Source organism: Salvelinus alpinus, chromosome 4 (genome assembly GCF_045679555.1).
Source record: "Salvelinus alpinus chromosome 4, SLU_Salpinus.1, whole genome shotgun sequence".
NCBI lineage: Eukaryota > Metazoa > Chordata > Actinopteri > Salmoniformes > Salmonidae > Salvelinus > Salvelinus alpinus.
In genome coordinates, this window is record NC_092089.1 from 85,060,637 (window position 1) to 85,132,725 (window position 72,089).

Here is a 72,089-nt window from a genome sequence, read left to right on the forward strand (position 1 = left end):
GACTGGGAATCTCTCCCTCTAACACACAGACTGGGAATTTCTCCCTCTAACACACAGACTGGGAATCTCTCCCTCTAACACACAGACTGGGAATCTCTCCCTCAAACTCACAGACTGGGAATCCCCCCCTCTAACACACAGACTGGGAATCCCTCCCTCTAACACACAGACTGCGAATCCCCCCCTCTAACACACAGACTGGGAATCTCTCCTTCTAACACACAGACTGGGAATCTCTCCCTCTAACACACAGACTGTGAATCTCTCCCTCTAACACACAGACTGGGAATCTCTCCCTCTAACACACAGACTGGGAATCTCTCCCTCTAACACACAGACTGGGAATCTCTCCCTCTAACACACAGACTGGGAATCTCTCCCTCTAACACACAGACTGGGAATCTTTCCCTCTAACACACAGACTGGGAATCCCTCCCTCTAACACACAGACTGGGAATCCCCCCCTCTAACACACAGACTGGGAATCTCTCCCTCTAACACACAGACTGGGAATCTCTCCCTCTAACACACAGACTGGGAATCCCTCCCTCTAACACACAGACTGGGAATCCCCCCCTCTAACACACAGACTGGGAATCTCTCCTTCTAACACACAGACTGGGAATCTCTCCCTCTAACACACAGACTGTGAATCTCTCCCTCTAACACACAGACTGGGAATCTCTCCCTCTAACACACAGACTGGGAATCTCTCCCTCTAACACACAGACTGGGAATCTCTCCCTCTAACACACAGACTGGGAATCCCTCCCTCTAACACACAGACTGGGAATCTCTCCCTCTAACACACAGACTGGGAATCTCTCCTTCTAACACACAGACTGTGAATCTCTTCCTCTAACTCACAGACTGGGAATCTCTCCCTCTAACACACAGACTGGGAATCTCTCCCTCTAACACACAGACTGGAATCCCCCCCTCTAACACACAGACTGGGAATCCCTCCCTCTAACACACAGACTGGGAATCTCTTCCTCTAACACACAGACTGGGAATCTCTTCCTCTAACACACAGTCTGGGAATCCCTCCCTCTAACACACATACTGGGGCTTGCTCTGCACCCACTGGGCAGAGGAAGGCCAAAGACGATGATGTCACCGCCAAAACAATGCCTCATTCAGCTAGGGGCGGGCGGGCAGGAAGCAGGCTCTCGCTTAAACGACAACATCTGCAGAAACAGAGAGAGAGTGCGAGACAGAGAGAGAGAGAGAGAGAGACAGAAAGATAGAGAGGGAGGGAGGGAGAGAGAGAGAGACAGAAAGATAGAGAGAGAAAGAGAGAGAGAGACAGAGAGATGCTCTCTATGAGAACTATGGCTCATAAATACACTGAGCATGTATGATTTCTTCTCTCCCACCATTCTGGAATCCATCCTGGAATTCAGAATGTTCTCTAATGCAATCAGTTCTAGAATTCACCACAACAGCAGCCTTTAGAATTCTGTCTGTCAGACTTTCTAGAAAGAGGCACTTAGCTCCATGATATCCTGCACTGATTCAGAAGTGGAACACCAAGTGATCAGCAGAACAGTTAGACAGTATCCCAGCAGACTGCAGTGATCTCTGACAATCTGACACTATTTGAAACATTAGACCCAGAGCCTGTGGTCCTGTGGGGATAGTAGAATGGCTCCTGACCTATGTCCAGGTCTCATGTTCCCATGTGTTTCACATTACCACGCTACACTAGTGGCTGAGAGGAGCTAGAGGACATTAGAGAACATAGCTATGTGATAATGGACCTAGTTGACAAATTGAAAGGTTTTTGACATGAACTCAGACTCAAGTATTGCATTGTATATGAACTAGATCTAGCATGCTTTCTCTGGGAGTTGGTTACATATAGTATTTTGTGTAAGTATTTTGTGTAAGTTGAGTGTGCTGTGCATAATCTCAACTCTAATGTCTAAATAGACCTCCATATCCTGCAGCATTGGACCTGTAACCCCAGCCAGACACAACCAGTGGGAGGAGGACGGTATGAACAGAACTATCCCCTGAGACACCCAGCCAGACCCCTCTGCTAATGAACCTCAGCCTGCCTGGTCATCTCACTCATGCCCCCTGCTGGATGAGACTGGGACCAGTAGAGGCTTAATTACAGGACATTACACTGTAGCTTCACTAGACATGCTTTAGTAGTGGATAGGCCAGAGACTCTTCTAGAATGATGTCTGAGTACTGCACTTTGATACACCTAAATCAAGCCTGCTTTCATGGTAGACAACCAGACACAACCTGTGACAACCAACCACTAACCCACTCAACCTAACCCTAACCCTAGTCATAACCCTAACTTTAACCCTAGCCCTAACCCTAGCTTCAAGTCCACACCCTGGCTCAACCCTAACCCAAGCAATTACCCTAACCCCAGCCACAACCACAACGCTAACCCTCAACCACAACTCTAACCCTAGCTTCAAGTTCACATCCCGGCTCAACCCTAACTCTAGCTTCAAGTTCACATCCCGGCTCAACCCAAACCGTAGCCATTACCCTTACCATTACCCTTACCTTAACTCACTCAACCCACCATGTTTTCCCACCGCTTTGCCCCTACCTTGCTCTCTTACCTCATTGAGTTGGGTATGGCTCCAGAGCCCTCCACTCCCCCCTGGGTGTCTGTATGAAACCCATTAGGGATGTCCCACCGGCCAGGCTGGCTCAGTACAAACTCTGACCTCGTCCCGGTGATGGTGGTCCTTAGTGGGCTTCCTCCAGGTCCAGGCCCAGGCCCTGCAGCACTCTCCCCAGCCTCAGGCTCTCCTTGCTGGGCCTCGGTTCCAGCCTCACTCCCCTCCTGCTCCATGACGGTGGCTAGTTCTAGCTCCAGAGGCTCAGGACTCTGAAGGAAGGACCTCTGCTGAATAAGGGGGGTGAGCGGAGCCTCGAAGCTGACGCAGCTGTCTGTCTCATCTGTGAGTGACAGGACATCCAGAGAGTCCAGACTACTGTAGCACGTACCCCCGCGGAGAAGCGCAGACTCAACGATACGCTCAAACGTCGAGCTGAAGCCGTCCTTGTTGTCCACCGTGTTCTTCTCCCTCTCGCCCTCCCCCTCTTCCTCATCTTCCTCTTCCTCCCTCTCTATGGCCACAACGTTCTCCACGATGCGTTCAAACACAGAGCTGAAACTGTCCTGGTTACCCCTCCCATCCCCTTCCTCCTCCTCCTCCTCCTCTTCCTCCACCTCTGTGTCCGCCAGCTCTACGGAACACTCGAAGGTGGAGCTGAACGTGTCCAGGTGTTCCTGGATGACCTCTACTAAGCCGCATCCTTCTCCCTCATCTTCATCCTCTTCATCATCCTCCTCTTCATGCCCTTCGATTCTGTTCTCAGGTTCTATCCCGTTCTCCAGCCTGTATGGAGAACATGGAGTATCATCAGAATACAACTTTTATAAAACAGTTACATATTAAACTACACACTCGTCCTCCACATTAACATACTCATCTCAGTCTGTTGACGAATGTTCTATAAATGATCTGACCTATACATTCACTCATGACCACACTAGTCAAGGTCTGCTCATGTCTGTTGTACTGACCTGACTATGTCCAGAGACTGCGGTGGGTCTGGTAAGTCCTGGTCTTCTTCCTGGTTCTCAGGTGGTGGTGTTAACTCCTCCTCCTCCTCTCCTTCCTCCTCCTCCTCACAGCTGGGCTCGCAGGCTGGTTCTGCCTCCTCTGTGGCCTCTGTGTTCATGTTATCCCCCTCCTTCTCCACCTCCTCCACTCTCTCTAGTTCTCCATCTGTCTGACCATCCTCTGAATCTATCCTCTCATCCCCCAGCCCATCTTCTTCATCACTTGTCTCTGCCATACTCTCTCGCTCTTCATGCACCTCTCCTTCTCCCTGCATCACTTGTTCCACTCCCTCAACTACCTCATCACCCTCTCCCTTTCCACTTTCCTCACCTTTTCTTTCTCTGTGTACTTCCCCTGCTACCGTAACACTTCCCTCCCCTTCCTCCTCATTGGTCCCCTCTATCCCCTCCACCTTCACCTCCACACCTAGCACCTCCAGCCCTTGGTCTGTGGCTGACTCCTCTGAAGGGTGGGCTGGGGTCACCCCCTGGATGTCTGGGGGTGTAGGGGGTTCAGTCTGGCGTTGTCCCTGCCCCTCCTGGGTCATGGTGCCTGGTTGTGGGGGGGAGTCGTCTGGGGCCAGGGGGGAGGCAGTGAGCTCTGGATCCAGAACCAGGGAGGACAGACCGTCTTGGAGAGAGAGACAGAGGGGGTTGAAAGGAAGTACAGGTGAAAAAGAGAAGAGAATAGAAGAAAAAGAGAGACAGAAGGGAGGGGGGTGGGAGAGGGGGGAGGGGTGGGTTGCTGTCTGATACAGTTAATTTCATTATTCTTAGCCTTAATTGTAATATGGAGGTCACCTTGGACAGAATCCCCCCTGTACTTGTGTGGGTGGGTGGGTGGGTAGGTGTGTACATGCTTGCCCGAGGGTCTATGTGTGTGTCTAGAACACTATGTCCTCTAAACCAGATGAGTTCAGAAGAAGCAGAAAAAGAGGCCAGAAGAAGGAGCGCGAAAGAGAGAGAGAGAGTGAAGGAAGATCATTTTAAAGCCCCTGCAGATCCATGTCAAAAGGATCCCTCTTACAGAGTCATATTTTCTCCAGAGCAGCAGGCCTTTAATCCACACAGCTGCTCCTCTATCCCTCATCACATCACATATCACATCACATTAAATCTCACATCTCACATCACATTACATCTCACATCACATTACATCTCACATTACATCTCACATCACATTACATCACATTACATCTCACATCACAGCTCACATCACATTACATCTCACATTACATCTCACATCACATTACATCACATTACATCTCACATCAGAGCTCACATCACATTACATCTCACATCACACATCACATCTCACATCACATTACATCTCACATCACATTACATCTCACATCACATTACATCTCACATCACAGCTCACATCACATCTCACATTACATCACATTACATCTCACATCACAGCTCACATCACATTACATCTCACATCTCACATCACATTACATCTCACATCACACATTACATCACATTACATCACACATCACATCTCACATCTCATATCACATCAAATCTCACACATCACATATCACATAGCACATCTCACATCACATTACATCACGTATCACATCACATCTCATATCACATATCACATCTCACATCACATAGCACATATCACATCACATCTCACATATCACATCACATCTCACATCACATAGCACATCTCACATCACATCTCACATCACATAGCACATCTCACATCACATCTCACATCACTCATTCACTGCTTTATTTCTCCTCTTTTCACAGCTGAATGGCTTTCACAAACCACCCAGGTTAAGTGCCCTGCTCTGGGGTCCAGATGCTGAAGGTCCACCGGGGCTTTAAACCTGCAACCTTCTGGACATCAGGCACTGGTTCTTATTGGAATATCAGCTGGAGATTGGGCAGCGAGTCTCACTCTTCATTGGTCTGGGTTGTGTTTCATTGGGCTGGTAGTATCACCAGCATACGATAATGTAGGAAATGTATTATTGGACTGAAATAATGTGATTTTGGACTTTTATTTTGGCAGTCAGTGTACCTGTTATTGTTTGGTGGTAACACAATTGGTTACTGTACAGAGAACAAGGCTTTTGGAACAAAGGACTGTTTTTAATAAAGACGGAGTCTCTGTGTGCAGACGTCACATTGTCTGCTGATTCATCAGCATTAAAACTTCTTCAGGCTAGGGTCTATTTTTCTCAATTTCCGCCTGACCTACGTGCCCAAAGTAAACTGCCTGTTGCTCAGGTCCTGAAGCCAGGATATGCATATAATTGGTACCATTGGAAAGAAACACTCTGAAGTTTGTAGAAATGTTAAAATAATGTAGGAGACTATAACACAGTAGGAGAAAATCCAAAGAAAAAGCAACTGGATTTTAAAAATATTTTTTGAGCGCCCATGCTCTTCCAATGGAATGTATAGGAAAAAAATAAATATAGCTCCCAGTATGCAATTCCGATGGCTTCCACTGGGTGTCAGTAGTCTTTGTTCAAGGTTTCAGGCTTGTTTCTTCCAAAACAAGGAAGAATAATGAGTTTTAGTACAGGAACTCAGACTTGGAAATCAGTGTATGCGCGCATCTGCTAATATCGCTTTCCTATTGAACATACTTCTTTCCGTATGAAATATTATAGTTCAATTACATTTTAGGGTATCTGAGGATTAAATAGAAACGTATTTTGACTTGTTTTAACAAAGTTTAGCGGTAGCTTTTTGGATTCCTTTCTCTGCATGTTGAACGAGTGGATTACTCAAATCGATGGTGCCGACTAAACTGACTTTTTGGGATATAAAGAAGGATTTTATCTAACAAAACGACACTACATGTTGTAGCTGGGACCCTTTGGATGACAAATCAGAGGAAGATTTTCAAAAAGTAAGTGAATATTTAATCGCTATTTGTGAATTTATGAAACCTGTGCCAGTGGAAAAATATGTAGGGCGCCGTCCTCAAACAATCGCATGGCATGCTTTTGCTGTAAAGCCTACTGTAAATCGGACAGTGCAGTTAGATTAACAAGATTTTAACCGATATAAGACACTTGTATGTACCTAAATGTTTAATATCCATAATTTTTATGATTATTTATTTGAATTGGGCGCCCTCCAGTTTCACTGGAAGTTGTCCCGCTAGCGGGACCCCTAGCCTTAATTAATAGACCGGCGGATAACCTACGGCTTTACATTAGTAGGTGTAAGCAGATTTGAGGTACGTGTTGGAGCCGGTTGTGATTTGATGATTTTCTTACATTTATGTCTCCAACCCTATAGACCAGGCTGAACCTCCCAACCCTATGGACCAGGCTGAACCTCCCAACCCTACGGACCAGGCTGAACCCCCCAACCCTATGGACCACACACATCACCAAACTCAAATGCAGACATACAATGAAACACTTATGTAATCTCTTTCTCTCACACACACACACACACACACACACACACACACACACACACACACACACACACACACACACACACACACACACACACACACACACACACACACACACACACACACACACACACACACACACACACACACACACACACACACACACACACACACACACACACACACACACACACACACACACACACACACACGCTCTCAGTCATGTTGTTGACAGTGTTGTTGAGTGTGACTCGCCAAACAGGAAGACAGCTATGTAGAGCAGCACTAAGAGTCCAAACAGGAAGACAGCTATGTAGAGCAGCACTAAGAGTCCAAACAGGAAGACAGCTATGTAGAGCAGCACTAAGAGTCCAAACAGGAAGACAGCTATGTAGAGCAGCACTAAGAGTCCAAACAGGAAGACAGCTATGTAGAGCAGCACTAAGAGTCCAAACAGGAAGACAGCTATGTAGAGCAGCACTAAGAGTCCAAACAGGAAGACAGCTATGTAGAGCAGCACTAAGAGTCCAAACAGGGAGACAGCTATGTAGAGCAGCACTAAGAGTCCAAACAGGAAGACAGCTATGTAGAGCAGCACTAAGAGTCCAAACAGGAAGACAGCTATGTAGAGCAGCACTAAGAGTCCAAACAGGAAGACAGCTATGTAGAGCAGCACTAAGAGTCCAAACAGGAAGACAGCTATGTAGAGCAGCACTAAGAGTCTCACTGCTGAGGAGCTGGCAGATGTGCACCTGTACCCAATGCCCATACCCCACATCACATTGTTATGCACTGTGTGTGTGTGTTTGTGTGCGTGTGCGTGCTGTAGCTTGATTGGCCGATACCCGCTAATTATCAAAATCCAGAAAAGAGACATTCAATTCTACAACCCCCTAAAAATAAGCGATTTTCACACCTTCCACAACAAAGCCATCACCTACAGACAACTGAACCTGGAAAAGAGCCCCCTAGGCAAGCTGGTCCTGGGGCTCTGTTCACAAACACAAACACACCCCACAGAGCCCCAGGAAAGAAACACAATTAGACCCAACCAAATCATGGTAAAAAAATGATAATTACTTGACACATTGGAAAGAATTTACAAAAAACACAGAGCAAACTCGAATGCTATTTGGCCCTAAACAGAGAGTACACAGTGGCAGAATATCTGACCACTGTGACTGGCTCAAAATTAAGGAAATCTTTGACTATGTACAGACTCAGTGAGCATAGCCTTGCTATTGAACTGCTACTGAGAACTACTACTGAGAACTACTACTGAGAACTACTACTGAGAAATACTACAGAGATCTGCTACTAAGAACTACCACTGAGAACTGCCACTGAGATCTACTACTGAGAACTACTACTGAGAACTGCTGCTGAGAACTGCTGCAGAGAACTACTATTGAGAACTACTACTGAGAACTGCTACTGAGAACCCCTACTGAGAACACCTACTGAGAACTGCTACTGAGAAATACTACTAAGAACTACAACTGAGAACTACTACTGAGAAATACTCCTGAGAAGTACTACTGAATTCCTCTACTGAGAACGACTACTAAGAACTGCTACTGAGAAATACTACTGAGAACTACTACTGAAATTTTCTACTGAGAACCCCTACTGTGAACTGCTACTGAGACTTACTATTGAGAACCGATACTGAGAAGTGCTATTGAGATCTACCACTGAGAACCGCCACGGAGAACTAATACTGAAATCTACTACTGAGAACGACTGCTGAAATCTACTACTGAGAACAACTACTGAAATGTACTACTGAGAACTACTACTGAGAACTACCACTGAGAACCGCCACAGAGAACTACTACTGAAATCTACTACTGAGAACGACTACTGAGAACAACTGCTGAGAACTGTTGCTGAGAACTAATACTGAGAACTACTACTGCAAACTACTACTGAGAACTCCTACTGAGAACTGCTACTGAGAACTGCTTCTGAGAACTACTATTGCAATCTACTACTGAGAACTACTACTGAGAACTGCTACTGAGAACTGCTTCTGAGAACTACTACTGCAATCTACTACTGAGAACAACTACTGAGATCTACAACTGAGGACTACTACTGAGATCTACAACTGAGAACTGCTACTGAGAACTGCTACTGAGAATTACTACTAAGAACTGCCAATTTGAACTACTACTGAAATGTACTACTCAGAACTACTACTGAGAACTGTTACTGAGAACTACTACTGAAATCTACTACTGAGAACTGCTTCTGAGAGCTACTACTGAGAACTGCCACTGCGAACTACTACTGAAATCTACTACTCAGAACTGATACTGAGAACTATTACTGAGATATACTACTGATAAATACTACTGAGAACGACTACTGAGAACTACTACTGAGAACTACTACTGAGAACTGTTGCTGAGAACTACTGCAGAGATCTACTACTGCAAACTACTACTGAGAACTACTACTGAGAACTACTACTGAGAACTCCTACTGAGAACTGCTACTGAGAACTGCTACTGAGAACTGCTACAGAGAACTACTATTGAGACCTTCTACTAATATCTACTACTGAGAACTACATCTGAGAACTGCTTCTGAGAACTACTACTGAGATCTGCCACTGAGAACTACTACTGCAATCTACTACTGAGGACTACTACTGAGAACTGCTACTGATAACTGCTACTGAGAACTGCTACTGAGAACTATTACTGAGAAGTACTACTGCAATCTGCTACTGAGAACTGCTACTGAGAACTACAACTGAGAACTGCTACTGAGAACTATTACTGAGAACTGCTACTGAGAACTGCTACTGAGAACTACTACTGAGAACTACTACTGAGAACTGTTGCTGAGAACTACTGCAGAGATCTACTACTGCAAACTACTACTGAGAACTACTACTGAGAACTCCTACTGAGAACTGCTACTGAGAACTGCTACTGAGAACTGCTACAGAGAACTAATACTGAGAACTACTATTGAGACCTTCTACTAAAATCTACTACTGAGAACTACATCTGAGAACTGCTTCTGAGAACTACTACTGAGATCTGCCACTGAGAACTACTACTGCAATCTACTACTGAGGACTACTACTGAGATCTACAACTGAGAACTGCTACTGAGAACTATTACTGAGAATTATTACTGAGAACTACTACTGCAATCTACTTCTGAGAACTGCTACTGAGAACTGCTACTGAGAACTATTACTGAGAACTGCTACTGAGAACTGCTACTGAGAACTATTACTGAGAACTACTACTGAGAACTACTACTGAGAACTACTACTACTACTGAGAACTACTACTGAGAACTACTACTGAGAACTACTACTGAGAACTGCTACTGAGATCTGCTACTGAGAACTGCTACTGAGAACTACAACTGAGAACTGCTACTGAGAACTGCTACTGAGAACTGCTCATGAGAACTACCAATTTGAACTACTACTGAAATGTACTACTCAGAACTGCTACTGCAATCTACTACTGAGGACTACTACTGAGATCTACAACTGAGAACTACTACTGAGAACTACTACTGAGAACTTGTACTGAGAACTACTACTGAGAACTACCACTGAAATCTACTACTGTCAGTGTGTCTGTATGTCAGTCAGTCTGTCTCATCGTCTGTTATTGCTTTTCTTTTCCCCTTCGTTAATCTTTGTCCTCGACATAAATACTACTAAGATGAGTGTGTGTTTGTCTTTCTTGTCCCCCTCTTTCTCCCCCCTCTCACAGCAAGAAAACCACATCACATACTGCAGTCATTCTGGATCTACCAAATGACCTACTAACCCTTTATATGCACACCACTGCACTGCAGCCAACACACACACACACACACACACACACACACACACACACACACACACACACACACACACACACACACACACACACACACACACACACACACACACACACACACACACACACACACACACACACACACAATGCAGTAGACTGGCTATGCTGGCTGGGTGACAGTTTTTCCCCAGCACCGACATGTCACTGGTTCTTAACGCAGACGAATACTAACCGCCCTACTATGCACTATAGCCCAGTGAACCGTGCAAATCAGCATCTCACAAATCACCCCCGATAAGTCACTTCTAGTGCATCAATGTCAGACGTCTTGTTGCACTGTGTCATTATAGCGCTTTGCAATGACTTCATCAAATTCATTCCCTGGCATCAATCTTATTTATAACACCAATGCTATTTTTTTATTTGCTGTTTATTCACTTTTTTCCTAGAAAATATACGGAAAAAGGAGGATGAGACGAGAGAGAGAGTGGGGGGAGGGAGAGAGAGAGAGAGAGAGAGCGAGAGAGTGGGGGGAGGGAGAGAGAGAGAGAGAAAGAAAGAAAGAACGCATGTTCGGCGGCGTCTTATGTCTGTGGGCTGGCTGGTGCAGGGGTGTCTGGATGTCTGACGCCTCGATTCTCAGGCTGAATTAATTTGCGAGAAGAGAAGCACTTGCCTCGAGAGAGACGGTTAACAATATGTCTCTAAAAGAAACGTTTATTCAAATGAGCCCACGTTTTCAGGACAGGAGACTTGACGTCCCAATAAGCGTTATTAAATGGATTTAGACTAGACGAGTAAATACTATAATTAAGATAACAATGGCTCATGGTTCAGGGGTGAGAGGACTGTTATCAGGCACCTGTTCCAAACCATCCATCTCTTGCGGGACCGAAAGCACAGGGCAAACCTTCTCCAAGCCACACTCACGAAATGTGTGCCCTCGAAAAGCATAAAAATACAGAAACACAACACAGACTACTCACATAGGCTACACATACTCGCACTATCTCATTCACACACACAGAGCAAGAGCACAGCCTAGATGCAGTGATATTCTCCCAACCTCCTTCAGCAGTAACCATGACAACAGGATGGTTGAGAGACTGCTCGCGTTAAATGAGGCCGGTACTTTTCTTTTCCTCTCCAAAATAGACCTTGGTCGCTTTTGATGATCAACTCACTTGTCCTCCTAAAAGCGGAAAAGCGTTATTTCTCCCCCTGCCCATTTAAGGGGAGACCCCCCCCCCCCCCCCCCACCACCACAAAACCCCGTGGCCCACACACTGCATAGGATATTATGGACAAACAGAGAGCGTCCGAGACCCCCACCGTTACAAGGGCAGTAGGAAACATATACCCCGTTCCACTCTCCTTTATGCATTTGTGTCCTGGTACAAGGACAGGGATTTTGAAGAGAAAGCCTTTCGATCCTATTCAATCGGATTCCAGATGTATTAATCGGATAGCTAGGCTATATAGGCTTTGGTTATTTACTGAATTAAATTATTTGTGCATGCAAAATCTATCTATCTATAGCCTAGCAATAATGATATTAAATCCACAACAATATCAGTCATCCAATATTGCACTCACCAATAAAATGCGTTGAATCAAAGGTAGCCTGAAAAGCCAGTTCTGCACTACAGGTTCGGGTTGTTTGGTCTCTCTGCCCATCCATCCACGCGGGGGAACATATATCGACCTATGGTCTATTTTGTCCACGACGTGCGGGGTCCTTCCCGACTGGTACGCTGTCTAGTCTGCGCTGCAAGCAACTCCTCGCCGCACGGGTGCTGGCGGTACAGTAGGCTAGTCTCGCCTCCACGCACTGGCTCAGGCATGCGGGAGGTCCAGCCGGCGGGAAACGAGTAGACCGATTGCGCGTGGATGGGGGCGTCTGTGTGTGTGTGTGTGAGCGATCTAAGCGGATGGGCTGTCACGTCCCTCTCCTCCACTACTGCTGCACGCGAGGAGCATCTCTCTCCAATAAGTGTTCTGAGGCGCGCGGGCAGAGTGGGACTGTCTGTCTCTCGGTCCTGTTGGTATCCGTAATGATTCGATTTACCACTAACTCAGGATGAAGAGAAGGTTTGGCTTACATGCAAATACTATTTTTCAGTAATTTGGCTATAGCTTACCCGAGGAAAAGGGCCTTTATCCCAATACCCTTATTCCAGTATTTTATGTCAGTGTCTTTATCCCAGTGCCTTTATTCCAGTGGTTATACCAGTGCCAGCAGCATACCACCCTGCATCACACTGCTGGCTTGCCTCTGAAGTTTAGCAAGACTGGTCCCTGGATCGGAGACCAGATGCTGCATGAAGTGGTGTTGGAGGGCCAGTAGGAGGCACTCTTTCCTCTGGTCTACAAAACAATATCTCAATGCCCCATGGTAGTGATTGGGGACATTGCCCTGTGTAGGTTGCTGTTTTCCAGATGGGACATGAAACGAGTGTCCTGACTCTCTGTGGTCACTAAAGATCCCATGGTACTTATCGTAAGAGTAGTGGTGTTAACCCTGGTGTCCTGGCTAAATTCCCAATCTGGCCCTCATACCATCATGGCCACCTAATCATCCCCAGCTTCCAATTGGCTCATTCATCCCCCCTCCTCTCCCCTGTAACTATTCCCCAGGTCGTTGCTGTAAAGAATGTGTTCACAGTCAACTTACCTGGTAAAATAAATACTTTTATCCCAGTGTCAGCATATCAACAGAGATGACACATGCACTGGCAGATTATGTAAATCAGTATAGGCTACATGGATATTTTATATGGTTTCTGTAAAATAGATCTGTTGCAGGCAGCTGTTGTGTAACCAAAGGAAAAAAAGATGTCCCTTATAGAAATCAGTGGTAGGGTTTCTCTTTTAGTATAACAACAAGATATTTCACTATCAAATACCATGTTACAGGAAGTATATTTTATCTCAAAAGCATTACCGGTATCTCCCATTGACTCAGACCGAGGCCTACCTGCAGCATAAATTGACAGGACTGAGGAGAATTGAGTTAAAACAACTTTTGACCCCTCCTGTGGTGTCATGGGATGTCATTAAATGTTTGTTCTCAGATGGATGTGTTGCATAATATCTGTGACAGACAGGAGGGTTCAAAGTTCATGGGAAGGAACACTTTGGTCACAGTTTCACTGAGGAAAGTTTAGGTGCTTTTATCTATGCTTTAGGTAGCTGGTACTTACATCATCTCGGCACCCAGAACCAAATTAGCTAAGGTTGTGGGAAGATACAAGTCTGCATAAAAAGGATGTTGTTTTCATTTTCCTGCAAGGGAATAAGCTTGTAGGAGAAGAAAAGCACAGGTAATGTGTGGTTCAGTTAGTAAGATTGTGGCACCAGCAACACCAAGGTCGTTGAGTCAATTCCCGCATGGATTATATATGTAACATTTATGCACTCACTGTACTGTAAATCACTTGGGAGAAAAGCATAATCTAAGTGACATATTATTATTTAACACAATTACTGGAAGATGAAAGCATCGTCAATCTATATTACACTAGAAAGGATGACGTAGAAGGCTTGGATTACTTCACTGGCTGACAACAAGAGGTTGAGTATTGACTAATATAGAGGTAGCCAGTACCAATAATGTCCTTGCCATAGGAGTAGACATCCCATCCCTCCCTCTATGCCATCCCTCCCTCTATCTCCCTCCCTCCCTTCCAAACACCTGCATCAGTGACGCCAAGCCAAAAAGCAGAACGAGGCTTCGTTCAGAAAGGCAAAGTTGTGTGACGTTCAAAGTTGTTTGACGTTCACCTGAACAATTAGCATTGATAACAATGCTACACCCTTTAAAGTGTCTCACTTTAGTTCTATGGGCACTTCTCAAGGCCATGTTCAAGAGCAGCTGTACTTTGCAGCATTCTGCAACCACACATTAGATTCTGCTTTAGTCTGTTTCCCTTTGTAAACGGTTCCAACCTGTGTATTGATCCTGGACGTACACACCCTCAGTGATGCTGCAAACCTCTACAGTTAAATCTCATAGCCATCAGACACCTCAGCCAAGGAGGAACAGAGTAATCAATAAAACACGATGGTGTCCCGTTTGGTTCAGTTGGTAGAGCATGCCACTTGCAATGCAAAGGTTGTGTGTTCGATTCCCTTGGGGGACCAGTATGAAAAATGTATGCACTCATAACTGTAAGTCTCGTCTGCTCAATTAAAAAATTTAGCGTATCATAGAGAGGGATTGAATAAGAGATCCATCAGAGAGGAAAACGGATGGGTAGAGACAGAATTGAATAGGGTGAAGAATATTTGGCATTCATATAAAAAAAAGATATAGAAGAGCTCTCCACAATGAATTTGAATAGAAAACTGGTAAAAATAGACTAGATCCTGCAACCATGGAGAGGTAAATTCCTTTCTACTTATGGAATAATTACACTGATTAACATCTCAGTTTACTCACTTACTTATGGCATTGCCTACTCCTGCTGATGAGCTTTTCAGATCATATGAGGAAAAAATATGTTGCTTTATCTGGGATGCTGAACCAGACAAGACAAAGCATGCCCATCTATATAATGAATATGAACTGGGTGGGTTGAGATTATTACATATACAAGTACTAAACCGGACTGGGGACCCTCGCTGCAGGCCCCGGACTGGGGACCCTCGCTGCAGGCCCCAGACTGGGGACCCTCGCTGGAGGCTCCGGACTGGAGGCCGTTGTTGGAGGCTCCGGACTGGAGTCCGTCGTTGGAGGCTCCGGACTGGAGACCGTCGCTGGAGGCTCCGGACTGGAGACCGTTGCTGCAGGCTCCGGACCGCGGATCAATACTGGAGGCTTCGTGCCATGAATCATCACTGGAGGCTTCGTGCCATGGATCATCACTGGAGGCTTCGTGCCATGGATCATCACTGGAGGCTTCGTGCCATGAATCATCACTAGAGGCTTCGTGCCATGGATCATCACTGGAGTGAGGAGACGTATGGACAGCCTGGTGTGTGGAGCTGCCACAGGGCTTACCAGGCTGGGGAGACATACAGGAGGCCTGGTTCTGGGAGCAGGCATAGGACTCACCAGGCTGGGGAGACATACTGGAGGCCTGGTTCTTGGAGCAGGCACCGGATACACTGGGCCGTGGAGGCGCACTGGAGGTCTCGAGCGTAGAGCCTGCACAACCCGTCCTGGCTGGATGGTTACCTTCGCCCGGCAAAGGCGGGGCGCTGGCACAGGACGCACTGGGATTTGCAGATGCACCGGAGACACAGTGCGCAGAGCCGGCGCAGGATATCATGGGCCGTAGAGACGCACTGGCGGCCAGATGCGCTGAGCTGGCACCATCCGTCCTGGCTGGATGCCCACTCTAGCCCGGCCGATGCGGGGAGCTGGGATGTAGCGCACCGGGCTGTGAACGCGCACTGGAGATGCCGTGCGCTCCACCGCATAACACGGTGCCTGACCAGTACCACGCTCCCTACGGTAAGCACGAGGAGTTGGCTCAGGTCTCCAACCTGACTCAGCCAATCTCCTCGTGTGCTTCCCCCCCAAAATTCTTTGGAGTGGCCTCTCGTTCTTTCGTGCCAGCCGTGACCCTGTGTAATCCTGGGCCCTTTTACTCGCTGCCTCCGCCTTCCTCGCTGCTTCCACCTGCTCGCACGGCAAGCGATCCTTTCCCGCCAGGATCTCCTCCCACGTCTAAGATCCTTTCCCATTTCCTCCCATGTCCAGTCCTCCTTACCACGCTGCTATGTCCGTTTGTGGTGGGTCATGAACGTCGTCACGGAAATGACAGAACCAAGGTGCAGCGTGGTGAGCGTACATTTCTTTTAATGTTATAAATGTCGCCAACAAAACAAGAAATACCAAAAACGAACGTGAAGCTGACTAGGGCTATACAGGCCACTAACACAGACAACTACCCACAACCAAGGTGGAAAAACAGGCTGCCTAAGTATGATTCCCAATCAGAGACAACGATAGACAGCTGTCCCTGATTGAGAACCATACCTGGCCAAAACATAGAAACAGAAAACATAGAAATAAAGAAACTAGAATGCCCACCCTAGTCACACCCTGGCTTAACCAAAATAGAGAATAAAAGCCTATCTATGGCCAGGGCGTGACAGAGCTAAACATGGAATATTGTTTGTCAGTTTCCATAAAACTATGCATTAAGAGTAATGCAACAGTTACTTATCATTTTGAGCAGTTGTATCAATTGATAGTTCGATCATTGTAATGAAATGAATAGACAGTCATTTCAGATGTAATGTGTGAATTGCATTTTGAAATTATAATACTTTGATGTTATGTTGTGTCATTTTGAACAGGTGATTTTAGTTCAATGAACAAATTATCTTAGCTTTATGTGTATTGTATCCAAGCAATTTGAAAAAGTGTTAGTTTTGAAAAATTTGCATTTTGATCATTGGTTGTGAGTTTTGTGTCTAGAGTTTTGAAAAATGACATGAAGGTTCTGAAATTAGTGCCAAAGTGATTGTAAAAAACTGTAATTGAGTATCTCTATTTTTCAAACAAGCATTGCAGAGCTGGTTACAATTTCAATTTCATCCCCCTGAAAAGGTAGAACAAATATTACAACAAATATTATAGCTGAACTCAAATGTGCTGCTTGATAAAAGACGTTTATCTATGGAAAAGGGTATTTTGTTTTTATATGATATTGTAAAATGGAATGGTAGAGTTATGTCTTTCATGGAGTTAACAGAATTGTACGGGAAGGTCTGCTCAATCCAAGATTACAACCAATTGATTACAGCATTACCCCTAAAATGGAGGACGCAGGTGGCAGTGGGAGGAGGTAGGGAACTGGCCTGTCTGCCCAATATAAAGGATAAAAACTGGAATAATGGTACAGGGTGTATGAGCTGATATATAAAACGACGCAAGATTCAAGACTTTGTGCTTTTCAGCTAAAATTATTGTACAGAAATCCAAAGAGGGTGGCCAGCAGAGATAGGTGGGATGGGCTGAGGGAAGCTGAGGGTTGGGATGTGGATTTGGAGACAAGTGGGAGTGGAGTTGCTAGGCGGTGTATAGAATGACGGTCAAAGATAAATGTATAAAAATAAAGTAAAAATAAAACAAAACAAAAAGCACATTTCATGACACTGAGGGGCAACGTTGTTACATCTAATGCCTGTTTGCATGAGGCTGTTGCCACGCAGGTGTTTGTTTGTACGCATGTACACATGCATATACACACACTCTCATTCAAACACACACACATGCACATACACGGACACACACACACATACACACATGTAAATAGTGCCATGCACTCAAATATATTCAGTTGGCCTTGATGTCTTTTGTTTTTTACATAGTTGTTTTCTGTTTTCCTTTGCCTTTCTCTTTTTTCTCTTTTGTTCATTTTGTTGGTTGTTGGGGGACAGTGGCTTGGGGGGTCTTGGGGGTGGGGAATACTTTTATTTTATTATGATAAAACAAATATCGGGGGGGGGGGGGACTGTGGGGGGGGCGTCTGAGATGGTTGAGGGGCCTGTGGGGGGATCTTGGAGGGCTGGTGGCCTGGCGGTTGGGAGCTTGGGCCGGTGGCTAATAGGTCGTTGGTTCTGGTCCCCGTTTTTGACGTTGTGGGAGATCTGTCGACGTGCCCTTGAGCAGGGTGTTGACCCTGGTTGCTCATGTGGGTTTCTCTGGATGGGAGTCTGGTAGATGACTGAATGTAATGTAGATGCTGAGCGGCTTCACTGCAGGTAGATTGTATGTTTTATTATTCAATTAAAACCAATAGGGATAGGGTTCACAGAGGACAGATGCCTGCAGCATAAAGAGGGGAACACCCCTCTTCACAGACCCACTGATGCTATTCCAAATGGTACCCTATGGGCCCTGGTCAAAAGTAGTGCACTATAAAGGGACTAGGTTGCCATTTGAGATGCACCCACTGTCAAGCCTGATTACTAATTAATTAGTGTACCAGCTGCCCCTCCCCCTAAAACCAACCTGCATCCTGGGGGCTGGTGTGATAGAGGAGAATAGAGGTGTGTCCCACAATGACAGCTGATAAATCAAATCAAATCAAAGTGTATTTGTCACATGCGCCGAATACAACAGGTGTAGTAGACCTTACAGTGAAATGCTTACTATTGGCCCTAACCAATAGTGCATTTTTTTTGTAAAAAATAGGTATTAGGTGAACAATAGATAAGTAAAGGAATAAAAACAACAGTAAAAAGACAGTGAAAAATAACAGTAGCGAGGCTATATACAGGCACCGGTTAGTCGGGCTAATTGAGGTAGTATGTACATGTAGGTATGGTTAAAGTGACTATGCATATATGATGAACATAGAGTAGCAGTAGCGTAAAAGAGGGGTTGGCGGGTGGTGGGTGGCAGGACACAATGCAGATAGTCCGGTTAGCCAATGTGCGGGGGCACAGATTAGTCGGGCTAATTTAGGTAGTATGTACATGAACGTATAGTTAAAGTGACTATGCATATATGATAAACAGAGAGAATCAGCAGCGTAAGAGAGGGGGGGGGGGGGGGGCAATGCAAATAGTCTGGGTAGCCATTTGATTACTTGTTCAGGAGTCTTATGGCTTGGGGGTAAAAGCTGTTGAGAAGCCTGTTGAGAAGCCTTTTGCCATGCGGTAGTAGAGAGAACATTCTATGACTGGGGTGTCTGGGGTATTTGACAAGATATACTATCTGTATTGGGAATGGTGGTGTTGTAGTGGGAAAGGAGGGTGATAGTTTCATGTGTAGTTATGTAGTGTAGCTAACACTAACCATTACTCTTTGATCAAGCAACCTAAATGGGAGAGGGGGAGGGTTCCTAGACAGGGGATTCTGTGGTTCAGAATCACTGTATGGCTACCACACTCCACTGCCTTTGTGTGTGCATGTAGCCAACACACATACAGAAAGACTGCTGACTGGGCTGGAATTAGGTAAAGAAATCCTCCAAATGTGCATCGATCCAGTGTGCTTCCAGCTCCATGTCTGTCTGTCTGTCTGTCTGTCTGTCTGTCTGTCTGTCTGTCTGTCTGTCTGTCTGTCTGTCTGTCTGTCTGTCTGTCTGTCTGTCTGTCTGTCTGTCTGTCTGTCTGTCTGTCTGTCTGTCTGTCTGTCTGTCTGCCTGCCTGCCTGTCTGCCTGCCTGCCTGCCTGCCTGCCTGCTCCACACTGGACTGTGCTAGGGTAAACATCATAGTGCTTACTGATACAGATGGACAGCACATACACATGCATGCATACAGCACACACACCACAGTGAGAGGGTTTGTGTGTATGTGTGCGACTACATGTGTTTGTATCTTTGTCTCCGATCAGGAAGATTCAAACCTTTGTGTATGAGTGCATGTGTGTATGTATGTGAGTGTGTGTGTGTGTGTGTGTGTGTGTGTGTGTGTGTGTGTGTGTGTGTGTGTGTGTGTGTGTGTGTGTGAGTGTGTGTGTGCATGTGTGTGTGTTTGAGTGTGTGTGTGTGAGTGTGTTTGTGTTTGAGTGAGTGTGTGTGTGAGTGTATGTGTGTGTGAGTGTGTGTGTGTTAGAGTGTGAGTGTGTGTGTGTGTGTGAGTGTGTGTGTGAGTGTGTGAGTGCGTGTGTGTGTTTGAGTGAGTGAATGAGTGTGTGTGTGAGTGTGTGTGTGTGTGTATAAGTGTGTGTGTGAGTGTGTGTGAGTGTGTGTGTGTGAGTGTGTGTGAGTGTGTCTGTGTGTGTCTCTGTGTGTGTGTGTGTGTGTGTGTGTGTGTGTGTGTGTGTGTGTGTGTGTGTGTGTGTGTGTGTGTGTGTGTGTGTGTGTGTGTGTGTGTGTGAGTGTGTGTGTGTGTGTGTGTGTGTGAGTGTGAGTGTGAGTGTGTGTGTGTATGTGTGAGTGAGTGTGTATATGTGTGAGTGTGTGAGTGTGTGAGTGTGTGTGAGTGTGAGTGTGAGTGTGTGTGTGTATGTGTGAGTGAGTGTGTATATGTGTGAGTGTGTGAGTGTGTGAGTGTGAGTGTGAGTGTGTGTGTGTATGTGTGAGTGAGTGTGTATATGTGTGAGTGTGTGAGTGTGTGAGTGTGTGAGCGTGTGTGTGAGTGTGTGTGTGAGTGTGTGTGTGTGTGTGTATGTGTGAGTGTGTGAGTGTGTGAGCGTGTGTGTGAGTGTGTGTGTGTATGTGTGAGTGTGTGTGTGTGTGAGTTCCACTAAGGGAGATAGAGACATATTGCAGACTTGTCTGAGTAATACAGTGAGAAAGAGGAGGAATTACTTTTAATAATAATGCAGTTTCATTTCCCTCCATATTGCAGTGACCTGCCGGCTGTGTCTTGGCCCAACGTTTGGACCTCTATAATTACCTAATCAGCACACATTACCAGCCAGTGTGAGAAGAGCTAATATGACAGACTCATCAGGAAAAGTGTGTGTGTCTGTGTGTGCGTGTGTGTGTGTGTCTCATCTGGGTCATTTTATTCAAAGGCGTGATGAGGGGTTACAGAAACATTCTCCTACGAGAGGTATGGTATTTCTTTGGTATTTTATTAGGATCCCCATTAGCTGTTGCCAAAGCGGCAGCTACTCTTCCAGGGGTCCACACAAAACATGAAACATGACATAATACAGAACATTAATAGACAAGAACAGCTCAAGGACATACAGTTGAAGTCGGAAGTTTACATACACTAGGTTGGAGTCATTAAAACTCATTTTTCAATCACTCCATCAATTTCTTGTTAACAAACTATAGTTTTGGCAAGTCGGTTAGGACATCTACTTTGTGCATGACACAAGTCATTTTTCCAACAATTGTTTACAGACAGATTATTTCACTTATAATTTACTGTATCACAATTCCAGTGGGTCAGAAGTTTACATACGCTAAGTTGACTGTGCCTTTAAACAGCTTGGAAAATTCCATAAAATTATGTCATAGCTTTAGAAGCTTATGATAGGCTAATTGACATAATTTGAGTCAATTAGAGGTGTACCTGTGGATTTATTTCAAGGCCGACCTTCAAACTCAGTGCCTCTTTGCTTGACATCATGGAAAATCAAAATAAATGAACCAAGACCTCAGAAAAAGAATGTGTAGACCTCCACAAGTCTGGTTCATCCTTGGGAGCAATTTCCAAATGCCTGAAGGTACCACGTTCATCTGTATAAAGAATAGTACGCAAGTATAAACACCATGGGACCACGCAGCCGTCATACTGCTCAGGAAGGAGACGCGTTCTGTCTCCTAGAGATGAACGTACTTTGGTGCGAAAAGTGCAAATCATTCCCAGGACAACAGCAAAGGACCTTATGAAGATGCTGCGGGAAACAGGTACAAAGTATCTATATCCACAGTAAAACGAGTCCTATATCGACATAACCTGAAAGGCCGCTCAGCAAGGAAGAAGCAACTGCTCCAAAACCGCCATAAAAAGCCAGACTATGGTTTGCAACTGCACATGGTCACATGGTGACAAAGATCATACTTTTTGTAGAAATGTCCTCTAGTCTGATGAAACAAAAATAGAACTGATTGGCCATGATGACCATTGTTATGTTTGGAGGAAAAAGGGAGAGTTTTGCAAGCCAAAGAACACCATCCCAACCGTGAAGCACGGGGTGGAAGCATCATGTTGTGGGGGTGCTTTGCTGCAGGAGAGACCGGTGCACTTCACAAAATAGATGGCATCATGCAGAAGTAAAATTATATGGATATATTGAAGCAACATCTCAAGACATCAGTCAGGAAGTTAAAACTTGGTTGCAAATGGGTCTTCCAAATGAACAATGACCCCAAGCATACTTCCAAAGTTGTGGCAAAATAGCTTAAGGACAACAAAGTCAAGGTATTGGAGTGGCCATCACAAAGCCCTGACGTCAATCCTATAGAAAACTAGAGCCTGCAGGACTTGCTTTGTGGAGTGTAGTGTAATAAAAGTAGAGCATTTCTTTATTATGGACAGAACTCTCTCCCTCTTTACAACCATTGAAACTATATGTTTTAACCATGACCATTTACAATCTAAGGTAACAACAAGTAATTTAGTCTCTTCAACCTGTTCAACAGCCACACCATTTATTACCAGATTCAGCTGAGGTCTAGAACATAGGGAAGGATTTGTACCAAATGCATTGATCTTAGTTTTAGAGATGTTAAGGACCAGTTTATTACTGGCCACCTATTCCAAAACAGACCGCAACTCTTTGTTAATGGTTTCAGTGACTTCATTAGCTATGGTTGCTGATGCGTATATGGTTGAATCAGCAGCATACATGGACACACATGCTCTGTAATGGCAGTGGCAGGTCATTGGTAAAAACAGAAAAGAGTAGAGGGCCTAGAGAGCTGCCCTGCGGTACAGCACACTTTACATGTTTGACATTAGAGAAGCTTCCATTAAAGAAAACCCTCTGAGTTTTATTATATAGACAACTCTGAGTCCACGATATGACAGAGGTTGAAAAGCCATAAAACACAAGTTTTGTCAACAACAGGTTATGGTCAACAATGTCAAAGGCTGCACTGAAATCTAACAGTAAAGCTCCCACAATTCTTATGATCAATTTCTTTCAATCAATCATCAGACATTTGTGTCAGTGCAGTACATGTTGGGTGCCCTTCTCTATAAGCATGCTGAAAGTCTATTGTTCATTTGTTCACAGAGAAATAGCATTGTATTTGGTCAAACACCATTTTTCCCCCAACAGTTTTCTAAGAGCTGGCAGCAAGCTGATAGGTCTGCTGTTAGAACCAGTAAAGGCTGCTTTACCACTCTTGGGTAGCGGAAATGACTTTGGCTTCCCTCCAGGCCTGAGAACAAAGGCTTTCCTCTAGGCTCAGATTAAAGATGACAGATAGGATTGGCTATAAGGTCAGCTACCATCCTTAGTAGCTTTCCATCTTAGTTGTCAATGCAATGAGGTTTGTCATTATTGATCAATAACAATAATTTTTCCACCTCTCCCACACTAACTTTACAACTTGCAAATTATTTTCTTTCATAATTTGTTTTTTTAATGCATTTCCTACCTAAGTTTGCCCACTTTAAATAAAGGTTAAATAAAATAAAAAATAAAACTTTGCCAGAGAAGTAATAATTCAAATAATTGGCAACATCAAATCGTTTTGGGATCATTCTTTGTATCATTGATCTCGGCTTCATAATACAGTTTCTTCTTCTTTTTGTTGAGTTTAGTCACATAATTTCTCAATTTGCAGTAGGTCAGCCAGTCAGATGCACAGGCAGACTTATTGCCACTCCTTTTACCCCATCTCTTTCAACAATACAGTTTTTCAATTCCTCATCAAACCATGGAGCCTTAACAGTTCTAACAGTCAGTTTCTTAACAGGTGCATGTGTATCAATAATTGGAAGAAGCAATTTCATAAATTCATCAAGTGCAGCATCTGGATGCTACTTATTAATCCCATCAGACCAACAAATATTTGTAACATAATCCACATAAGAGTCATACAAAATATTTTGTATGATCTCTTATACACTATTTTAGTCAAAGCTTTCGGGAACCTTGGCTTTTCTGGATATAGCCACTATATTGAGATCACTGCATCCAGTGGGTACGGATACAGCTTTAGAACAAAGTTCTACAGTATTAGTAAAAATGTGATCAATACATGTGGATGATCTTGTTCCTGTAGTGTTTGTAAAAAGGTTGATTAATAATCTGAACCAGATTACAGGCACTGGTTACAGTGAGAAGCTTCCTCTTGAGCGGACTGCCTGATGAAAACCAGTCAATATTCAGGTTCAGAGAGAGAGAGAGAGAGAGAGAGAGAGAGAGAGAGAGAGAGAGAGAGAGAGAGAGAGAAATTCCTTAATTTGATCCTCAATTACTTTCACCTGTGTCAACATCACAGAGCAAATGGTGCAGCCAATGAAAGTGAATAAAAAAACATAATTATCCCCAAATATATTGCAAAAAGAGGGCAAGAAACAGGAAGAATGAATACAGGATGGTGAAGGTATTCACATAAAAATTGACAGAGAGAGAAAAAGCCAGTGATGTGCAGTGAGACATAAAAGAGAGAAACACTGAGCGTGTGTGAATGGTTCAGCCAGGTCACCCGTGATACAAGTCAGTATTCAACGTCCACCCATGTGTGAGGACGTTGGGAGATGACGTGGAAACCGGCCACTAGGGGCAACAGTGAGCACTGTGACTTTCAAGTAGTTTTCGGTTTTGCGTCTGCCTCTGGTGCAAAAGGTTGAATGTTCGAATCCAGTGATAGAAAGTTGTTTTTGAGATTTTTGTTTTAAGCCTATCCCAAACCTTAACATTTACCTTAACCATTTGGAATTAATACCTAACCTTAAGATTTCGGAATGAATGCCTAAACTTAACCCTAACCTTAAAAATGAGAAGTTAATGTTAAACACGTTTAGAACAACTTTGACATTTGACATTTGAGAAACATGGATGAACGCCTAATTCTGACGTGAGACTGTGAGAGCTGGTTGGACTGGTTATGTGTGTGCTTGCATGTTTTGACAGAGACAGACAGAGAGAGAGCATACTGGTGACATTGCCAGCTGGCAGAAAGAGATGTATGTTTCTGACCATGTGTGTGTGTGAGTGAATGTGTGTGTGCGTGTGTGTTTGTGTGTGTGGGTGGGTGTGTGTGCATGCGCCTGTATGTGTGTTTGTGTGTATCAGGCTGTTGCCCCTCTGGAGTGCCCAGGCTGAACAGCTCGGTGGGGGGTGGGGGGGCTTGTGCCCACCCCGAGGAGAGGGGCTGCTGGGACATCAAAAGCTGCCCTCCGCCACGCAACCTGGTCACCATGGTAACACCGTGGTCCCAAAGCCTTCCTTCTGCTGTCATCAGCAGAACATAACAGATGTCATACAGAGGTCATAAGCTGTCATAAGCAGTCATAACAAAGTATTTTAGATAGTGTCTGTAGTGTAGTCAGGACCTTTACTTTACTTAAGACATACCCAGACATGACTTCTCTGTAGGGATACTGATATAGGCCAGACATGACTTCTCTGTAGGGATACTGATATAGGCCAGACATGACTTCTCTGTAGGGATACTGATATAGGTCAGACATGACTTCTCTGTAGGGATACTGATATAGGTCAGACATGACTTCTCTGTAGGGATACTGATATAGGTCAGACATGACTTCTCTGTAGGGATACTGATATAGGTCAGACATGACTTCTCTCTAGGGATACTGATATAGGTCAGACATGACTTCTCTGTAGGGATACTGATATAGGCCAGACATGACTTCTCTGTAGGGATACTGATATAGGTCAGACATGACTTCTCTGTAGGGATACTGATATAGGTCAGACATGACTTCTCTGTAGGGATACTGATATAGGTCAGACATGACTTCTCTGTAGGGATACTGATATAGGTCAGACATGACTTCTCTGTAGGGATACTGATATAGGCCAGACATGACTTCTCTGTAGGGATACTGATATAGGTCAGACATGACTTCTCTGTAGGGATACTGATATAGGTCAGACATGACTTCTCTGTAGGGATACTGATATAGGTCAGACATGACTTCTCTGTAGGGATACTGATATAGGCCAGACATAACTTCTCTGTAGGGATACTGATATAGGTCAGACATTACTTCTCTGTAGGGATACTGATATAGGTCAGACATTACTTCTCTGTAGGGATACTGATATAGGTCAGGCATGACTTCTCTGTAGGTATACTGATATAGGTCAGACATGACTTCTCTGTAGGGATACTGATATAGGCCAGACATGACTTCTCTGTAGGGATACTGATATAGGTCAGACATGACTTCTCTGTAGGGATACTGATATAGGTCAGACATGACTTCTCTGTAGGGATACTGATATAGGTCAGACATTACTTGCTCTGTAGGGATACTGATATAGGTCAGACATGACTTCTCTGTAGGCATACTGATATAGGTCAGACATGACTTGCTCTGTAGGGATACTGATATAGGTCAGCCATGACTTGCTCTACAGGGATACTGATATAGGTCAGACATGACTTGCTCTGTAGGGATACTGATATAGGTCAGCCATGACTTGCTCTACAGGGATACTGATATAGGCATGAGTTCCCAGATACTCCTCTTTTAACTCTCTCCATCCCCAACCTCACCACATGATACTGGATATGCAAATGATTTAAACCTGACAATCAGCTGGATAATACTGTCCCCTATGTCTACTGAAAAACAGATACCCACCCATTCTGACTGACACCCAGATGACATACCATAATATGCTCCTACGCTAACCTTCACACCTGCTTTGGTCCTCATTCTGTTTCATTGACGGACAAAATGTTATAATATTGGCTATTAATAACAAAACCAGCACTTTCTCCACTTTTCAATAGTTTATATCTATCTGTCTGTCTATTATTAAGACAGAGTAAGCCCCAGTCTCTATTCCTGCCTGACAGCTCAGCACACAGATGCAGATCTGCTATCATAATTTGATCATTCTGTTGTCGTAGATAATTTTGTTGCGCAGCAGGAAATGTAAACTTGTACTGTACTGGTATCTGAGGTTTATAAAGGCTTCTAAAGTTAGTAATTTCCACTTTAAAATGTCATACTTGATTTGCCATAACAAAAAATGTATCAACCCCTACGAAAATGTCCATTAATTAAAATCCACATAATAATTTACATCCCAAATGGATCCCTAGGGCTATGGACAAAAGTAGTGCACTATATAGGAAATAGGGTGCCAGTTGGAAGGCAACCTGTGTGTTTGATCATGCATTAAACATCATGTTGTCATGGTTACAGCCACTATGGTGGGAGAAACGTTTCTCCTCAAAATTTCCTTGATGATGTCACTAAATCAAATGGGCGGGCTTTAGTGGTGGCCGCCCAGATGCATGTTGGGAAATCTAATCTGGTTTACTGACAATAAGAGTGCTCTCAGGTCTGACTGCCTGACTGCACCTGACTGTCTGACTGGGTGATGAAGTGACAAAACGCTGCATCTGCTCATCATTGTCAGATCATTCCATTTCCTACAGAAACCTGTAATCAGATGTCAGATGCATTGGCTTAATGGTTAAACGCTCCCCACATGTGTAGCAGCATGACAGTACTGTACGCTTCTTTCTGTTCCTATACCACCATTGACATTTACAGTGAGATATTCTGACCAGCAGAGGATGCTATGTATGCAGAGCATTCAGAAAGTATTCCGGCCCCTTAGACTTTTTACACATTTTCTAAAATGTATTCAATTGTTTATTTTTCTTCATCAATCTGCAAACAATACCCCATAATGGCAAAGCAAAAATGTTATCCTTTTTTTTTTTTTATAAAAAAACATCTGAAATATTACATTTACATAATTATTAAGACTATTAACTCAGTACTTTGTTGAAACACCTTTGGCAGCGATTACAGCCTCAAGTCTCGGGTATGACACTACAAGCTTGGCACACCTGTATTTGCGGAGTTTCTCCCATTTTTCTCTGTAGATCCTCTCAAGCTCTGTCAGGTTGGATGGGGAGCGATGCTGCACAGCTATTTTCAGGTCTCTCCAGAGATGTTCGATCGGATTCATGTCCAGGCTCTAGCTGGGCCACCTAAGGACATTCAGAGACTTGTCCCGAAGCCACTCCTGCATTGTTTTGGCTGTGTGCTTAGGGTCGATGTCCTGTTGAAAGGTGAACCTTTGCCTCAGTCTGAGGTCCTGAGCACCCTGGAGCAGGTTTTCATCAAGGATCTCTCTGTACTTTGCTCCGTTCATCTTTCCCTCGATCCTGATTAATCTTCCAGTCCATGCAGCTGAAAAACATCCCCAAAGCATGATGCTGCCACCACCATGCTTCACCATAGGGATGGTGCCAGGTTTCCTCCAGACGTGACGTTTGGCATTCAGGCCAAAGAGTTCAATCTTCGTTTGATCAGACCAGAGATTCTTGTTCCTCATGGTCTGAGAGTCCTTTATGGTGCCTTTTGGCAAACTCCAAGCGGGCTGTCATGTGCCTTTTTACTGAGGAGTGGCTTCTGTCTGGCCACTCTACTATAAAGGCCTGATTGGTGGAGTGCTGTAGAGATGGTTGTCCTTCTGGAAGGTTCTCCCATCTCCACAGAGGAACTCTGGAGCTCTGTCAGAGTGACCATCGGGTTCTTGGTCACCTCCCTGACCAAGGCCCTTCCTCCCCGATTGCTCAGTTTTGCCGGGCAGCCAGCTCTAGGAAGAGTCTTGGTGGTTCCAAACTTCTTCCATTTAAGAATGATAAATGCCACTGTGTTCTTGGGGACCTTCAATGCTGCAGAATTGTCTTGGTACCCTTCCACAGATCTGTGCCTTGACACAATCCTGTCTCTGAGCTCTACGGACAATTCCTTCGACCTCATGGCTTGGATTTTGCTCTGACATACACTGTCAACTGTGGGACTTTATATAGACAGGTGTGTGCCTTCCCAAATCATGTCCAATCAATTGAATTTACAAAAGGTGGACTCCAATCAAGTTGTCGAAAATTCTCAGTATTTCAGTTTTTTATTTGTAATACATTTGCCTGTAAAAAACTGTTTTCCCTTTATCATTATGGGGTATTGTGTGTAGATTGATGAGGAAAATTGTTTATTTAATAGATTTTATAATAAGGCTGTAACATAACAAAATGTGGAAAAAGTCAAGGGGTCTGAATACTTTCCCAATACATTGTATGTTGCAGTAGTACAGTAATCTGAAGTTCAGTGTGAACACAACACACCACACACCACACCACACAATTCACCACACTACACACCACACACCACACCACACACCACACAATTCACCACATTACACACCACACACCACACCACACACCACACCACACAATTCACCACACTACACACCACACACCACACCACACACCACACCACACAATTCACCACACTACACACCACACACCACACCACACAATTCACCACACTACACACCACACACCACACCACACACCACACAACACAACACACCACACACCACACACCACACACCACACACCACACAACACACCACACAACACACTACACCACACACACCACACACCACACACCACACCACACACCACACACCACACACCACACACCACACACCACACACCACACACCACACACCACACACCACACACCACACACCACACACCATACTAGAAGTGGTGTAGTGAAGGGTAAATGCAAGCAAACATACTTTACCCACTTTTCTTTGCTCAGCAGTTTGCACAGCTTTTGTGGAAAAATGGATAGAAAGTATATTTTTTCACAGCGACCAGCGATCAGTTTACCCACCAACTTTTTGTTCCGTGAATGTGATTTCGTTACAATCCTTAATCACTGTATAATTACTGTATTTAAAGGACAAGGAATCAAACAGTTACAGGAAAACGTGGAAGACATTTCCAGGCAAGGAAATCTACTTGGTAGTGAGTGGCCGAGTGTATACAAATAGGTGTGTCGAAACACATACTCATGTGCTCAATCACAACCTTAGGCACAGTAAGACTCACTTCTACATATCTTTATCTGATAGTCCTGGAAAAAAAGTCCCAACCTGTGCTGGCTGGTTTATGACTAATGTGTTTGGTGTTTCCCCAAAAACTCCAACATGTTGTTGTTGCAGGTCTGTGTTTTCCCTGAGACTACCTTGACCTAGCTGACCTGACTCGACCAAAACAGGGAAAGGACCTTGAGCTTGCTATTGGCTACAATGTAAATGTACTGTAAGTGATTGAAATTCCTCCAAACAGCTAATATATTCTGTTTCCTTTTCCTGCTTCTATTCATCAAGACTCATACCCAACATTTATTGACATGCTCTAAATACCCCAAACTAACATACATTTACAGCACATCGTTATTGTTTTATACTGTAAATGTTCTTACTGTGTTCATGTTTTGCTTTAACAGTGTATTGACTTTAAGCCATGAGGCGGCACCAGGAACCAAACATCACAACACAAAGGCTTTCATTACCAGATACTGATCAGTCATGTCTGGGCTCAGCCACCTGATGATGACTACTATTGTAATCATGTTTATTAATGACCTGTTAACAGTAAGTTATTATACTTCTTCCTGCCGGTAAGAGTTCCTGATATTTCCACCTCAAAGAGGGAGGAGAGAAAGAGGGCGAGAAAGAGAGAGAGAGAGAGAGACATATATAGACATAATATGACATTTGAAATGTCTTAAATCTTTTGGAACTTTTGTGAGTGTAATGTTTACTGTTAATTTTGTATTGTTTATTTCACTTTTGTTTATTATATATTTCCCTTGCTTTGGCAATGTAAACATATGTTTCCCATGCCAATAAAGCCCCTTAAATTGAATTGAGAGAGAGAGAGAGAGAGAGAGAGAGAGAGAGAGAGAGAGAGAGAGAGAGAGAGAGAGAGAGAGAGAGAGAGAGAGAGAGAGAGAGAGAGAGAGAGAGAGAGAGAGAGAGAGAGAATTTTATGATGTCACTGCAGCCCACTCATATCCAGTATAAAGGCTGTACAGACTACTCTACCGCTCTCATACAGACTCAGACACACACACACACACGTCACCCAGATACAGTCAGTCACAGTGTAACACACACGGACCGAGGTCGCTAACGCTACAAGCTGAGCAGTCACAGTAAGTAAAGTATGCTGGGATTCTCAGGGGTTTCTCAGGGGTTTCTCAGTGGTTTCTCAGGGGTTTCTCAGGGGTTTCTCAGGGGTTTCTCAGTGATTTCTCAGGGGTTTCTCAGGGGTTTCTCAGGGGTTTCTCAGGGGTTTCTCAGGGGTTTCTCAGGGGTTTCTCAGTGATTTCTCAGTGATTTCTCAGGGGTTTCTCAGGGGTTTCTCAGGGGTTTCTCAGGGGTTTCTCAGGAGTTTCTCAGGAGTTTCTCAGGGGGTTCTCAGGGGTTTCTCAGGGGTTTCTCAGGGGTTTCTCAGGAGTTTCTCAGGGGGTTCTCAGGGGTTTCTCAGGAGTTTCTCAGGGGTTTCTCAGGGGGTTCTCAGGGGTTTCTCAGGAGTTTCTCAGGGGTTTCTCAGGGGGTTCTCAGGGGTTTCTCAGGAGTTTCTCAGGGGTTTCTCAGGGGTTTCTCAGGGGGTTCTCAGGGGGTTCTCAGGAGTTTCTCAGGGGGTTCTCAGGAGTTTCTCAGGGGGTTCTCAGGGGTTTCTCAGGGGGTTCTCAGGCTTTTCTCAGGAGTTTCTCAGGGGGTTCTCAGGGGTTTCTCAGGGGGTTCTCAGGGGGTTCTCGGGGGTTTCTCAGGGGTTTCTCAGGAGGTTCTCAGGGGTTTCTCCGCTCTACTTGCTTTTCCTCACCATTCTCTCGCTTTTGTTTCTCTCTTATTTTCTTGTTCTTGTCTGAGTTCATCCGACTCTCACAACCCCTCTCTGTCAGTTTCAGTAAAACAGGCTCTGTTTGAAAACTCTACTAAACATTTTTTAAACGTCTCACTTAGTATGCGACACACATCCTCTTTCTCTCTCTATTCTGTCTTTTTTGCTCCTGTTCTTTCTTTCTATGTGAACAGTGACTATGGTAAACTCTAAATGTATTTACATGCTGGCATAGATTCAAGACTGCCTGCTTTGTGTGTCTGTGTGTCTTACTGCCGTGGCCAGTGTGTTACAAGCATCTGTTCCTGTTAGTCTCTAGTTACACTGGTGCATGTCTTGATGTTGTGTATCAATGTTATTATAATGTTGTTATAACGATGTTAGAATAGCTGTAATGTGTCTAATCTGTACCAGAGTTCGATTCCTGCAGTGCTTTACCTGTTGAAAATAGTAGGGGTATTCCATATATTAGCTGATAGAAAGTGTTGTTGTAACTGTTTTCTCTCCAGTGATGTCCTGTGACTGTACAATTACGTGGTTGTTGGTAGTGTTGTTGGTCTGGCCCTCTGTGTTGTAATATAAGAGGAGAACTATTGAACATTATCTCATTCACCTGCTGATAATGTTCTAAAAACAGTATGTGTGTTCATCTGAGCGTAAGTAGGGTGACCATGAGCCTTACGAGGGGGAAACATAGTTCTGGTTATCTCTCTGTCTCTTCTGTTTTGGTCATGAGAGATAGCTGGCTATCTCCCTGTCTCTTCTGTTTTGGTCATGAGAGATAGCTGGTTATCTCCCCGCCACTTCTGTTTTGGTCCTGTGAGATAGCTATCCTCGTTGCAAAGACTCTTCCACCCCTTTTCTCTCTCTGTTTCTTTGTTTATCTCTGTTTCTCTTCCCCTCGCTCTAAAAAATGATAAACAGTGCCAGCTTTCCCTCGTTTTCTCCCTCCCTCTCTCTAAATCCCAAAATGGAAATAAAGCTAAGGTTCTGCGTGTCTCTCTCTGCCATTCTCTCTCTGTTTACATAAAACGTTGTTCTGCCACCCAGCTGGGTTGGTCTCTGGTCTCTGTTCACCTTTGAATGTTTGAAAGTAGTAGGGCAGTTCTCTGTGTGGGGGGTAGTAGAGGGAGTGGACACACATTTACTCACACACAGAACCAGACACACACACACACCTACAATTGTGTTGGTGGACAGCCAAAGAGGGAAAGGCTGAGGAGAAAGGCTTTAATCACATATATATGCTCTCTCCTGCTCTAGAATACCAGCAAGGAATCATTGACCATCCACCCTCCCAGCAGAAGTCATATAACATAACGGAGGGAACGTCTAAGAAGTTGAAAGAGAACTCTTCAGCCTTTTGGAATTGAGACTGTACCAGATCCACCAGACTTTTGGATTTAAAGCCCTCTGTTGAACCAGGCCGGCACCAGCATTTCCCAACAGCACCAGAGAAAGGGAGTTCATCTAGGATCAGCCAGTATGCTGGCTCAGATCTTACAGGAGATGTGGGTGGACCCAGAGGTTTTGGAGGCCCTGAGTGAAGACCAGAGGAGAATCTTATTCCTGAAGATGAGAGAGGAGCAGGTCAGACGCTGGATAGAGAGGGAGGAGAAGGACGAGAGAGAGAGGAGAACCAGGGAACAACACAGGTCTAAAAAAGGTACAGCATTCACTCACACACACGCACGCACGCACGCACGCACGCACGCACGCACGCACGCACGCACGCACGCACGCACGCACGCACGCACGCACGCACGCACGCACGCACGCACGCACGCACACACGCACACACACACACACACACACACACACACACACACACACACACACACACACACACACACACACACACACACACACACACACACGCACACGCACACGCACACGCACACACACACACATATATTGGCCAGGGAGAGAGGAAAACCCTTCATATATAGAAAGAGAGAGGGGGAACAGAAAGGGGGGGATGAAAGATGGAGACATGAGAGAGATGCAGGAGGGGAGAGAGAAAGGAGGAATGAGGGGAAAAGAGAGTGAGAAGAAGAAGAAGAAGAGAAAGTGGCACGGAGAGAGAGAGAGAGAGAGAGAGAGAGAGAGAGAGAGAGAGAGAGAGAGAGAGAGAGAGAGAGAGAGAGAGAGAGAGAGAGAGAGAGAGAGAGAGAGAGAGAGAGAGAGAGAGAGAGAGAGAGAGAGAGAGAGGCACTGAGTAATTGAGCTTGCTTGAGCACCCACCCCACTATTCTGGGAAAACAACCCTGAAACCACACTCTGCAGAAAGAGGCCTTCAGCTCAGGCCAAGTTCCACCACTCTCACTAACCCACGTCTCTCTCTTTCCCATTCTATTCCCTTCTCTCTCTATCTCTCTATTTTACCCATTCCATCCCTCTCTTTCCCTGTCCATTTCTCTATCTGATGGGATATAGAATGTGACCTCTCCTTTCCATTGGTTCTAATAGAACAGTGTGTATATATGTAATACCCAGTATCCTCGCCCTCTCCCACTCTATCTGATAGGATACAGAATGAGACTTATCTCCTCCCCCACTCTATCTGATAGGATACAGAATGAGACTTATCCCCTCCCCCATTCTATCTGATAGGATACAGAATGAAACATATCCCCTCCCCCACTCTATCTGATAGGATACAGAATGAGACTTATCCCCTCCCCCACTCTATCTGATAGGATACAGAATGAGACCTATCCCCTCCCCCACTCTGATAGGATACAGAATGAGACTTATCCCCTCCCCCACTCTATCTGATAGGATACAGAATGAGACCTATCCCCTCCCCCACTCTATCTGATAGGATATAGAATGAGACTTATCCCCTCCCCCACTCTATCTGATAGGATACAGAATGAGACTTATCCCCTCCCCCACTCTATCTGATAGGATACAGAATGAGACCTATCCCCTCCCCCACTCTATCTGATAGGACATAGAATGAGACCTATCCCCTCCCCCACTCTATCTGATAGGATACAGAATGAGACCTATCCCCTCCCCCACTCTATCTGATAGGATATTGAATGAGACCTATCCCCTCTCCCACTCTATCTGATAGGATATAGAATGAGACCTATCCCCTCCCCCACTCTATCTGATAGAATACAGAATGAGACCTATCCCCTCTCCCACTCTATCTGATAGGATATAGAATGAGACTTATCCCCTCTCCCACTCTATCTGATAGGATACAGAATGAGACTTATCCCCTCTCCCACTCTATCTGATAGGATACAGAATGAGACCTATCCCCTCCCCCACTCTATCTGATAGGATATAGAATGAGACCTATCCCCTCCCCCACTCTATCTGATAGGATACAGAATGAGACCTATCCCCTGCCCCACTCTATCTGATAGGATACAGAATGAGACCTATCCCCTCCCCCACTCTATCTGATAGGATACAGAATGAGACCTATCCCCTCCCCCACTCTATCTGATAGGATACAGAATGAGACCTATCCCCTCCCCCACTCTATCTGATAGGATACAGAATGAGACTTATCCCCTCCCCCACTCTATCTGATAGGATATTGAATGAGACCTATCCCCTCCCCCACTCTATCTGATAGGATACAGAATGAGACTTATCCCCTCCCCCACTCTATCTGATAGGATACAGAATGAGACCTATCCCCTCCCCCACTCTATCTGATAGGATATTGAATGAGACCTATCCCCTCCCCCACTCTATCTGATAGGATACAGAATGAGACTTATCCCCTCCCCCACTCTATCTGATAGGATACAGAATGAGACCTATCCCCTCCCCCACTCTATCTGATAGGATACAGAATGAGACTTATCCCCTCCCCCACTCTATCTGATAGGATATTGAATGAGACCTATCCCCTCCCCCACTCTATCTGATAGGATACAGAATGAGACTTATTCCCTCCCCCACTCTATCTGATAGGATACAGAATGAGACTTATCCCCTCCCCCACTCTATCTGATAGGATACAGAATGAGACTTATCCCCTCTCCCACTCTATCTGATAGGATATTGAATGAGACCTATCCCCTCCCCCACTCTATCTGATAGGATACAGAATGAGACCTATCCCCTCCCCCACTCTATCTGATAGGATATTGAATGAGACCTATCCCCTCTCCCACTCTATCTGATAGGATACAGAATGAGACCCCCCCCCCCCCCCCCTACAGTATATTGTACTAGCCAGCCCTCATATCAGAGCTCTATCGTCAGAAACACAGCTGCAGCGATTGATTCATTCCACATTCCTGCCTGCCTGCTTGCCCGGCAGATTGAATAGCAGTGAATAGAATTGAGTAAGCCCTGTGTTTGGTGTGGCTCGTTGCTTTTAACCCCGAATATCACGTTACCCCTTTGTCTTTCCAATCTGTGATCTATGTATAACCTGGGTGAGTGTGTGTGTGAGTCACCTTAGTAGCAGTAGGAGAGGACAGGTCATCTCTCATCTCTTAACACCGGGTGTCAAAATGAGCCCTAAAACCGCTGTGCTGAGCAACAAACACTACACTTCATCATTCTTCTCACAGGCCCTTTATTCTCCTCTCTCAGCCCCATGGCACAGAAAGACTCTCCTTATATAAGATAGCACGTAGGCAACACAGTACAACTCTTAAATGTCACACACACACACACACACACACACACACACACACACACACACACACACACACACACACACACACACACACACACACACACACACACACACACACACACACACACACACACACACACACACACACACACACACACACACACACACACACACACACACACACACACACGGCCTGTGGCCCATCTTGTACACTTACAAAATGATTAACATATTTCCAATATGATTTGCTGCAAGACCATTTCCACACCTTTTGTTGCCATTTTGCTCTATATTACATAGGCTTATCTTCTCTCATCTGAATCTATATTACATAGGCTTATCTTCTCTCATCTGAATCTATATTACATAGACTTATCTTCTCTCATCTGAATCTATATTACATAGGCTTATCTTCTCTCATCTGAATCTATATTACATAGGCTTATCTTCTCTCATCTGAATCTATATTACATAGGCTTATCTTCACTCATCTGAATCTATATTACATAGGCTTATCTTCTCTCATCTGAATCTATATTACATAGGCTTATCTTCTCTCATCTGAATCTATATTACATAGGCTTATCTTCACTCATCTGAATCTATATTACATAGGCTTATCTTCACTCATCTGAATCTATATTACATAGGCTTATCTTCACTCATCTGAATCTATATTACATAGGCTTATCTTCACTCATCTGAATCTATATTACATAGGCTTATCTTCACTCATCTGAATTGAAATGAATGAATTGAAATGGGTTATTTTTTTACATTTAGGCTAGCAGCCTATTCATGTGTATCGTGTTCATATTACTGTAATGGTGACCTGGCTGTGACTAGAGACTAGAGGTTGTATCCCACCAATTGTTAGCCAGCTAATTAACACAGATCTGTGGTCAGATCTGAGTGATTACTGTAAGGTGAAGACCATAGACTAGTGTGTCAGTAAGGCAGTGTTTGTGCAGAGCCAATAGACTGGACAATAGATCAAGCTAGGCTACTGCAGAGCAGACCTCAGTAATGTGTTTGTTCACTGATAAGACAACACCACCATCTGCTGGGCTATAACGGAGTACTACAACCAGACTCCATCAATGAAGTCTGACGATGGATTTAAAATGGGGATAGGAATAGTTACCTGCTGTTGTATTATCTGTGCTAGTTACACCGTGTGATATTCTATGTGTTTCTTTGTCTCCTCAGGTCACAGTAAGAGCGTGCGCTGGCTGTTGGGTCGTGATGGGGATGTGAGTGTGAGCGTGATCGGAGAGGTGGATGAATTTAGATCCTCCAAACTCCTCCAGACCCTTCGTACCAACACCAGACTACAGAGTGCAGAAATAAACAACCTAGTGGTTGATCTCCATACTGTGTCTCTACTGACAGACAGAGTGAACCACCAAACCAGCTCACAATCAACCACACTGATGCAACTCAGCGTAAGTGTTTGTTTCGAAGTGTGTGTATGTGTGTGTGTATGCATATGAGACACAGAAAGAGAGGGCAAGAGGGAGAGAAAGATGTCATCTCTACAATACAGGAAGTAGCTCAACAGTCTTCTTCTATTTCCAGGTAGACTCAGATGGCACTAAGGACTCTGAGGAGGACCAGGACTCAGGCAGCGCTGAGGACGACCCAAAGGACCCCGGGGAGGATAGCAGCGACAATGAGTCAGGCAACAGCACCGACGACCTAAAGGACTGGGGCCTCTGCTACAGACCCCACCACAGCAACATCAGCCTGTCTCTCCAACCCCAGCTGTCAGTCACAGAGAAGGCCCGCCCACACGGCAGAGAAGGTGAGAGAGAAAGAGAATCATATCAAATCAAAATGTATTGGTCACATACACATGGTTAGCAGATGTTAATGCGATTGTAGCAAAATGCTTGTGCTTCTAGTTCCGACTATACAGAGAGTGTGTTTTTGTGTGTGCATCCGTGTACGCGCATGTTTCTCTGGAATGACATGTCTACTCTGCACTCGATTCAAGTTCATTGACTTAACAGATATTTCTACAATCCTTTCCCTCTCTATCTCTCTAGTGGTGGTCAGTCATGAGGAGGAGAGCCCAGCGTTTGGTGGTCGGGTGGCCCAGCTCAGGAGAACGTTTGCCACATCCTCTCCCATCGCCAAGCCCCCTGTGCCCACCAAACCTTCACACCTGAAGCTGGTGCCCAGGTCCTCTAGGTAACACCAGGGTCACCCACGGTCAACCAATCACACAGAAGAGGTACTGCCCACCTGAAGAGCTCATTTGAATACCAGCAAAATGCTTGTGGTATACGGACAGACACTCACCTGAGGAACGGTGCAGAGAAATAGGAGCTCCAAACTTAGCCGAGTTAAAGGTGGACATGCACAGCAGAGTGGGAGGAATGCTTGACACTGGTACTCTGGTGAATTGCCCCCCTCTTTGAAGGTTTGTGGAGACTGCGTGGTAGTTATACACTTCCACCTCTCCTTGAACCTAAATACACAAGAGGTTTGGACATGGTTAATACAAGAGCTATTTCTACATAGTTACATGGAAGTTTGTATCTGATTTGTACATGGGGTGGAGGAAAAGATTTAGCTTTACGTTTGTAATCATGAATTATGCATCATTTATTTTCACTTTGCTGTCTCTCGTATGTTTGGGCCATAGATCAAACCATCCTGGTATGTTTGGGCTATAGGTCAAACCATCCTGGTATGTTTGGGCCATAGGTCAAACCATCCTGGTATGTTTGAGCCATTGGTCAAACCATCCTGGTATGTTTGGGCTATAGGTCAAACCATCCTGGTGTGTTTGGGCCATAGGTCAAACCATCCTGGTATGTTTGGGCCATAGGTCAAACCATCCTGGTATGTTTGAGCCATTGGTCAAACCATCCTGGTATGTTTGGGCTATAGGTCAAACCATCCTGGTGTGTTTGGGGCATAGGTCAAACCATCCTGGTATGTTTGGGCCATTGGTCAAACCATCCTGGTGTGTTTGAGCCATTGGTCAAACCATCCTGGTATGTTTGGGCCATAGGTCAAACCATCCTGGTATGTTTGGGCCATAGGTCAAACCATCCTGGTATGTTTGAGCCATTGGTCAAACCATCCTGGTGTGTTTGAGCCATAGGTCAAACCATCCTGGTATGTTTGGGCCATAGGTCAAACCATCCTGTCATGTTTTTAGTTACCTGATCTTTAGCTTTATTAATTGTGTTCATTATCTAACAGTCTAACCTCGTAGGCTTTCTAGTCATATCATGTTTTGTATATCTGCACTGTAACTACATTTGTTTGAGGAGGCTATTTCTATTTTGTGTGTGAAACATACTTGTGCGAAACACATATTTCTTTGACCTGTTGGTCTCTAATTCAGCTAAATAAAAATGCTGAAGAAATGTGCGTGTCGGTGGGTGTGGGTGTGGGTGTGCTTAGGCAAGAGAGAGAGAGAATTAAGAAAGAGAGAGAGAGAGAGAGAGAAAGATAGAGAGAGAGAGAGAGAGAGAATTAAGAAAGCGAGAGAGAGAGAGAGAGAGAGAGAGAGAGAGAGAGAGAGAGAGAGAGAGAGAGAGAGAGAGAGAGAGAGAGAGAGAGAGAGAAAGGGAGCCCTCTGTTGTTTCATTTGTAGTGAGTGGTATCCATGGTGACCAGAGAGGTCGAGGACAACCAGACCTACCATTCACCCTACTCTGGGGTAGGATTACATCTAGATTTCAAACACACACACACACACACACACACACACACACACACACACACACACACACACACACACACACACACACACACACACACACACACACACACACACACACACACACACACACACACACACACACACACACACACACACACGCATGTGCGCACACGCATGTGCGCACACACAGACACACACAGGTCACACGTGTAGGTGGAATTCATTAAAAACTAGAATAATCAAAGATGGGTTACAGTCATTTTTCTGAAGCTCCTTAATAAAACAGTGAGAGGAGGGCTGCTGTAGTGTTGCATGCTGTGCTCTCCAGTGGTTGTTGTTTACATGGAACTCCATGCTCTGGTTCACTAGCGGAGTTCCCAGCAGCTGGTTAACAAAGGATCAAAAGGGGCTAGTGGTAACTTGATTATCGAGTGGCGGCCGGATGGCGACAGAAACAGGCGCTAGGATCACACACACACACACACACACACACACACACACACACACACACACACACACACACACACACACACACACACACACACACACACACACACACACACACACACACACACACACACACACACACACGCATGTGCGCACACGCATGTGCGCACACACAGACACACACAGGTCACACGTGTAGGTGGAATTCATTAAAAACTAGAATAATCCAAGATGGGTTACAGTCATTTTTCTGAAGCTCCTTAATAAAACAGTGAGAGGAGGGCTGCTGTAGTGTTGCATGCTGTGCTCTCCAGTGGTTGTTGTTTACATGGAACTCCATGCTCTGGTTCACTAGCGGAGTTCCCAGCAGCTGGTTAACAAAGGATCAAAAGGGGCTAGTGGTAACTTGATTATCGAGTGGCGGCCGGATGGCGACAGAAACAGGCGCTAGGATCACACACACACACACACACACACACACACACACACACACACACACACACACACACACACACACACACACACACACACACACACACACACACACACACACACACACACACACACACACACACACACACACACACACACACACACACACACACACACACACACACACACACACGGTAGATGAATGTCAGGGTGGCTATATGCACATACTCAGCATAACTCTATCTCTGCCAACTCAATAAAGCATGTCTTATGTCCCACCAGGACAGATGAAAGTGTGTCTTTAGGATTCTGGAACGTTGACCTCTTCTTCTAAGACGCCCTGCTAGAGCTGCTGTAGTATGATCCAACCAGTGTAGCGTTACTGAGCCATGCAGCAGCTGGCTGCAGCGACTAACATAGCTAGGTCCAACTGTGGTTTGAGAGGACAGACTCAGGGTCAGTCTGTATTCTCGACAATGCATCCATCTTTATCCCTCTCCTCCCTCTATATCTCTATCTCTCCATCTCTCTGGGTATCTGTCCGACCCCTTCCCTTTCTCTTTTTGTATTTGCCTCTTCCCTCTTCCCCTACTATCTTCATCTCCTGCTGTCTCTCCATCTCCTTTCTCCCCTCCCCCTCTCCTCTCTCTCTCTCTCCCTCCTGCCATCTTGCAGGGCAGCAGAGCCAGACTCTGCAGGCGTTTGGGGAGGCTCCAGACCTCGCGGCCAGCGGGTGACACAGATTTCCGGGGGAAGGGGGATTAATCTCCAAATTACTGGAAAGGCACAAGGGGAATCTGGAGATTCAGGAATATAAAATCCCTTTGTCCGTGAGAGAAAGAAATGCACGATAGGACATGTTTCTTATTCAGTGGAAAACTGTAACAGCGTGCCTGTCTGCTTTTTACCCTGAGTTGGCAGGACTTCTGTAGGACACACACACACACACTGGTTCTCTGTGATCCCCTGACTGAAGGCACACAGGAAGTGCAACCATGGCCCAATTATAGCGTGACATCTCGCCTTGCCATTTCCATGGTTACGCTGTCCACCATCCCCCGGAGCGAACTGTGGAAGATTAAGGTCCTATCTTATCAGCCATCGTCACGGCAACCTCCACCCCCCCGGTCTGTGTGAGCTGGACTCTCTCTGCTTTCACCATGTTATTGAGGCCTTCACTGTGTGTGTGAGAATGAGTGTGTGTCTGCATACTACATGCTTGTGAATGAAATTGGAATTGAATCAGTGTGTGAACGGGAATGAGAGAGAGCGTGTGTGTGAATGGGAATGAGAGAGAGTGTGTGCGTGAATGTGTTGAGTGTGTGGTGAGTCATGTGCGCATGTGTTTGGTATGTGTACTTTTTGGTCATATATGTGTGTGTGTGTGGCTGGAAGGTAGTGATAAGGCCATCATGCATGCCTCCCCCCAAGACACACACACACACACACACACACACACACACACACACACACACACACACACACACACACACACACACACACACACACACACACACACACACACACACACACACACACACACACACACACACACACACATAAGCCTCACAGGAAATGGAGAGGGATCAGTCAGCCCCTGAAATACACAAAGAGACACTCTTGAAATACATACTCACCCCAACACACACATAGTGTAGACAGGCAGTTTCCTTGTCTTTATTCAGAAGGCAGACCGTAGAGATGTAAGAACTAGACACTAATCATGACCTAAGTACATCTACTACTCATTATTTTATTAACTGTGACATGAATAGAAAAACAAACATAAACATCATATTATGACCAGTCTGTCCTTCTTGGTTTGGCTTATATGGAAACAACCAGGTCAGAAGCTTCGATGACAAAATGTTCCAAATATGGAATATAAAAAGGAATAACATTTTCTATTAATTTACAATACTCTGTGCTTCATGAGGTGCTTCATGTTGGCTCAACAATATCTCAATCCATTGGTATGACTTCTCTTTTCTTCATTGGGTTTTCATCTTCATACTTCTGATTGTCGAAGGTTCTGTACTCTCCAAGCCAATCCAACAAGGCCAGCTGAATTTACTTTCTTTGCAGGTCCAGAGTGCCAATGTTCATGATCACATTCCAAATAGACAGAATCCTATTGTAACCATGGAAATGCTGCTCCTGATGGAAACACCATCTTCTATGAAAGGAGATGAAAGGGGTCAGAAAGCTGTGGTTAAATTAAAACACAAACACATGCATAAAGACTACTACACCGCCAGAAAGTAACACATTAACATCCACCACATGACCAAACGTATGTGGACACCTGCTCGTCGAACATCTCATTTCAAAATCACACCTGTCAGCAACAGGTGTGGCTGAAATGGCTGAATCCAATCATTTGAAGGGGTGTCCACATACTTTTGTATATATAGTGTAGTACAACTACAGCGGTATTACAGAGGTATATATTTTTTGGAGAGCAGTTGTCAGACCTCAGATAAAGTCAGACTGCCCTATTAATGCCCATTCTAAATAATAGTTTGTGTTTCTCCACTTCCTCTCACCTCGAACCCGGTGGCTGCCTTCTTCTTCAGCTGCTCACACTTCCTGTACTTGCAGATCTGGTGTCCGGTCTTACGGTTGCGGCAGGCGCTGCACTCTTCACAGTTCCCTGTACGTCGACACGGCACACACTCCCCGCATCGCTTCCTCTTCCTTCTCCCAGCTCCCCCGCCGCCAGGGGACGAGCTCTCGCCTCGCAACACCTCCACACCCTCCCCAACGCCAGCTATCCCCATTGACCCTCCACCACTAGTCAGGAACCCCCCTCCCCCTGCCATCAGAGCAAACAGGCCTGGGTTCAAGGGGAACCAGGAGCAGCCTAGCAGTGGGAGGAAGTCTGTCACACAACCCGTGCTGTCCCCTTCAGCCCCGGACCCACCCTCCATCTCCTCCCCTTCCACCCTAGCTTCCCCGGCCCCCAGCCCGCCCAGAGGGCCCTGGTCCCTGGGTGTGGGGGTCAGTGTCAAGGCCCCAGCCCTCATCAGCAGCTCTGCAGCATGTGCCAGGTGAAGACCACTGGGGGAGTCCCAGAGGTCTATGTTGGAGGAGTGGGCCCGGCGAGGCTTGGTCTGCCTGAGCTGGGTTGGCCTGTGCTGAGCTGCAGTGGGATGGAGGAGGCCCCTGACACCCATACTACTGGAGCTATGGCGGTGGGATAGTCTGTTAGTGTTGTTGAGATACTCAGAGAGGGAGCAGGGATGAGAGCGCTTCAGGCTTCGTCTTAGAGGCTCACTGAGGATCCTATTGGCTCTCTGCTGCTCTGGAGAGGAAGGGCCAGACATGTCCAGGGTATCTGTCATACTGGGTGGGGGTGGGAGATGGCAGGGCAATGCCAAGGTTAGAGCGGTGACAGCAGTCCAGCTGTCAGTTAGCCAATCCCAACTCTCTGACAGCTGTTATATTCCCATGATCCTCTCTGCCACCTTTATACCCTGTGGAGATGAACAGAGGAAGATGGAGAAGAGAAGAGGGGGAAGGAGATATGGAGGGAGACAGGGAAAAAGAGACAAAGAAAGCGGAGAGGGGGAGAAAATAAGTAGATGTTATTAGAGAGGCATTGGTCGATGGTTGGTTTTTATTTTTAGTGAAGGAGACAATAATGACATTGTAAGACACAGGCCTAAGTGTAATTAAGTGAATAATAGCCTATTTAATGTTTGAGTGAGCATGTAAAATGTGTCCAAAATATAGGCTACATCTGAGACTAAGAAACTATATATTTTGAATAACGTGACGCTTTCTACATTTACGTTAAGATAGACTACGTGTGGTTGCACCTGGGTTCTAAGGTGGACAAATCTATGCAATAATGGAATACCACAAACAAATAGCCTATTGCGCATATGCGCCAGTCAAATTTGGAGCGCGCATTTCGATTTGACTACTGTAGTTGTGATGTGAGCCAGGCTCGAGAATATACAATATCTACCTCTGAATGCTACCTTTTGTCTAGACTCTGTGACAGTCCAGGGTACGCGCGCGCACGACACGGTCGCAATAGATACATAAAATACGCTATAATTCATCAATAAACGATAACGTAGGTGTTCGAGTGATGTAATTGATAGTACTGTAAAGGTATGAATAGGTCATAACTCTCTCTTCAATATATTATTAATATCACATTAACACATCCTTTCGTAATTCGTGCACCTACCAATGCAATGCGAGCTGACCGGAGCCCCAGTGTCCAGTGGTTTGTCCGTGGTGTCTTCCACGAATATTGGAATAAATAAAGGGAGATGGAAAAAAATTATAGGATACTGTTAACTATTAGACATATCCAAGATTTATCTGCAGTGATCACACAAGAAAACGAAGCCGTAAACCATTTGTCCAATTCGGTAGCTGCACAGGTCCTTCGCCTTTCCCGTCTCGCATTCCCACCTCCTCGTCCCCGCCACTCACAGAGTCGAACATGCAAACACACTTCATAGATTTGGGGGGCGTCACACAAAAAGCGAACTGGAGTCATGGTCACGAGACCGCAGAAAAATGACCCCTTGACCACAATAGCAAATTCCTGTGCTCATTTCATTTCTGTGCCACACACCATTATACAAAACCATACAAAAAGACAGGTGACAAAGCCAAAGTCTTGAAATACAGGGGTAATTATCTTGGAAATAAAACAAATGATTGGAAAATGCTTTTTGAGACTGTTTAAGGAATCACTTTCTGGCATGAATGAAATTCATCAGACTGACATGTGAGTTATTGTATGTTATGTGTGTGTTCCTTCACATGTCATGTGATGCTGGTGGAAGCCAGACGTAACACTGTACGTGCCATCAGGCGAGAAGGGCGAGGGTGTTGTGGCCTGTTTAAAGGTGCACTGCATCAGCCTCAACCTCGTACTTCTCAGGGTACTAAGCAGGGTAGTCCACTCCACCTCTTGTCAAGAGTCCTGCAGTTTTGGCACACAGCCAGCTGTGGTGTGAGGCTGAGTGTGTGTGTGTGGCCGTCAGCCTAGGCAGCAGTAATATGGAGAGGGGGCTGCCAAATCGTAATCCTCATGCCTGCTAGTTCAGCGAGAGCAGCTCCTAGCGGCTAGAGAAAATATTGCCTTGTGTCAGTGGGTAAAATTGCATACATCGGCGCACATAAACTGCTTTGCAGTGAGACATAAAATCAGCACCACATCATGTTGGTCTTCTACGTCTCAGGAAAGGAATGACAGTAGACACACAAGTCTGACCACTTTAAGAAAACTTTTATTCACAATATACGGGCCAAAATACATCACCATCAAGTCAGTCATATTCACTAGAACATGTACAGTGGGGAGAACAAGTATTTGATACACTGCCGATTTTGCAGGTTTTCCTACTTACAAAGCATGTGGAGGTCTGTAATTTTTATCATAGGTACACTTCAACTGTGAGAGACGGAATCTAAAACAAAAATCCAGAAAATCACATTGTATGATTTTTAAGTAATTAATTTGCATTTTATTGCATGACATAAGTATTTGATACATCAGAAAAGCAGACCTTAATATTTGGTACAGAAACCTTTGTTTGCAATTACAGAGATCATACGTTTCCTGTAGTTCTTGACCAGGTTTGCACACACTGCAGCAGGGATTTTGGCCCACTCCTCCATACAGACCTTCTCTAGATCCTTCAGGTTTCGGGGCTGTCGCTGGGCAATACGGACTTTCAGCTCCCTCCAAAGATTTTCTATTGGGTTCAGGTCTGGAGACTGGCTAGGCCACTCCAGGACCTTGAGATGCTTCTTACGGAGCCACTCCTTAGTTGCCCTGGCTGTGTGTTTCGGGTTGTTGTCATGCTGGAAGACTCAGCCACGACCCATCTTCAATGCTCTTACTGAGGGAAGGAGGTTGTTGGCCAAGATCTCGCGATACATGGCCCCATCCATCCTCCCCTCAATACGGTGAAGTCGCCCTGTCCCCTTTGCAGAAAAGCATCCCCAAAGAATGATGTTTCCACCTCCATGCTTCACGGTTGGGATGGTGTTCTTGGTTGTCCTCATCCTTCTTCTTCCTCCAAACACGGCGAGTGGATTTTAGACCAAAAGGCTCTATTTTTGTCTCATCAGACCACATGACCTTCTCCCATTCCTCCTCTGGATCATCCAGATGGTCATTGGCAAACTTCAGACAGGCCTGGACATGCGCTGGCTTGAGCAGGGGGACCTTGCGTGCGCTGCAGGATTTTAATCTGTGACGGCGTAGTGTGTTACTAATGGTTTTCTTTGAGACTGTGGTCCCAGCTCTCTTCAGGTCATTGACCAGGTCCTGCCGGGTAGTTCTGGGCTGATCCCTCACCTTCCTCGTGATCATTGATGCACCACGAGGTGAGATCTTGCATGGAGCCCCAGACCGAGGGTGATTGACCGTCATCTTCAACTTCTTCCATTTTCTAATAATTGCGCCAACAGTTGTTGCCTTCTCCCCAAGCTGCTTGCCTATTGTCCTGTAGCCCATCCCAGCCTTGTGCAGGTCTACAATTTAACCCTGATGTCCTTACACAGCTCTCTGGTCTTGGCCATTGTGGAGAGGTTGGAGTCTGTTTGATTGAGTGTGTGGACAGGTGTCTTTTATACAGGTAACGAGTTCAAACAGGTGCAGTTAATACAGGTAATGAGTGGAGAACAGGAGGGCTTCTTAAAGAAAAACTAACAGGTCTGTGAGAGCCGGAATTCTTACTGGTTGGTAGGTGATCAAATACTTATGTCATGCAATAAAATGCAAATTAATTACTTAAAAATCATACAATGTGATTTTCTGGATTTTTGTTTTAGATTCCGTCTCTCACAGTTGAAGTGTACCTATGATAAACATTACAGACCTCTACATGCTTTGTAAGTAGGAAAACCTGCAAAATCGGCAGTGTATCAAATACTTGTTCTCCCCACTGTATCTCTTTTGGACATTAACAATATATATTCCTAAAGGTTGTACTTTGAACACTGGAATAGACAATAGTCTTAGAGGGGAAATGAAAGTGCCCTCTTGTGTCAGAGGATATAGAAATAAAGGGTAGCACCTTCCCCACTCTCAGTCATGTATTATTCATCTCGTAGTTAAGACCATTAAGACCAATGGCTCAATAACATTAATTACATGAGCTTCTAAGACACAAATCATATCATGTAACATTCCTTTGGGGTTTTGACTGTGGGTTGTATGAAGGCGGTTTGAGTAGGAGTGCTGCTCTGCGTGGTTGTACGACCTCTGGATGGACATGGCAAGTGATCGTTTGACTCTGGTGTATGTGGCATGTGACTGACTGGTGTTGAATGATGATTTGATAGGAGGGGCGAGGAGGGGAAAGGAAGGTTGGTTAAGCATCCTTCTTCTTGATGATGAGGGGACCCACGTTGTCCCCAGTGATCTCGTTGTGCTTGGTATGGGAACCGTCACAGTAGGGGAACTGTGGGGAGATTGAAAAATCGGCGATACCCAAAGGGGAAATTTACACAAAGAAGTAAATAACATAAGGTATAATCTCACCAGCCATCTCCTTAAAAATCCCATAACAAACTATACTTCGCAAAACGGCCAAAGTAGCAAATTATAGTTGATAATGATAGTGAATAATTTGCCCTGAGACATAACTATAGACTGCTATGGCATCCAACTATGGCACCAGGGACCATAGGAGTCTACAGCCAAGTTTTAAGGCAAATAAAGGAAGAAGTGCCCACCTTCTTGGACCTCCAGCAGCGGCAGTAGACGGCCTTGCTGCCAATGTCTTCTATGTCGAAGCTGTGCACCACCTTGGCACTGTCCTTACACACACAGGTGTTGACCTGGCTTTTCTTACGCCCAGTGAAGTACCGGCTCACCAGGAAGCCACCTAGAGCAGCCGCCACAGCCACTGGCACTAGGACAGTCAGCTGGTCTGAAATTCAAGAACACATACAGGCATACATAAACAGAGAGAATGCACATGTACACTGTCAGCAGTTTTTGTAATTTTATCAGTAACTTACTGTATTAATCAACAGTATGACACTGTTTAACTGAATGTAGTAGTTTACCATAGAATACACAGTAAAATACCATACATTGTTTTACAGCACACTGTAAGACCTTTCTGTAATTTCAACAGTAAAACACAGTAGAATGCACAGTGAAATACCATAAATGTGTTTTACAGTATTAATTATGGTGCATTGTGGGAAAATGTTTGTGAGTGGGGAAAGAGTCTCTGGCTCCGAAACGTATTTTAAGGCATGCCTTGTAAGAGCCTATATTTGTTGCACCTGTGAGTGAGAATGCAGTACCCCCACATAATACAGTAATATCCTGTATTTTAGGAATTCTACAAACCTTGTGTCACGTTCCTGACCTTATTTCCTTTGTTTAGTCTTTGTTTAGTTGGTCAGGATGTGAGCTGGGTGGGCATTCTATGTTTTGGGTTTCTATGTTGGGTTTGTTGTTTGGCCTAATATGGTTCTCAATCAGAGGCAGGTGTTTGTCATTGTCTCTGATTGGGAACCATATTAAGGTAGCCTGTTTGCACTGTTGGTTTGTGGGTGATTGTTTTCTGTCTTTGTGTTCTGCACCAGATAGGACTGTTTTCGGTTTTCACATTTATTGTTTTGTAGCTTGTAGTGTTCAAGTTATTATTCTTTATTAAATCATGTTGAACACTAGCCGCGCTGCGTTTTGGTTCTCTCCTTCATCCCAGGAAGAAAGCCGTTACACCTTGTTCTGAAAATATACAGTAACATACTGGCCATTTAGCAAATCTGACCATAATTCTATTCTCCTGATTCCTGCTTACAAGCAAAAACTAAAGCAGGATGTACCAGTGACTCGCTCAATACAGAAGTGGTCAGATGATACGGATGCTACGCTACAGGACTGTATTGTTAGCACAGACTGGAATATGTTCTGGGATTCATCAATGGCATTGAGGAGTATACCACCTCAATCACCGGCTTCATCAATAAGTGCATCAACGATGTCATCCCCACAGTAACTGTACGTACATTTCCCAACAAGAAGCCATGGAATACAGGCAACATCCGCACCGAGCTAATGGCTAGGGCTTCCACTTTCAAGGAGTGGGACACTAATCCGGAAGCTTAGAAGAAATCCCGCTATGCACTCAGACGAACCATCAAACAGGCAAAACGTCAATACAGGACTAGATTGAATCATACTACACCGGCTCTGACGCTCGTCAGATGTGGCAGGGCTTGAAAACTATTATGGACTACAAAGGGAACACCAGCCGCGAGCTTCCCAGTGACACGAGCCAACCAGACAAGCTAAATGCCTTTTAAGCTCGCTTTGAGGCAAGAAACACTGAAGCATGCATGAGAGCACCAGCTGTTCCGGACGACTGTGTGATCACGCTCTCTGCAGCCGATGTGAGCAAGACCTTTTTAAACAGGTCAACATTCACAAAGCCGCAGGGTCAGATGGATTACCAGGACGTGTACTCAAAGCATGCGCGGACCAACTGGCAAGTGTCTTCACTGATATTTTCAACCTCTCCCTGTCCAAGTCTGTAATACCTAGATGTTTCAAACAGACCACCATAGTCCCTGTGCCCAAGATGGCGAAGGTAACCTGCCTAAATTATTACCGCCCCGTAGCACTCACATCGGTAGCCATGAAGTGCTTTGAAAACCATATTCCCTACAAAGTTCCTCACTAAGCTAAGGACCCTGGGACTAAACACCTCCCACTGAAACTGGATCCTGGACTTCCTGACGGGCCGCCCCCAGGTGGTAAGGGTAGGCAGCAACATATTTGCCACACAGATCCTCAAAACTGCGGCCCTTCAGGAGTGCGTGCTTAGTACCATCCTGTACTCCCTGTTCACCCACGACTGTGTGGCCAAGCACGACTCCAACACCATCATTAAGTTTGCTGACGACACAACGGTGGTTGGCCTGATCACCGACAACGATGAGACAGCTTATAGGGAGGTCAGAAACCTGGCAGTGTGGTGCCAGGTCAACAACCTCTCTCTCAATGTGAGCAAGACAAAGGAGCTGATCATGGACTATAGGAAAAGGAGGGCCGAACAGGCCTCCCTTAACATCGACGGGACTAAAGTGGAGCAGGTCGAGAGTTTCAAGTTCTTTGCTGTCCACATCACCAACAAACTATCATGGGGCCAAGCTTCCTGACATCCAGGAACTATATAGTAGGCTGTGTCACAGAGGAAGGCTAAAAAAATAGTCAAAGACTCCCGTCACCCAAGTCATAGACTGTTCTCTCTGCTACCGCACGACAAGCGGTACCGGAGCTCCAAGTCAAGGACCAAAATGCTCCTTAACAGTTTCTACCCCCAAGCTGTAAGACTGCGGAACAAACTAAACTAATCAAACTTTTTTGGTTACTACATGATTCCATATGTGTTATTTCATAGTTTTGATGTCTTCACTGTTATTCTACAATGTAGAAAATAGTAAAAAAATAAAAACCCTTGAATGAGTATGTGTGTCCAAACTTTTTACGGATATTGTATGTCGACACCTGCTCGAAAGAACATCTCATTCCAAAATCATGGGCATTAATATGGAGTTGGTCCCCCCTTTGCTGCTATAACAGCCTCCACTCTTCTGGGAAGGCTTTCCATTAGATGTTGGAACATTGCTGCAGGGATTTCAAATCAAATCAAATTGTATTTGTCACATGCGCCGAATACAACAGGTGTAGACCTTACAGTGAAATCCTTACTTACAAGCCCTTAACCAACAATGCAGTTTTAAGAAAATACCTCCCAAAAAGTAAGAGATAAGAATAACAAATAATGAAAGAGCAGCAGTAAATAATAATAGCGGGGCTATATACAGGGGGTACCGGTACAGAGTCAATGTGCGGGGGCACCGGTGTCGAGGTAATTGAGGTAATATGTACATGTAGGTAGAGTTATTAAAGTGACTATGCATAGATAATAACAGAGAGTAGCAGCAGCAAAGAAGTGGCAATGCAAATAGTCTGGGTAGCCATTTGATTTGCTTCCATTCTGACACAAGAGCTTTAGTGAGGTCGGGCACTGATGTTGGGCGATTAGGCCTGGCTCGCAGTCAGTGTTCCCATTCATCCCAAAGGTGTTCGATGGGGTTGAGGTCAGGGCTCTGTGCAGGCCAGTCAAGTTCTTCCACACCGATCTCGATAAACCATTTCTGTATGGACCTCGCTTTGTGCACGGTGGCATTGTCATGCTGAAATGGGAAAGGGCCTTCCCCAAACTGTTGCCACAAAGTTGGAAGCACAGAATCATCTAGAATGTCAATGTATGCTGTAGCGTTAAGATTTCCCTTCACTGGAACTAAGGGGCTTAGCCCGAAGGATGAAAAACAGTCCCAGACCATTATTCCCACCAAATGCTATATTTGGCACTATGCATTCAGGCAGGTAGCGTTCTCCTGGCAACTGCCAAACCCGGATTCGTCCGTCGGACTGCCAGATGGTAAAGTGTAATTCATCACTCCAGAGAACCCGTTTCCACTGGTCCAGGCGGCGAGCTTAACACCACTCCCAGCCGACGCTTGGTATTGCGCATGGTGAACTTAGGTTTGTGTGTGGCTGCTCGGCCATGGAAACCCATTTCATGAAGCTCCTGACAAACAGTTATTGTGCTGACGTTACTTCCAGAGGCAGTTTGGAACTCGGTATTGAGTGTTGTAACCGAGGAAAGACGTACTCGGCGGTCCCGTTTTGTGAGCTTGTATGGCCTACCACTTCGCAGCTGAGCCGTTGTTGCTCCTAGATGTTTCCACTTCACAATAACAGCACTTTCAGTTCACCGGGGCAGCTCTAGCAGGGCAGAAATTTGATGAACTGACTTTTTGGAAAGGTGGCATCCTGTAATGGTGCCACTTTAAAAGTCACTGAGCTCTTCCGTAAGGCCATTCTTCTGCCAATGTTTGTCTATGGAGATTGCACGGCTGTGTGCTCGATTTTATACACCTGTCAGCAATGGGTGTGGCTGAAATAGCCGAGTCCACTAATGTGTACATATATATATAGTGTATATTAATGTGTGCCTTAAGTGCCTTAAGTGGCTATATTTGTTGCACCCATTAGTGAGAGTACTGTACCAATTTAAGTGATATGTGGTGGTAGTTCCCTAACAATTAAATGTATATAGGGATCAAATCAGAGTGGTGTCATGTCTTTAACCTTTTAATGTTTTAATATTTACCCATGTCCATTTGATCTGTGTTGCCCTGTAATCACAGCCAGTTTGGAAGCCTTTGGTTAGGCCTCTAGAAGTGCAAGTGATGTAATGATGTTCATGAATATGCTGTTATATGCAAATACCTACAGCAAACCTGCTTGCTATAATCCCTTGTAATATATATATAAAATTTTCTTGCAGTTAAAAGTAAACTTTTACAGTGTTTCCTTGCTCTGCCATCAAGTTACCGTGAACATGATTAACTACAACAGTTTCAGTAACGGTTAAAGAAACGTTTTACTTGTAAATCAGATTACAGTAAAAATATTGGTACCAAAAAATGTACTACTGTGAAATGGATTACAGTAGCTGTACGGGCCAATTGCTGCCAGTAAATTACTGTGCATTTTACAGGAAATGTTTTACAATGTACAGACCAAAAGTCAGAAAATGCATATTTACTGTGAAACTTCAATTAATAGCCCAGGCTTTTATTTGCTGAAATTACTGAACACAACAGGCACTTATTAGAGAAAGGTTCTATTAAGTTTTCATGTACTGAATAAAAATCTAATGTTTCCATCGCATTTTCAACTCTATGGATAGTTTGTCAAACTGTTGCGTTAAATAGCAAATGTCTCTACTCTAGTCTTGGCACGTGCGCTCTAGCCAACAGCTGACAGATACAGTGCTGGTAGGCTAGACTACATGATGAGATTATAGACAAGAGTGAGAATGTTTTTATTTGTCAAAATGGCAGTCAAGCATTGATCATCATGTCACCAGAATAAGACCCTGGAAATGCATTGGAAAGGAGCATCATCAAGCTCATCACTGTGCACTTTCACCACCCTGTGAAGTTCATCATAACTTATTGCATCTGAAGTGTAATTTAAACTGCATGGTTTCTCGAGTCGTAGTGGGAGGACCACACATCATGTCATCGCCTGACTTCAAGTTTACTTCGATATAAAGGTGTTTCCATCGTCATTGCTTGCAAAATTCATTTTAAAGACACAAAAAGATCCCACCATGTCGAATGAACAAATGATCTGTCGGCATTTATGAAAGTGTACCGAAACTTCCTGTTTCCATCAGAGCTGTCATTTTTTTAATATGGTATGGCTTTACTCACATAAAAACTGTCGATGGAAACGTGGTAACTGACAGAATAATTATTCTCCTCTTTGACTGTGCGTTTTTGGCAGTTCTGACTTTCGCCACTAGAGGGCGATCAGTCCATTTCTGGGGGTCTGTACTCCCGATGTTGTTGACTGTTTTTGTGCCTGCCAGTTAGCTAGCAGTTCTCAGCTGTTACCAGCACTGAGGTAAAATAAGAACTTTAGACTGTGTCAAAGATTTTCGCCTGTTGCTTTCAAGGTAATTATCATGCTGAAACATGAGGTGGGTCAACATGGCAGATGATGGGCACAGCAATGGGCCTCAGGATCTCGTCTCGGTATCTCTGTGCATTCAAATTGCTGTAAATAAAATGCAATTGTATTTGTTGTCCGTAGCTTATGCCTGCCCATACCATAACCCCACCACCACCATGGGCCACCCTGTTCACAACGTTGACATCAGCAAACTGCTTACCCACACTTTTATTTATTTCACCTTTATTTAACCAGGTAGGCTAGTTGAGAACAAGTTCTCATTTGCAACTGCGACCTGGCCAAGATAAAGCAAAGCAGTGTGACACAGACAACAACACAGAGTTACACATGGAGTAAACAATAAACAAGCCAATAACACAATAAACAAGTCAATGACATAGTAGAAAAAATAAAGTCTATATACAGTGTGTGCAAAATGCATGAGGAGGTAGGCAATAAATAGGCCATAGGAGCAAATAATTACAATTTAGCAGATTAACACTGGAGTGATAAATGAGCAGATGATGATGTGCAAGTAGAGATACTGGTGTGCAAAAGAGCAGAAAAGTAAATAAAATAAAAACAGTATGGGGATGAGGTAGGTAGATTGGGTGGGCTATTTACAGATGGACTATGTACAGCTGCAGCGATCGGTTAGCTGCTCAGATAGTTGATGTTTAAAGTTGGTGAGGGAAATAAAAGTCTCCAACTTCAGCGATTTTTGCAATTAGTTCCAGTCACAGGCAGCAGAGAACTGTAAGGAAAGGCGGCCAAATGAGGTGTTGGCTTTGGGGATGATCAGTGAGATATACCTGCTGGAACGTGTGCTACGGGTGGGTGTTGTTATCGTGACCAGTGAACTGAGATAAAGCGGAGCTTTACCTAGCAAAGACTTATAGATGACCTGGAGCCAGTGGGTCTGGCGACGAATATGTAGCGAGGGTCAGCCGACTAGAGTATACAGGTCGCAGTGGTGGGTGGTATAAGGTGATTTGGTAACAAAACGGATGGCACTGTGATAGACTGCATCCAGTTTGCTGAGTAGAGTGTTGGAAGCTATTTTGTAGATGACATCGCCGAAGTCGAGGATCGGTAGGATAGTCAGTTTTACGAGGGTAAGTTTGGCGGCGTGAGTGAAGGAGGCTTTGTTGCGAAATAGAAAGCCGATTCTAGATTTGATTTTGGATTGGAGATGTTTAATATGAGTCTGGAAGGAGAGTTAACAGTCTAGCCAGACACCTAGGTATTTATAGTTGTCCACATATTCTAGGTCGGAACCGTCCAGGGTGGTGATGCTAGTCGGGCGGGCGGGTGCGGGCAGCGAACGGTTGAAAAGCATGCATTTGGTTTTACTAACCATACACGTGGTCTGTAGTTGTGAGGCCGGTTGGGTGTACTGGCAAATTCTCTAAAATGACGTTGGAGGCGGGTTATGGTAGAGAAATTAACATTCAATTCTCTGGCAACAGCTCTGGTGGACATTCCTGCAGTCAGCATGCCAATTGCACGCTCCCTTAAAACTTGAGACATCTGTGCCATTGTGTTGTATCCACATTTTAGAGTGGCCTTTAATTGTCCCTGCACAAGGTGCACCTGTGTTATGATCATGCTGTTTAATCAGCTTCTTGATATGCCACAAAGTGAAAATACTCACTAACAGGGATATAAACACATTTGAGCACAACATTTGAGAGAAATAAGCTTTTTGTGCATATGACATTTTGGGGGAGATTTTTATTTCAGAAGAACACTTTACATCTTCTGTTTATATTTTTGTTCAGTGTAAAATGTTTATATCTTATGCTGTGAGTGATGGGGGTCAAAAATCGAGCAGTGGAACCCTTGTCCCTTGGTTTAGCAGCCAATGCCTAGCAGTTTCTTACAGGCCTTACTGGCGATAAAAACGGATGATTGCCATAATTTAAAAAACTATTATTTAATGTAACAAATCAAACATTAAACCTCTTCAACAATTCATGGTAATTCATGGTAACCTCGTAAATAATTTCTTTAGACCCCACATTTATTTGAAACGTGTTTATTTGCTGAAATCAATGTGTGCATTTGCGCCACTGTTTGCTGAAATTAATGTGTGCCCTTGCCCGGCTATTAAAAGGGACAGGCAGGTATTTGAGACTGCGTTTAATTAAAGTTTTAAGGTATGCAGAAAGAATTTTCACCTTACAGAAGACCAGGTTTTCCTCTTTAACCTTGTAATAAAGGTCTATACACAACACTATTACTCAAGTTCCGTTCCGTTTTTTAATCCATGAATATATGCGCACGTAGGCTATTAGTGTATCACAACACAAGAAATGTGGCTAGACTACACGCCTCTTCTTATTTTAAAATGTGAAAAGATTAGCCTACTATGGTAGGTCTACATTGCCATGGCGATTAGAATGGACATCTTAGACATTGGTTTTAAACATAACAATACTTCTCTAGCACGACCGACTACCACAACTGCCCCAATATATTGCCTGGCCCTTAGCCCCACATAACCCGCTATGAAATCTGATATCGCGGCACTGCTGGGCCAACATGCGTTCTGGAGCTCTGCGCACGCACGTAAACGGAGAAAGGCGATTTACTGGTTGGAATCTACAACTGTACTATGGTCAACAAAATGGCAGATAGCATAGAGCCACATTTATTTTCATAAGTAGGTTTATGAAAACAATCGAGTTTGTCAAGGATTTGGAGAGCAAGAACTGTTGAGCACAGGCTACAGCGGCTTAGCTGCAGAAGTAATGGCCACACACAAACCACCTGACACAGACTAGCGAGGTGCACTGGGCTGACTGGTGGTAAGGTTGTCCTAACCTGGTTAAATTGATTGGTAAATGTCCACTGTCCTGATTAACAACCTGATACGCAACTGACTATATTTATGGCTTCTCTCAAATGGTTGCTTTCAAGTATCATTGGGTGCAGTGGGCTAATGATTGTAGTAAACAAGGTAAATGTCCAATTTGTAAGTCGCTCTGGATAAGAGCGTCTGCTAAATGACTTAAATGTAAATGTAATGTCCTTATATTTAGGCTACATAATTTGTGTTTACAGGGACTGGAGCTGTGCCTAAATATGGCGAGTGTTTTGAATAGATCAACTGTTCATTATTAATAGACAGACTATTCACAGGGTCTATTCATAAAGTTCACTTAGGCAGCCGTTAACTTAGAGAACTATAAAAGCAATTGCTTTACCTTTCGATATCTGGAATCCATGACTCTCGATTACCACTGGGGATGACATTGGCAACGAGGGAATTGGAGGTAACGGTAAACCTTGGGTTGCCAGCCTGTCGGTTGGTCGGTGTTATGTTTGGGTCTTGCGCACCAAGGTCAATCAGAATAAATCTGAACCCTGTCCTTTCTGACCGACTGTACCAGCCCAGACTGAACGACGTCACTGGTGTGATGACCAATAGGACCGGCCAATCAATCCCATTATCAAAATGGTTACAAGCTAACTGTAGGTCAGGGTTCGCCAACTGACCGCCCGCGGCCCATTTATTTTGGCCTCAACTTTTCTGAGCAAATAAACATATTTAATCATCGTCATTGTTGGAAACAAAAAATGGTTAAAGACGAGCAAATAAGCTAATTGTGATTTTAATTTTGTAAATCTGTTCCACAGTATTCCCGTGCATAAGAGACATGTGATTTTATACAAATTAAATTGTTTTAGTCAAATATATCTGTATGCAGAAAAAAATGTTTTGCTCGCGCTGTATATATCGGTCCCCTAATGCAGCATTAGTAAAGGCCTACTTTTGTGATTTTTTAAATTTACTAAATATATTTGAGTGTTTACCAGCGTTTGTAACTGGAGCCTGACAATTATCTGCACAAAACAGTAATTTTGATAATACTCGTGGAATATAAAAATACTTGCTTGATATGCTTTCCAGTTTCTTGAAATACTTTGCAAATGCAACTTATTTCGATGTGAAAACTGAAATGGTCTATTCATTCCTTTTACATTTTTGTACTGTGTATGCTCTTATCCAGAGCAACTTACAGTAATGAGTGCATAATTTTTCATACTGGTCCCCCGTGAGAATTGAAACCACAACCCACGCATTGCAAACACCATGCTCTACCAACTGAGCCACATCACTAACCATTTGATGTCGCAAAGAACTCAATTACTGTATTGTGCATTGTTATTCTTCATGGTGATGGAAAGTCAACAGGTAAAAGGTATGACCAGCCTATGGACAATACATTAATGTACATTGACGTTGTGGTTTGAAAGGATGGTAAATTAATACTGCACAAAAAGTTCTTCCCATGTTATTTGATCAAGAAAAATATTTAATTTGATGTGGATGTTTTGTGTCTTTGCCCATAACTTTGTTTGAGGACAGGGTTTTGTTCTTTCCGGATTCCAATAGAATGACAACCGCAGAGAAAGTGACAGGGAAACAACTCTTACAATTCCAGCTATTGAATCCTGCAAGATACTGTTCTTAATTACACAACTACCTTGTTGGCAAAGCAGAAAAAATGCTTTTGCCTGTGCTACATATGTAAACTCAGCAAAAAAAGAAACATCCCTTTTTCAGGACCCTGTCTTTCAAAGATAATTCGTAAAAATCCAAATAACTTCACAGATCTTCATTGTGAAGGGTTTAAACACTGTTTCCCATGCTTGTTCAATGAACCATAAACAATGAATGAATATGCACCTGTGGAACGGTCATTAAAACACTAACAGCTTACAGACGGTAGGCAATTCAGGGTACAGTTATGAAAACTTAGAAAGGCCTCTAGTGTCCTACTGACTCTGAAAAACACCAAAAGAAAGATGCCCAGGGTCCATGCTCATCTGCGTGGACGTGCCTTAGGCATGATGCAAGGAGGCATGAGGACTGCAGATGTGGCCAGGGCAATAAATTGCAATGTCTGTTCTGTGAGACGCCTAAGACAGTGCTACAGGGAGACAGGACGGCGAGCAGATCGTCCTCGCAGTGGCAGACCACGTGTAACAACACCTGCACAGGATCGGTACATCCGAACATCACACCTGCGGGACAGGTACAGGATGGCAAAACAACTGCCCGAGTTAAACCAAGAACGCACAATCCCTCCATCAGTGCTGACTGTCCGCAATAGGCTGAGAGAGGCTGGACTGAGGGCTTGTAGGCCTGTTGTAAGGCAGGTCCTCACCAGACATTACCGGCAACAACGTCACCTATGGGCACAAACCCACAATCGCTGGACCAGACAGGACTGGCAAAAAGACCTCACAGCCGAATCGCAAATTTGTCTCATCAGTGATGATGGTCGGATTCGCGTTTATCGTCAAAGGAATGAGCGTTACACCGAGGCCTGTACTCTGGAGCGGGATCGATTTGGAGGTTCCGTCGTGGTCTGGGGCGATGTGTCACAGCATCATCGGACTGAGCTTGTTGTCATTGCAGGGAATATCAATGATGTGCGTTACAGGGAAGACATCCTCCTCCCTCATGTGGTACCCTTCCTGCAGGCTCATCTTGACATGACCCTCCAGCATGACAACGCCACCAGCCATACTGCTCGTTCTGTGCGTGATTTCCTGCAAGACAGGAATGTCAGTGTTCTGCCATGGCCAGCGAAGAGCCCCGATCTCAATCCCATTGAGCACGTCTGGGACCTGTTGGATCGGAGGGTGAGGGCTAGGGCCATTCCCCCAGAAATGTCCAGGCACTTGCAGGTGCCTTGGTGGAAGAGTGGGGTAACATCTCACAGTAAGAACTGGCAAATCTGGTACAGTCCATGAGGAGGATATGCACTGCAGTACTTAATGCAGCTAGTGGCCACACCAGATACTGTAACTTTTTTTTTTAACCCCCTTTGTTCAGGGACACATTCAATTTCTGTTAGTTACATGTCTGTGGAACTTGTTCAGTTTGTCAAAGTTGTTGAATCTTATGTTCATACAAATATTCACGTAAAATTTTCTGAAAATAAACAGTTGACAGCGAGAGGACGTTTCGTTTTTTGCTGAGTTTATATCGCCCGCTAATACTAGTAAAAGTGATACTTGTGCTTTTTTAATTCTGATTTTTCAGAGGGTGCTTCCCGCAGCTGAATATAGTTGATGAACTCTGCTCTAGGTTTTTAATAATGAGACAACTTATTTAGATGTTTTGGGAGAAAAAAAACATAAGCTACTACATAAACATGAAATATTGGTTAAACAAAAATTAAACAGTTATTTGTCATGTTTTCAGTCTAATGTGCAACATATTATTTATGTAAGATGTGATTAAATGTATTGACAGGCAGATACTTGTAAGGCAAGTGGTATAAAGTTACAGCATTTCAGAGCAATTCCTCAGAGCAAAATTATTTACATATTAGGGCCACATTAGACATGGTAGCCCTTAATATGCATTTTCCCCCTTTTAATTTAGCAGGGAAAAAACTATTGAAAGACATGAAGCAAAACCAGTAGCGGTCTTCCATCCATCTCTCTAGCAAGTGATGTTTGAAACTCAGTGGACGCTTGAGTCATGGTTTTTATTACACAGTTTAATCAACACACAAAGCTCAAAGAGCCTCTCAGGTAATTTAATATACAGAGTTTGTTTGTGTGAGGAGCATTTTGTCCTCGCACCCAGAGCCCAAGCCTGAAGATGTTAGCCTCGAATTTCAACAATAACAAAAATGCAACCTATGAGTTATAGGGAAATAAAACAGGTTAAACTAAGAAAACTTTCTTTAAATACCTGGTCCAAAACCTCCAGTTTGTGAATGTAACGAAGGTGGTGGTCTTGGAGAAACTGAGTTTGGGTGTGTGTGTGCGCGCAAGGGAACAATCTTGGCTTATGGCAATAGTGGGGGAGAGTGGATAAATTCAAGTCCTTTCATATAATTCAAGAGAAACAGACGAAAAGGCCATAACAGTTTTCCATTTTATAGCCTGCTATGATTAAAATAATTCCTTACTAGATTTTATACAAAACACACAAGTGTCCCCGGCTCAACATGTGAAAGGCTTTCCTGAAATCAGGCCTATATAGCTGGGAGATCAGGAAAGAAAACAAGGTAGAGTAAAAAAAATCCCTAAATTTCAGACTCCCCCCCCCAAAAAGAAAGGAACAGTCCCCAAGTCATACAGATAAGGAATGCTTTAAGAATGAAGAACATTTGGAGTGAGGGTGCAGGTAGGGCCCTAGGCAGGGCCCTATGGGAACGTCAGCAGGGGAGACGAACAGCCCTGCCTGCATCAGGAATATGACCAGGAATAAGGAGGGGAGCGTGGGGTGGGTATGAAAGGAGCACAAGGGGCAAGGGGGGTACGACTGCAGTTTGAGAATATGTACACCATTGGCTGTCAGGTTAAGTTGGGTGGAGAGGCCGAGGTGGGTGGACTGGTCGTGAAGGGGGGGGGGGCAGGAAAGAGGGAGTTTACAGGTGCTCTGGTTAAGGGGAGATGTGGCTCAAAGAAAACACTCCAATGGAAACCAACAAGATCTCTTTTTCATTTTTTTCTCTTTACTTCTAAAGCTCCGCTAACATTAGCTGTAGACGTGGTTGGTCATGATTCTACGCCAACACTACATTGCATACTTTTGTGTCCATTCCCGAGCTATTCTGTTGTACCTGAAAGCAGAGAAAAATAGTGAATTTCTGCTTCTTGAACACAGTAGGTGTCCAGATCACTATCTGTTCAACAGTTTTAGCATACAGACCAATAACCAGAGGATTATCTAAAGGATCTAACAAGATCATGCTATGTTAACAACATGGACTTAAGATGTTATATGTCATCCTAAAGAACGCTATCCTCTGAAGCTATATACTCACTTTTCCCTGTCCGTCTTGTAGATGCGGGCGATCTCAGGTACTAAGGGGTCGTCTGGGTTTGGGTCGCACAGCAGAGAGCAGATTGACAGGAGAACTAAAAGGAAGAGGTCAAGGTCCTGTTATTGGTTTAGGACTGAAGGAGAGCTAAACTTAAATGAGTTAGAAAACAGACAGAAAAACAGGAGGTTCAGTCAGTCACTCATACCGCACCAGACACAGGAATCAACCGCACCAGACACAAGGAATCAACCGCACCAGACACAAGGAATCAACCGCACCAGACACAGGAATCAACCGCACCAGACACAGGACTCAACCGCACCAGACACAGGACTCAACCGCACCAGACACAGGAATCAACCGCACCAGACACAGGAATCAACCGCACCAGACACAGGAATCAACCGCACCAGACACAGGAATCAACCGCACCAGACACAGGAATCAACCGCACCATATACTCTACTGTACAGTGTACCTTTGGAGATGGTGAGGGCGGGAGACCACTGTGATCGCAGGATGTCCAGACAGATGCTGCCGTTGCTGTTGATATTTGGGTGGTAGATTCTCGTGGTAAACGCAACCTGCACACACAGAGAAACAAACAGAATGGACATGGTTGAGTTAAGAGGAGGAAGAAGAAAGAACTAAAATGGATGAAGGGTACAGAAAAGGAGCATCAGGAAACGACGCAGTTACAGCCATCACATAAAAAACACATTCAAACAAATGCATGTGTGTATGATTGACTAGGATAAGTGGATGTCATCTGTAAATTCAGTGTGTGTGTGTGTGTGTGTGTGTGTACACACGTATTTCTGGCTCACCTTTGGCGGTTTAAAGGGGTAGTCTGTGGGAAAGTGAATAGTCAGGAAGAACACCCCACCCTGATAAGGACTGTCATTCTGTTAGAGTAGAAGATTCAGCACCATTAGTATCAAGTCAATCTTAGAGCTTCACAGGTCATTAGGAAAATGTCATCATGGCGAGATACACTGTACTATAGAAAGTAATAAAAGCTCATATTTATGATAATGACTGATTGTCGTCACAGTACTTACAGGTCCCATTATCGTGGCTTGCCAGTGAAACACTGAAAGAGAGAGCAGTGAAACCGTCAGACGTAGTCAGTGTAGCGAGAGTGTTGAATGCTGTGAAGTCAGGATGAGGCAAACGCCCAGGGTGGGGCTGGATATTCATTCTATATGACTTATAATACCATTCCAGCAGTAGAATTTGTTTTTGATTGACATCATGAATGATGTCAGGGCAGTAGTTAAGCAAATGGATATTTGTATTAAAGCAATTGTTATATTGCTGACGTAATCCGTCCTAAAAACACAGGGGAGTAGCCAAATGCCATCTAAAGATAAGAATGAATGTAAAGCGCTCAACTAAAAAGAACTAGAACTTCAGAACATTTTAAACAAATGCACCAATACCATCCTGAAGTAAAAATGGGGAAATGTGAGAAAATATATAAGGAATAAAAGAATTTAGGACCATTATACAAGCATTTTATTCGAACGACCCAGGTTGCTACTCTAGCCTATCTGGGATGTTAGAAGCCCAAAACAAGTTTTGGACAAGGGTTACAAAAGCTCAAAATGTGTCACATTTTCCTTTCAAAACAACAACTAGTCTACCTTGTACAACATGGAGGGCACAGGGCAGGGATAGTATATACCAGACCAGATGGTTGCCAGAGTGTGGTTAACAGCTAGTGATTCTCAAGCAGGCAGACAAACAGTGGAATCACTTAGTTTTCTAGAGACAACACTGGTACGATAAGCCAATGCATTTCATCACCATATTCCCTGATAAGACTAATATCAATATCATTTAGCAGAAAGATATCAGATGGCCTTTGACACTTGTCTGAGTGAACCACTCAGTTTGTTAATGGCTTTGAACGTCATATCTTATTATGATCAATAAATGGAATTTGAGTAAACACCGCGTAATCTCAGACATTAGCCTATTTGACTACAAGAGGTCTCAGAACAGCAAATGTATGTTATGTTGTGCTTGCTACAGAGGATTATAGCTAGTGGTTGTGTTCATGTGGTATTTTAGCTGCAACTGCTCTTCCTGGGTTCTACACAAAACATTGATAGACAATAAAGGAACTACATAAAATGTTGAAACGGCACACAGCCTACATAATACATACACACAAAATATCTAGGTCAAATAGGGGGGCGTTGTGCCATGGTGCTGCTTCATCTCTTTTTAAACCAGGTTCGCTGTTCACTTGAGTAATATGAGAAGGGAGTTCCATGCAATAATGGCTCTATATAATACTGTACGTTTTCTTGAATTTGTTCTGGATTTGGGGACTGTGAAAAGACACCTGGTGGCATGTCTGGTGGGTGTGTGCGTAAGTTGACTGTTTTTAAAAAGACGTGATGTAGTCAGTCTCTCCTCAACTCTTAGCCAAGAGACTGGCATGGATAGTATTTATATAAGCCCTCGAATTACAATGAAGAGCAAGACATGCTGCTCTGTCCTGGGCCTACTGCAGCTTAACTAGGTCTTTCTTTGCAGCACTTGACCATATGACTGGACAATAATCAAGATAAGAATAAACTAGAGCCTGCAGGACCTGCTTATTGGAGTGTGGTGTCAAAAAAGCAGAGCATCTCTTTATTATGGACAGACCTCTCACCCTCTTTACAATCATTGAATAAAAAAAAAATATATATATAAAACGCACACACAATCTAAGGTAACACCAAGTAATTTAGTCTCAACTTGTTCAACAGCCACACCATTCATTACCAGATTCAGCTGAGGTCTAGATTTGTACCAAATACAATGCTCTTTGTTTTAGAGATGTTCAGGACCAGTTTACTACTGGCCACCCATTCCAAAACTGACTGCAACTGCTTGTTAAGGGTTTCAGTGACTTTATTAGCTGTAGTTGCTGACACATATGGTTGAATCAGCATACATGGACACAGGCTTGGTTGAATTCCAGTGGCAGGTCATTGGTAAAAATAGACAAAAATAAGAGTGGAAGGCCTAGAGAGCTGCCCTGCAGTACATCACACCCTACATGTTTGACATTAAAGAAAACCCTCAGTTCTATTAGATGAATAGCTCTGAATGATATGGCACAGGTTGTTAAAACAAGTTCCTAACAGCAGGTTATGGTTAAAAAAAGTCTACTCAACAGTTTTTACCTCCAAGCCATAAGACTTCTGAACAGGTAATCAAATGTCTACCCGGACTATTTGCATTGTGTGCCCCCCCCAACCCTTCTTTTTAAGCTGCTGCTGCTACTCTGTTTATCATATATGCATAGTCACTTTAACTATACATTGATGTACATACTACCTCAATTGGGCCGACCAACCAGTGTTCCTGCACATTGGCTAACCGGGCTATCTGCATTGTGTCCCGCCACCCACCAACCCCTCTTTTACGCTACTGCTACTCTCTGTTCATCATATATGCATAGTCACTTTAACCATATGTAACTGATGTGAAATGGCTAGCTAGTTAGCCGGGGTGCGCGCTAATAGCTTTTCAATCGGTGACGTCAATCGCTCTGAGACCTTGAAGTAGTTGTTCCCCTTGCTCTGCAAGGGCAGCGGCTTTTGTGGAGTGATGGGTAACGATGCTTCGAGGGTGGCTGTTGTCGATGTGTGTTCGAGCCCAGGTAGGGGCATGGAGATGGACGGATGCTAAACCGCTACGCATATCTACATACTACTTCAATCAGACTGACTAACCGGTGTCTGTATGTAGCCTCGCTACTGTATATAGCCGTTCTTTTTTTACCTATTGTTCACCTAATACCTTTTTTGCACTATTGGTTAGAGCCTGTAAGTAAGCATTTCACTGTAAGGTTGTATTCGGCGCACGTGACAAATAAACTTTGATTTTATTTAATATCAAAGGCTGCACTGAAATCTAACAGTACAGCTCCCACAATCTTATTATCAATTTCTTTCAACTAATCAGTCATTTGTATCAGTGCATTACATGTCGAGTGCCCCGGTCTATAAGCAGACTATAAAGTCAGAGAAAAAGCATTGTATTTAGTCAAAGACATATTTTTCATCCGTTTACTAAGAGCTGATAGATCTGCTGTCTAGAACCAGTAAAAGCCACTATACCACTCTTGGGTAGCGTAATGACTTTGACTTCCCTCCAGGCCTGAGGACAAACACTTTCCTCTAGACTCAGATTAAAGATATGACAGATAGGAGTGGCCAGAGAGTCAGCTACAATCCTCAGTAGCTTTCCATCTAAGTTGTCAATGCCATTATTGATCGATAACAATTTCTCCACCTCTCCCACACCAACATTACAAAATTCTAACTTACAATGCTGTTCATTCAAAAAAAAAAAAAAACATTTGCCACTTTACAAATTAAGTAATCATTACAATAACTGGGAACATAAATGGTTGTGATGAATAAGCCATCTGATTCGATGAAAGTGTCTTTCTTCCTATTTCATTTAAAGTATTCCAAAGTTGTCCATCATTCTTTATATAATTTAACTTGGCTTTATAATGCAGTTTAATAACAATTTCTTAATTTTCAGTGAATCAGCCAGTCAGATGTGATTACTATATCCAATGGGTATGGATTAGGGCTGTCTCCTGAAATCTTTGTTCTTTCGACTAATCAATTGGTAGAATTTATTTTATGTGTATTTTTCCATACAGACATATCCTATGTGTTTTATCAAATCAACTATATGCACCAAGCTTGTCTGATGCTTATAGCGCACTATTTGATGAAATAATTGAGACCCAAATGACTAAAAAGGAGTCCGACCGCAATTGATTTGATTGTGACGGACTCAGACTTGCTGCGCTGTTTAATAAAAATATATTTAAAAAATAAATAAGACAGCGAGTGACTGACCCATTGTTTTTCGTTCTCCTCCCTGCTACAGGTACCACCACAGAACATCAACAGTGTTTATCGCGCTGTCCGTATTGCTGAAGCTGTAACAATTACAGCCATTTCTGACTGGAAGGTCTGTTAACGAAATCCCTCATTTGTTTAGGGAAAAACTATTCCCTCAACCCTTGCTCTCTTTATGTGACACATGTATTCATTGCATGCACGTGACCAATAGGGCCTGCCATATATAAAATCAATCAAATGTATTTATATAACCGTTTTACATCAGCTGATGTCACAAAGTGCAATACAGAAAGAAACCCAGCCTAAAACTCCAAACAGCAAGCAATGCAGATGTTTTATTTACTTGTCACATGTGTCTAATATAACAGGTGTAGACTTTACAGTGAAATGCTTAATTACAAGCCCTTAACCAACAATGCAGTTAAGGAAAATAAGTAAAAAAATGATTATAGAGCAGCAGTAAAATAACAGTAGCGAGGCTATATACAGGGGGTACCGGTACAGAGTCAATGTGCGGGAGCACTGGTTAGTCAAGGTAATATGTAGGTAGTTAAAGTGACTATGCATAGATAATAAACAGAGTAGCAGCAGTGTAAAAGAGGGGGTGGGGGAACAATTAAAATAGTCCGGGTAGCCATTTGATTAGCTGTTCAGAAGTCTTATGGCTTGGGGGTAGAAACTGTTAAGAAGCCTTTTGGACCGAGACTTGGTGCTCCGGTACCGCTTGCCGTGCGGTAGCAGAGAACAGACTATGACTAGGGTGGCTGGAGTCTGACAATTTTTAGGGTCTTCCTCTGACACCGCCTGGTATAGAGGTCCTATCATAATCACAAATTCCGAACACACAACAGTCAAATGGATGCATTGGACGTCACAAATAAACTCGAATGGGGGGGAAATGTTTACTGGTTGCTCAGGAGGAAAAAGGGGAAGTCAGAAGTGTGGAATAAATTTGACTAGTTGTGGAAAATAGTGGAGATCAAAAAGGAACAGGCGCTGTGTGTATATTATGTGTGCAAAACAGGTGCTGTTAGATTACAATATCATCTTTGACCGTTTGGAACAATGTAAACACTAAAATTATAAGCGTAACAGTCTGCGGTAAAGCTTTTTTGTAAAGCCATTATTACAGCAAAGACATAAAATAGTCGCATTAATTCGTGAATGCAATTTCCGAAATGGAGCAGCTTATTTATTGTTTATGCTAATTATTCAAGGGTCGCTTTGTCATTTTATTTTAAAACTAAAATGCTTGATTGATGAATGACTCGTATGCGGTGTGATGACATGAAGGAATGAATGAATGACTGATAGATACAGTGCCATCGGAAAGTATTCAGACCTTGACTTTTTTCACATTGTTACATTACAGCCTTACCCTAAAATATTCCCCCCATCATCAATCTACACACAATACCCCAAAAGTTACAGTGAAAACTTGTTTTTGCTTTGTCATTATGGGGTGTGAAGATGAATTAAATTGATGGGAAAATCTTTTTTAGATTCCTTATTCTCCTGTCAGCCTTCTGTAATGTAACAAAATGTGGAAAAAGTCAAAGGGTCTGAATGGTTTCTGAATGCACTATAAGTATTGAAATAGACCTAAATAAGTTACGGTATTAAGACTAAACAGGATGTGCTCTTACGTGCTGACCAGACCGGACACATCGCGTGCGCGAGCATCGCAAAATAAATTTAGAAATCCTCGTTATTCAAATATTGCGCGTCTGCGACACCAAGGGCTAAAATAGAACTCCTTCCTATTTCTGACGCAGATCGCGCTGCAAGTCCTGCCTCTCCCATCTCCTCATTGGTTTATAGAAGCAGGTACCCACGTGCCATCTCCTCATTGGTTATACCCACGTGGGTGATTGAAAGACAAACTGTTTTGCCGGTAGTCGTGGTAATACAATGAAAGTTTAGATGCGATCACCATATAAGTTAAACGATGAAAAAGCCTGGAAGGAGGAGAGATGACTAGAAACGACTCGGTTGGCCGTTTTATGTGTGAATTAATTGTCGGAGTAGAGGTCCTAGTGCATTTCAGGTAAACTAACAACTCAATGTTTATATCCCAGGACAAATTAGCTAGCAACAGCAAGCTAGCTAAATAGGACAAATTAACGTTAGCTAGCAAGTGCAAGCTAACTAGCTAAATTGCCATACATGTTTAATGCTTTTCGACCTGTCCCCAAATTAATGTCATTGGTTCAGAGTTTGTTTTGATATTTTAACCTGCGTGTCATGATTGCGTTTGGTGTGGGGGGGCAAAATACATTTATGCACGATAGTGCACGCGCGCAGCCGGTTTGGGTTCCGTGTTAGGCCCACAGTTCGATGGTGGTTATACAAGGCTGCTATACTAAGCCTACTAATGAGAATGACATTACTTATTATTATAATGATCATAATAACAAATGAGGTCAAGAGAAAGGAGGGTTATTATAATTGTTTTACAATTTGGAACAGCGTAAACACTAAATAAATTAGAAGTAATAGCAGAGAGGCTGTTCTAATGAAAAAAAGTGTCACGCCTTCATTACAGCATAGCAAATATGAAAAACAGACGAATTTGTGAAATTGTTTGTCCAACATGTGGTTGCGTGAGGCTTGGTGCTCACGGAATCAGTAGGCTATTAAACAAACACTCAAACAGGCAACAGAATAGAATCTGTCTTTATAAAGCCAGGGACATTTAACAGTTAGGCTATTGATTATAGACCTATTTAAGTTGGGGTTCCCCCTCTCGTCACTTTTCTTAAATTAAGGCAAAGGCTGTTTTCTCATCTCCCAACTCTGCTGATGCCACCACCGCATTGTTTGCAACACCAATATGCTGGATAACTTTGCTATTGTGCAGCAACATGGTCTAGGAAAAGGTGGCAGTTTAGAAGTGCACTGATGAGTTTCAGAACCGTGGACAGCGACCGCTATCCAACGCGGGAGAAAGCGCATGTTATAAAATTATATTTTTATTAGTGTTGCACTATTGTTGTTACGTTATACAACCATATACAATTTCAGTAGCACATATCAGAGTGATAGACTGTGCCATCCCCACGGCCTCCACAATGGATTAGTCCACTCAGATAGGCGCGAATCAGACAGGTGTCTTCTAAACCATTAAATGTTTTTTTTGCTACTGCTCGACTAAAGAAATCTTGGTCGACCAACTGTCTATCGATCAAACAATCGACTAAATAATACAGTATTAGTAAAAATGTGATCAACGCATGTGGATGATCTTGTTCCTGTAGTGTATGTAAACACCCTGGTAGATTGATTAATAACCTGAACCAGATTAGTGAGAAGCTTCCTCTGGAGCTGACAGCTTGATGAAAACCTGTCATTCCATACAAATGAATTCCCTTCCTGTTAAAATGGCTTGGTTTTTGGTCATTTGTCAGATACAGGGAAACGTTTGCAATCTGATCAATTAATTGACAATATACTGTTTATGGTGGTCACTGGTCAGGTCCGATATGGCAAGGCAGTGACAGAGTTTCATGCTGCTGCTGGCTATGACGGACATCTCACCAACCCTACTGGAGCCATAAAATAATTATTGGATTGCACAGACTTCCTGGTACCTGACCCAACACCAAAAGTGAAACCTAATTTTCTCCAGGGGTGCCGTACTAGTATAACTGACCCTGTAAAACAACACATTTCACCGCACCTATCCAGTGTATGTGACGACAACAACAAAAACTTTTTTATGAAAAAAATGTTTTTTTATATGCAGTCCAGATTCTGTGATTGTGGTTCACTGAGAGATTCCTAATAAACCAGGGTGCACCAGACTCACCACCGTTTAGAAAAACTATCTGCATCTAGCCTACTTGTTTGTTTGCTTGTTACAAGACCTTTAGAAGCCTGAAATGTCATAGTATTGTTGTGTTGCCTGATGAGGAGCTACTTACTGTCATCTCCTACTGGTCCTGCTGAACACTGGGCTGGTGGGTCCCGTGCCAAGTCATTCAACTCCTGAGAGACAGGAGTAAGTGGTTAGCAATGACAATAGTATTTGAACGTATGTGCCTATAGACCAATACATACACTGAGTATACAAAACATTAACACCACCTGCTCTTTCCATAACAGACTGGCCAGGTAAATCCAAGTGAAAGCTATCATGCCTTGATGTAATCTGTTAAATCCACTTGAATCAGTGTAGATGAAGGGGAGTTGACAGGTTAAAGAAGGATTTTTTTAGCCTTGAGTAGGTAGTAGGTGCCAGTGACACCGGTTTGAGTGTGTTAAGAACTGCAATGCTGCTGGGGATTTTTTTCACACTGAATAGTTTTCCATGTGTATCAAGAATGGCCCACCACCCAAAGGACATCCAGCCAATTTGACACAACTGTGGGAAGCATTGGAGTCAACATGGGCCAGCATCCCTGTGGAACACTTTTGATACCTTGTAGAGTCCATGCCCTGACAAATTTAGGTTGTTCTGAGGGCAAAGGGGGTATCCTCCTCATATTTGGTATACAACAACTTGATTATTCACAATGTTAAAGGGCAGCCAGATGTCCATATCAATCAAGTTCTATTGAACAGCTCAAATGGACTGTTCATCAATAAACCACACATACACACACCCACCC

At 44.0% G+C, this 72,089-nt stretch overlaps 5 protein-coding genes across 6 annotated transcripts in view; 1 reads left to right on the plus strand and 4 right to left on the minus strand.

Annotated features, from left to right (window-relative positions):
• psd2 (pleckstrin and Sec7 domain containing 2) overlaps positions 1-13,082 on the minus strand; it is a 37,973-nt gene extending 24,891 nt beyond the window's left edge. The window contains exons 1-3 of one of the 2 annotated variants that reach the window (XM_071399374.1): positions 12,964-13,082; positions 3,569-4,238; positions 2,595-3,380 (exon numbers count right to left, since the gene is read on the minus strand). In XM_071399374.1, the coding sequence (XP_071255475.1) occupies positions 2,595-3,380; positions 3,569-4,155 (1,373 nt within the window). In that variant the 5' untranslated portion in view covers positions 4,156-4,238; positions 12,964-13,082. Of the gene's footprint in view, positions 1-2,594; positions 3,381-3,568; positions 4,239-12,418; positions 12,859-12,963 lie in introns of those variants that run through there. The other variant, XM_071399373.1, reaches the window with a different exon arrangement.
• Positions 13,083-31,256: 18,174 nt separating this feature from the next.
• Positions 31,257-40,073, plus strand: LOC139574631 (SH2 domain-containing protein 4A). Its single transcript, XM_071399380.1, has 5 exons — positions 31,257-31,380; positions 33,336-33,738; positions 37,900-38,135; positions 38,269-38,494; positions 38,739-40,073. Exons 2-5 carry the CDS (start codon positions 33,558-33,560, stop codon positions 38,885-38,887), a joined length of 792 nt encoding a protein of 263 aa, XP_071255481.1. The 5' UTR covers positions 31,257-31,380; positions 33,336-33,557; the 3' UTR covers positions 38,888-40,073.
• A 2,828-nt stretch (positions 40,074-42,901) lies between these two features.
• Positions 42,902-45,645, minus strand: LOC139574632 (CXXC-type zinc finger protein 5-like). Its single transcript, XM_071399381.1, has 3 exons — positions 45,453-45,645; positions 43,798-44,727; positions 42,902-43,427 (listed from the first exon to the last, which is right to left on the minus strand). Exons 2-3 carry the CDS (start codon positions 44,593-44,595, stop codon positions 43,383-43,385), a joined length of 843 nt encoding a protein of 280 aa, XP_071255482.1. The 5' UTR covers positions 44,596-44,727; positions 45,453-45,645; the 3' UTR covers positions 42,902-43,382.
• A 2,530-nt stretch (positions 45,646-48,175) lies between these two features.
• Positions 48,176-58,156, minus strand: LOC139574634 (CDGSH iron-sulfur domain-containing protein 1). The gene is made up of 3 exons (XM_071399383.1): positions 57,998-58,156; positions 48,968-49,164; positions 48,176-48,693 (listed from the first exon to the last, which is right to left on the minus strand). The coding sequence occupies exons 1-3, from the start codon at positions 58,044-58,046 to the stop codon at positions 48,604-48,606; spliced, it is 336 nt and encodes a 111-aa protein (XP_071255484.1). The 5' UTR covers positions 58,047-58,156; the 3' UTR covers positions 48,176-48,603.
• A 3,125-nt stretch (positions 58,157-61,281) lies between these two features.
• The window catches only part of ube2d2 (ubiquitin-conjugating enzyme E2D 2 (UBC4/5 homolog, yeast)), a 12,349-nt gene continuing 1,541 nt past the window's right edge, over positions 61,282-72,089 (minus strand). Inside the window, exons 2-7 of the mRNA XM_071399382.1 lie at positions 71,403-71,466; positions 63,652-63,683; positions 63,418-63,495; positions 63,069-63,174; positions 62,591-62,684; positions 61,282-62,386 (exon numbers count right to left, since the gene is read on the minus strand). Coding sequence (XP_071255483.1) covers positions 62,341-62,386; positions 62,591-62,684; positions 63,069-63,174; positions 63,418-63,495; positions 63,652-63,683; positions 71,403-71,466 — 420 coding nt within the window. The 3' untranslated portion in view covers positions 61,282-62,340. The remainder of the gene's footprint in view (positions 62,387-62,590; positions 62,685-63,068; positions 63,175-63,417; positions 63,496-63,651; positions 63,684-71,402; positions 71,467-72,089) is intronic.

What these genes read in the sequence shown, in the direction of transcription:
- LOC139574631 (XM_071399380.1), top strand. Translation starts at nt 33,558, where the DNA reads ATGCTGGCTCAGATCTTACAGGAGATGTGGGTGGACCCAGAGGTTTTG. An exon ending in ACAACACAGGTCTAAAAAAG is followed by an intron (nt 33,739 to 37,899) that starts GTACAGCATTCA and finishes TTGTCTCCTCAG; the next exon opens with GTCACAGTAAGAGCGTGCGC. An exon ending in CCACACTGATGCAACTCAGC is followed by an intron (nt 38,136 to 38,268) that starts GTAAGTGTTTGT and finishes TTCTATTTCCAG; the next exon opens with GTAGACTCAGATGGCACTAA.
- LOC139574632 (XM_071399381.1), bottom strand. Translation starts at nt 44,595, where the DNA reads ATGACAGATACCCTGGACATGTCTGGCCCTTCCTCTCCAGAGCAGCAG. An exon ending in AGGCAGCCACCGGGTTCGAG is followed by an intron (nt 43,428 to 43,797) that starts GTGAGAGGAAGT and finishes CTCCTTTCATAG; the next exon opens with AAGATGGTGTTTCCATCAGG.
- LOC139574634 (XM_071399383.1), bottom strand. Translation starts at nt 58,046, where the DNA reads ATGTCATCCCCAGTGGTAATCGAGAGTCATGGATTCCAGATATCGAAA. An exon ending in TGGATTCCAGATATCGAAAG is followed by an intron (nt 49,165 to 57,997) that starts GTAAAGCAATTG and finishes CTTGAATTTCAG; the next exon opens with ACCAGCTGACTGTCCTAGTG. An exon ending in GCTGCTGGAGGTCCAAGAAG is followed by an intron (nt 48,694 to 48,967) that starts GTGGGCACTTCT and finishes ATCTCCCCACAG; the next exon opens with TTCCCCTACTGTGACGGTTC.